We start from the raw sequence: 71,746 nt of genomic DNA, 5'->3' as shown, positions 1-71,746 counted from the left end.
ACATAAATGTAAAATAATTCTTTAAAAATAAAAATCAAATCAGAAAGCACAGCACTCATTTTTGGGCTGTTCCTTGACTTGTTTCTGTTCCGTGTCCTGTGTACTTACTGTTTGTTTGTATATTTGTCTTTTTGGCTGCTGTTACAACCAAATTCCCCCTTGTGGGACAATTAAAGGATTATTCTATTCTATTCTTCAATTCTATTTTCATTGATTACCACGTGATTACAGTTCCTTTTCTCAAACCTAATAAAATAATAAGTGTGTGTAAGCATTACGTGTGCGAACCTCACTGGTGAACAAATTAAAACCTTCTCCATTTTGATCTGCAAGGTCTGAATTTTTTTCTCAGTTTCCTCTTTGTTCTGTTTCTTCTCCTGGAGTTGAATAAAAAGTGAAAAGACTCATGAGAGCAGATTATACACTTGTTGTCATGGTCTTTGTCTTTTTGTTTGTTTATTATTGCTTTGATCTTAAATACTGTGTTATGTTTCCTCCCCAAAACCTATAAGGAAATCATATTTCAGTTCTGCTTATAAAATAAAAGATTTGATCAAAAGTTAGTCAGTTAACGCGTTATTAAGGTACAGGGAGGTTTTCATCTTTATTGGGGAAAGAATTCAAACATAAATTTTAAAAAAATCTAATCTTTATCAAACTGCATTTCAAAGGACAACAAATACATTAAACTAATCTTGTTTTATATATTGCCTAATTACACTGGATTTCATTGTCACTAGCAGAGATGGGTAGTAACTATGGGCAGAAATCTGTGCCATCAGAAACTGAATTTGAATAAGTTAAATTTGAATTTGAATTGCTCAGATTGAATCTGAATTGTAACTTGAATAAATGCTTTTGAAAACTGAATTTGAATTAGTCTAATTTGAAATTGAATTTATGGTTTGAAAATGATCATCACTAAATTGAAATTGAATTTTATATTTTGAAAATGAATTGATTTGCTTTGAAACTGGATTTTATCCTTTAAAATTTCAGCTCTCGAATAATTTCAGTTTCACTTCTCACCATTCAGTTTCAGTTCTACAATTCAATTTCAGTTCCAAAATTCAGTTTTTTGGAACTTACATCCGGTTCCGGTTCAAGCGCAGATTACTAGATCTACATTTTAGCAGCGGACCGAAAGTGTCACTGACGGGAATCTACAGCGTCTTGAGCTGAATTAAGACTTCAGAAGTCATTCGTCATGTCGAATGACCAGCGGATAAACTCTCAGGTTGGTTATAAATGTATTACATGTATAAGAACAAGCGTCATGTTAACAAATGATAGCCGTAAGGTAACTTTTATGCTTATTGTAGCTGCTAGCTAAAAACGCTAATTTAGCGTAGTTTAACCTGAATTCAGCTTTGACAAACAAATATGATCGACGTTCTAGTAGAATTCCAAAGTTGTCATCTTGTACCCTGTCAGAGTACCCCCTCTGTATGCTTGCAGAGACCCCTACAGTAGGGAAACATGCAAAACAGTGTCCAAACCTTTGTGTTTTAGCTTTATTTATGTCTTACACAGCATCCCAACTCTTTAGCTAACTTAATAACTTTAGCAAAAGTGAATTGTTAGTCTAATTCATTAGTGCAGCATTACTGGATCACCTCTGTTTGAAGTGATATAATATGATATACAACTATCACTGAAATATGGTATCACTGTGGGGCTGTATACTGTTGATCTAAAGTGGAATTACCCTGTGGAAACAGGAATTTGCCATTTTAGAGCATTTTGAATCGTTAGAAGATTAAGTCAAATATCTGCAATTTCAAAGGGCCATTACTATGAAAGGCAAAATCAGACTGACTTGATATTGATATGGTATTACTGTGAAAAAGACTGTGGTTGGAAAGTGTTGGTTAAAGTTCAAATAGTATTTGGAAATACGACTTTTGCTTTTAAGAGCATTATTAAGTCATTGAAAGAGTAGTTCAAAAATGAAGATTCACAGGGCTTTTACTTTGAAATCCAAAATAAGATGGCCTTGATGACAGGGCACAATTAGGGTACAAGGCTGTGTCATATAGATCTAACATTAGAGTTTGTAAAAAAAAAAAAAAGCCTAAATTATATGTTATTATGTTCTTAACATATCTGTTAATTCACTCGAAGTTGGCTTTTATTTTGAAATCCGGTTTCCACATCCATTCCCGTAATACTTTGAATACACAGGGAACGTAAAATAAACTGGAGGCTGGCTTGACTGCAAGTCTCGAATTGGAGGCTGGCTTGACACCAGTGATCTACTTCACATATCTTCCTCCAAGCTCGGTCCTTTTTATTCCTGTCTCGGTACAGAAAGCAGCTGGTGTCGTACGGCTCCGGGTTGTTTGCTACGGCATTGATTGGCCTTCCCTCCATTGAAGTATGAGGGCTTTGGCTGGATCTGCCCCTTTGACCTAGGTCACAGCCACGTCACCAGGCTCCTGATTGGTTTGACGCTGGAGTTCAGATTTTTCCAACTCGAGCGGTAGACGCGAAACGCGCGTATGCACAAAATGCAACACAGAAACTCACGCGCGTGGTTTTATTCGCGAGTCAAATGCGCCAGACGTGCTACACTGACACGCATTTCATGCGTTTTGGCGTTTTCGCGACGCAAATCTGCTTCCGAATTTTCGCGGGACCCGCAATCGCGGGTCATCGCGCTTTTCCATTGACTTTTGTTTTTGCTCACAGGTGGTTTTGAGTGTTTTCCTTATAAAATGCTGCTTTTACCATTTCTTCCCGCAGTAATTATTCAGGAAGAAAACCAAACATTGCAGATATTTTTATCGTAACTCTGGTTTTATGTGGCCTATCAACACAATTTAAAAACTGGTATAAAGTCCACACTTTTTCCATCAGTTGTTCCGTCTGTCCTGCTCACATCTCTAATGGTTGTACACATTGTCATTAACATGGCTTCAGTCCAAATCAGCCACACCGCTTTGCTAGCTAAAACACCAGTGTCGGCACATAAGGAAGCTGTCATAGCCTGTCAATGACGTTGATTAACTGCATATATATGAATGTGAATCGCATTATTGGCTGGACTATGGGATAAGGTGGCATCGTTCTAATCCCATACTGGAGCAGCCAGTCACCAACTAACACTGCAAAACAGAATTGTTAAATTTTTAATTTTCAATTCAGGTTAATTTTTTTTTTGTGCGCAACACAGATTTTCTGTGCACAGAAACCGTGCCAGCAGTGTGCAATTGCGCACGCGCGCAGCTTAGAGTGAACATTGGTGATATATACAAAGGCTGCAACCACCAAGTACCTGCAGAGGGTCAGGCAAGTCCTGAGGAGTCAGCTGAATGGTAAGAACAAGATCTGGGCCATCAACACGTACGTCCTGCCCGTGATCAGGTACCCTGCTGGGGTAATAGGCTGGCCAAAGGATATTGTAATCTGTAATATGCTTGTAATATGCTCAGATTTATGGAAAAATAGGCTGTTAAGATTCAAACTTCTTGTTAATCAAAGTATAATGCCGGAAAAATATTAATTTATCAGGTTAACACTCATTGTTGAATCTGGTTAGATCAGGTATACAGTGTGTCAAATGCTGAACTTTGAGCCTGTTATAAAATAATAGAGCTGAAACCATATCTGTCTTTATGGTGTTCAAAAAGGGGGAAACATTCACATGTGATGTGTTATCTCAGCTATCATACTGAAGGTGGCAGCACAGGACTGATTTGTTACACACTGATTCTCAGGATTGTTTTATATCATCTGTGTGAAATGCACTTCACACACATACACACACACACAGTTCTTTATCGCCAGATGCCACGTTTATTTTTAGTTTTCATTTGTTGTGACAGTCTGACAGCTCCGGTCTCAGCTGATTCACAGCTTCCCCTCTGCTTAAATAATATTACGTACTGGCAATTATAACTTAAACAATTGTTTGTATATCAGATTTCAAACAAAGTATAGGCAACAAAAATATGTCTCTGTCCTGAGACTTAGTGGAGCTCAAAGACAGAGATCTAAAAATTATTTTTATTCATTTTTTGACATAAAATAACTCATCAACTTCTTCAGGTATCAGTGGTTCAGTGTACAGAGTATGCAGATGGGAGTTGAACAGCTGAGCCTGAAGAAGAGGTTTGATCTGTTTGACCTGGCAGCAGGTCTGCAGATCAGTGATTTCGTAGACTTACAGTATACGTACAAAGGGTCTGCCTGCACCAATTACATGTTTGCTAAAATAACACAAACACATTCTTTTCTGTTAGAAGTGAAGTGAACTATCTAATACTACCAAAGTCAAGCAGTTTCTTTTATGTGGACCTAACTACGAGTTTCATTTCCACCCGTCTCCCTTTCTTTTTAAACTTAGGCTCCTATTATCACTATTAACAGAAGCACCCTACCATCTTACTGCTCAGCATCAGCTAGCAGCACCTGGACCAAACCAAATCATGAAATAAGGAGGGGGAGGCAGGGTCAGAGTGACTGGATTTATTGTTTGCTGCAAAAAACCAAAACAAAACTAATGCTAGGAAACAAAACTCTTTCTAAGTACCTCGTGAAGCAAAAATAAAAAAGACTAATTGAATGTTCACCTGTGTTCTAGATTCCAGTCAGTCACAGGCCCTTAGACTCATCATCACTCAGTGCTTGAATACAAACAAGGCTGAAAAACGGTTATGTTTGATTTGTCATATAGGAAACAGCTAATCACATGTAATAAAAACAATAGAGTATGTGGTTTAAAGAGACTTCACATGTGAGACATTTATAAATAAAGTTTATACTTTGAATAAATATAGATGATGCATTCTCAGTCTTTCTTACTCTGACTGAGGGCTCATAGCTGTTTTTACTACAAGCCTCATTGATACAATCACACAGACGTTCATAGAGCATTTGGTGTTTAAGCAGTTTAACATTCACTCACACTCTGGTGGATGCATTTGGGCAACATGGCGTTTAATATCTTTCTTAAGGACACTTTCACGTGCAGACTGCAGTAGAGGTCGATATTAATCTTAAACTGGTGTTTGATCTGCAGATTGAATTTAAAGGAAGCGATAAATACTCAAAACCTAAAACAAAGACACAAATATATTGTAACTCATCTGTATGTAAAGAATAGTTTCAGCTGGACTTGTTTTTGCAGTTCATGGTCAGTATCAAACTTCTAACTGCTCTCTTTGTCCTTTACCTGCTCTCTGGTAGAACCACAGTGAGTCAGGCTTCATGTTATTGAAGTCAAACTGCAGGAAGAGGAGTTTTCATCTGCAGTACAGAGCAGCTGTATTTCAGGCTCAGACATTCAGCTGCAGGACAACATGAAGGTTACAGCTGTCGGCTTCACAATGTGTGAGTTCTCTGGTTTTACATATTTCTGTGTACTTGAATAAAACTTCAACAAATTGTTTTAACAGCATTAACATTGGAAACTTATTTAATTACAGTGTTTCTGTCAATCTGCTCATTGTCATGTTTGTCAGTATGTTCACAGTTTGCATTAAATAAAACTCACTGAAGGTCTGACAGATTAAAATGTCATCATTTATAAATATTCAGCAGGAGGTCGTGTGCAGAAGTTCATTTGTAACCGAGTTTATATTTGCAGTAACAAACTCTTTGGCTGATAATTTCTTTAATTTTTCAGTGTTACTTGTATTTATTCTGCTGGCCGCACATGTTGAAAACAGGGGTAAGCAGCTGAGCAAGTTTCTCTCTTAAATCACACAATTTTGTCAACAAACCTTTGTTTACTACAAAATTGATTGATTGTTCCTTTACTCTATACAGTAACTTCATTTGATGTCTTTCTGGTTAAGATGCTGCGTTTCGCATCGTCCCAAAAAGACTGCAGTTCTTTGAACTGGAGTCTGTCTTCTTTCACTGTGAGGGTCTTGATGGAGCTTCTCAGTTAAAAGGGATCAGAAATACAGAAATACTCATTTCAGTGTGTGATGAGAGCTCACCAACACTACTGTGTGCGATTCATCGAGCATATGCAACAGACAGCGGCGAATACTGGTGTGAGACTGGAGCAGGAGAGAAAAGCATCAGTGTCAACATCACAATAACTCGTATGTTTAACACTCAAGTGACCGAAATATTTTATTATGACGTCATTTATAACCTGATGGATTTATGTCATTCAGAAACATTTTATAACATAAAAATGTTCTATTGTTATCTATAACTATAGTATTCGGAACTATTATTAGTATTATTTATTGTAAACAGCATTTAACTTACTTATTTTAATGAATCATAATGATTCCATTCAAATGTTGCCGCAATATTGATGAATCAAGCCACAGTATTTGTTCAGTCTTATGTACCATTAATAAAAATTAACATTAAAATGAGTGACTAACAATGAGTCCAAAACGTCGTTACCATGGCAGCTGTTAACTTAAAAAATTGTTCCACTTATTATTTCAGTGTTTTGCTTGCTTGGTTTGAAATGTTACAGATTTCTGTATCAGATAAAAAGTCTTGTTTTTCAGCTGGTTCTGTCGTCCTAGAGAGTCCTGTTGTCCCTGTCGAGGAGGGAAACAATGTGACTCTGTGCTGCAGGAACAAGACAAAGACTTCAAACCTCACAGCTGATTTCTATAAAGATGGCTTCTTCATCGGGAACAGCTACACAGGAGAGATGAGCATCCACAAAGTTTCCAGGTCTGATGAAGGACTCTACAAGTGTAAGATGTTTGATACTGGAGAATCACCAGAGAGCTTGTTGACTGTCACAGGTACAAATCAGACATTTTAAATCAGAAATTAAGAGCTGGAATAAATGATAATTTTAGAGTGTAGCTAAATATAATTAAGTGGAGACAATCAGTTTTCCCATTCTGTCATTTAAAGGTGAACCTTATTTGTTTTACAGCAGATGTATTTTTATCATTGCAGCACTTCACAGAGACACCTGCTCATCTTCTTGTTCTGCCGTCCAGGTGTTCCTAATGTTGAGGACTATTTTCACCATTGTGATGGTGGTTCTGCTGCTTTTGTTAGTGGGATTACTTCACTTTGGAAAACTCAGTGTTACAAAGACATAAATGGTATTTGTATATAAAGATGACTGATGGAGAATGTTCTGGAAGTTTTAACATTTAGATAATAAAACAGTGCAGTAAACTGGACAATTATAAGAGCTACACTATGACGGGTGATTGCAAATATTGTAAAAAATACTTCGACTTCAGTTTTTTTTTACTATATACTTTTTTCCTTTTTTATTGCTTTGACTTTGTTGGTTGCTGTTAAACTTGTCATGCACAGAAGAGTTTAAAACCACAGGCCTGCTGAGCATGTTTAAAGACCTCTCAGTATCTCAGTTTACTCAGCGTGTGATTATTTTAGATGCTGCAGACGCTCCAGTAATTTTAGCTTCTTAGATACAAACCGCATGAGAAAATGTTTGTTCACAGTAGAGTTAAAATACGTCAGCGTGATCATTTCAGTGCCAGCTTGTGGCTTAAAAATTCTACATAAGCCTTGTAGCTGCAAACATGTCAGTGTATCTTCTGCAGCTAAATAGTAAGCATGGCAAAAACAAAAACTTATATATATAAACTTATATATATATATTAACATATTTTAAAATAAAATGACCCAACAGAGGGGTGTGGATGTCAGTTACTACTTTCATTTCATTCATTCAACTTTAAATTTGTTAACTGTTTTAAAATAATTGACAAAAATATATATATATAAAGACAATCCCAGTGTCATCCGGATCAGCGGATCCAAGCCTCACCTGGTTTTCTCCCACGCTGTCGCCCACCTGTAAGGACATCTGCGGCTCTTCACCTGCTGGAAACTGCCCTTAACTACCTGCCCTCGATCCACAGCTCTCCTGCCCCCCCCCCGCGCTACAAGTAAGGCAAACCCCATTCTCACTGTTTAATCTCTCGTCGTCACAAACCTCGCCATTCACTAATTCCACTCTCTCTCCCATTTCAGGCACTTTGCCCCGTGAAACTCCCGCCGTGAACTTTCACTACTAAACTCACTGCAAACTTGTGGCTGTTGAGCATAGTGTCTGCTTTTGGGTCCATTTATGTGACACCCAGTGAAAATATCATCTATGAGAAAAGAAAGAAACAAAATATATGTTTACATACAGAAAAAGAAAAATGTGAAACATGTTTTGGAACTTTATTTTTTTAGTATTAAGTTTGAAATTTAATATTAAAAGATCAAGATTGTTTTTTCCATTTCTTACTTCACTTAACTTCATTTTTTTATTATATATAAATGTTTCTGAAACACCATAACACAGATACAGCAACATCACAGTTCTATTTGTCTGACACAGAAAAATGAACACAATATTAACCCTATTAAACACACAGACACACAAAGGTTCCCAGAATAGTGCTTTAGCTCATGAGTTGTTACCTGATCAAATAATTGATTGGTTGCTTAACTAGCTTAAAATAAGTTCGAGAAAATCTTTCAAAAAAGAAAATTAACTTAATAAATCAGACACAGCAGTGAATCATCAACATATTCCTAGTTGATAAGATTTATGCATTTTCTACTTAATTAAACAAAGACTAAACCAATTTTAGTATTTGGGAAATTTAGATGGATGAGAAGAGCTTTTGCTTCACTTAACTGAGTCTTGATTGAATAAAGTGTTACAAGTTGAACAACTGATTATTTAAACATGTTACATGTTGAGCAACTTCTGGGTTGGTTTTGGTCAGATCATCTCATAAGAAATGACAGAAATCCACGGCTGCTGTGGGAAACCTGTTGGCAGAGATCAGTTAGTGTTCTTCTTTTGTGCTAATAGAATTCATCAGAGCTATAAAATCTACAGTCAAAAAACCTGGAAGACAGATTTAAAGTTTTGGTCTCAACACCCTCAACAGCCATGTTATATTCGTTTGGTTTCTATAGAGCAAAATATATAGTTCAGTGATTATAAGATTAAATGTTTATCACAACTTCATCAGAATATGTTCAAGTGCATAGTGTGGAGGATGTCATAAGGCCTTGAGGCAATCAGATGTAAAACACAATATTTATAAGTGTTCATCCATCCATTCGCTTCCGCTTATCCTTTTCAGGGTCGCGGCGGGCGCTGGAGCCTATCCCAGCTGTCCTAGGGCGAGAGGCGGGGTACACCCTGGACAGGTCGCCGGTCTGTCGCAGGGCTAACACACAGGGACAGACAACCGTTCGCACTCACATTCACACCTAGTGGCAATTTGGATTATCCAATTAACCTATCCCCACAAGCTGCATGTCTTTGGACGGTGGGAGGAAGCCGGAGTAGCCGGAGGGAACCCACGCAAACACAGGGAGAACATGCAAACTCCACACAGAAAGACCCCAGCCTGATGTTGGAATTGAACTCGGGACCTTCTTGCTGTGCGGCAACAGTGCTAACCACCGTGCCACCGTGCTATTTATACGTATTTTAAGTTGTAAATCAGTTAGATGAGACCCGAACACGACAGGAAGGTTATGTTCACTGTTAGTTTTACTGGTATATGCAAGATCACACGGGTAACTTATCATATGGCTGTATGGGGTGGCTGTAGCTCAGGTGGCAGAGCAGGTCATCCACTAATCAGAAGGTCGGTGGTTCGATCCCAGGCTGCATCCTGGCTGCATGCCAAATATCCTTGGGCAAGATACTAACCAGTTTGCCTACTGGTGGTGGTCAGAGGGCCCGGTGGCGCCTGTGTCCGGCAGCCTCGCCTCTGTCAGTGCACCCCAGGGCAGCTGTGGCTACAATGTAGCTTGCCATCGCCAGTGTGTGAATGGGTGAATGACTGAATGTAGTGTGAAGCGCTTTGGGGTCCTTACGGACTAGAAAAGCGCTATACAAATGCAGGCCATTTACCATATGTATAACATGGGTAGATGCACAAGTAATCAGACTTCTAATCTGAAACATTTTTCCAGTTTGCTGATGAGAAAAGTGTGTAGTTTTACTTGTATTTTGACACCTAGTGTAGTTGCCACACTGGTAATTTCCATTTGCATGAGGGTCTGATGTGGCTGACTCTCTTGTTTTCCTGGACGCGAAATCTGCATAAACCAAGTAGCAGTTGGTGAAGTGAAGGGTAAAATGGTAGGTCAAGGGCTGGAGACTGAGGGAGGCTGCAGGTCTGGTGATCAAAGGCAGTTGTGAAGTTTGTGATGAACTTTGTCATACTTTTACAGTAATTAATTTACTACAATGCATTTCTTACTTTGCTGGAGCCAACTGTGAGGTTAGTTTTAAAATGTAGACAATTAGCTGTTCAGTCTAGTTTTCATGTCAAAAATGTGATAAAATCAGACTAATCAAACACCTCAAAATTCATCTTGAATACTTTTAAAATTGTAACTGGTAATTTTAATTAGAAGTATGAGGTGACAATTAACCCCTCCTTTAAGAAAGGCCTGCTAATACTGCTGATGTTGCAGGGTGGGATAAAAAGGGCGCCCCTTGGTGGTTTGGAGGTTTGGTAATCTGGTGGTTCTACACTACACATTTCAATAAATTGCTCTGCTTATTTCCAATTTCCTTAGTAAAATATAAAGGAATGTGTGGTGGCTTAAGCACACCAGCTGTTGATGTAAACATAAATGTAAAATAATTCTTTAAAAATAAAAATCAAATCAGAAAGGACAGCACTGATTTTGGGGCTGTTCCTTGACTTCTTTCTAAGGCTCCTTCAGTCTCTTTTTCTTCTGCTTGTGAAAATGTGACTACAGGGAAACCCCTGTGACAAATCACTTTTCTGTACTACAAATATGGAGTAAGCCTAATCGTTGATTCACTTCCGGTATTTCAGACAATCCCTTTCCGCCAAGAGCCACTTGTTAATTTGTTGCAGACTTGTTAAAGTGTTTTCTGAAATGTCATTTTGTAATTCTTCTATTGCCTGTGTAACTACCTATCCAGGTACAGGTATTGAAACTCTACAGGTAGCACAGATATGATCAGATAAACCTTGTGATCAACTATAAATGGATTTCACTGAACTAATACCATATGGAGGTAAAAGTATTGCTCCAGGTTATTGACATGTTCTCAGAGTGGGTAAAAGTTGTCCCTTGTAGGTTGGCTGCTTCTGGTGTTAAACCTGGAAAGGTACTTAAAGGCAGTTAATGTAACAAACCAGGATTTATTCACAGGTTAAACCACAGGCACTATCCCCTCATGATAGGTTTAAATGTTCCAAGACATCTTTGAAGCTGACTCCAAAGTGTATATACACACCATGGGTCTTTCTCAAGGGGTCACTGATAAGTATAAAGCACACAATTGAATTGCCTCAGAATTGACATCATGGCTGTTCTTTGGGGATGTGATAGACAAGCAACAAATTACAGATTTTATAAGCAGAAAATTTCACTAGACATGCACTTAAAGCTGTATGAGAGCAAATTCTAGCAGCCGGTCTGATGATCAAACAGCTCCAAAGTCTGTGCGTGATGTGTGGTGATAGATATAGAAACTTTATTCCTAACAATGCTTCTGCTGATGATTGTTTTCCACATTAGAAACATTAGCTGATGGATTTACAGATGTCTGACACCGAATGTTTTCCTTACTTGAACAACAATCACTCAATTAAATCAAGTTTTAAGTCTTTCTTTACAGTTAAACCACTAATGGTCATTTATAATTCCAGTTTATGATGTGTTCACTTAAACTGCAGAACTGTAATCTGTCATTGTTAGGTTTTGTATTGTTGATTGTCATTTATGCTTAGAAATATTTAACCATTAACCATAACCATGCTTAGAGGTGTATAATCGATTGTGTAGTGATAGGATGTGTGATCTTTAACAGGCTGCAAAGGCTTGGTGTGTATTCCACACTGGAATGCACACCTACATCCTGGGAACATGGGAAGAGGTCGTGCCTTGTTTTATTGTTTTATGGTAGGATAAACGTGACTATATCTGTTTTAGGCTAAGTGCCTTTTGTTTAGATGAACTGTTGGACTTCCAGACCAGCAGGTCTTAGGGAAGTCATTTATGGAGTCACACTCTGACCCCCCCCCCCCCCCCCCAAACACACACACACACACAGACAGGGTACTCTTTGTTTGTATGTAAGACGTCATATGTTAATGACCCTATGCATATTCATGTAACCACAATAAAAGGAGTGCTATGGGGAACCTGGCTGAGAGTCTGATGGGGGTCAAGTGGTGGAACGACACTTGGCTCCAGGCAGGTCTCCCTCATGCATGAGTAACACGAAGAACTTTGCCTACTTCGTGTCTTGCTTGCTGTGTAATTATATTGTCTTCAACGTTCCAGCGAATGGGTTCAAGCTACAAACCTATCATTAATGTTTTTGGAACTTTCTTTTTTTTAATATTTTAAAATATTATAATATTATTTTGCATACACATTTTTTAAACATTCTTAATAATACTCAAAAGTGTAGAAATGTAATAGAAAATTTATGTTTTGGTATGTGGCTGTAACTTTCTTGAACTAACGATCAGTGACGATTTGAAAACACACTAATTGTAAACTGTGTTCAAGGTTATTACTCTGTGTAAATAAATGTCAGAAAATCATTTTGATTTATTTTTCCACAACACAATGTCAGTGTGGAGGACGATAAGACCCAAAGATCCAGCACAGTTTTTCCTCACTAATAGTTATAATAATATATAATAATTATATAATTATATAGTTATAATAATTTTTATATTCTTAAATGAATATATCCTAGATTTTTTTTTCTACACATCACAGTCTGGTATCATGCAGCCACTAAACAGGACAGGAGCAGACTGCAGCGGACTGTACGAGCAGCAGAAAGGATCATCGACGCCCCCCTGCCCTCCATCCAGGATCTGTACCTCTCAAGAACCAGGAAACGGGCAGGGAAAATCATCACAGACCCCTCACACCGTGGACACAGACTTTTTGAGCTGCTGCCCTCTGGCAGACGGTACAGAAGCCTGCAGACCAGGACCACCTGACATAGGAACAGTTTCTTTCCCCTCGCCGTCTCCCTTCTTAACAGTTGACCTGTCTGTCATTCCACCTCATTTCATTTCTGTCGTCCTGTATTCTGTATCCTGTATATAAGTTTAGATTGGTTATTTATACTTGGTTTACACAGCATTGTGTATGTTTGTATATGTATATGTATGCATGTGTAATATATATATATAGACGTGTGTGTGTGTGTGTGTGTGTGTGTGTGTGTGTGTGTGTGTGTGTGTGTGTGTGTGTGTGTGTGTGTGATTTACAGTGCTGTGCTTGAGAGTCACCATCTACCAGAGCCAAATTCCTTGTATGTGTCTGCACATATACATGGCCAATAAAAACGATTCTGATTCTGATGTCCGACAATATTTTCATGGACCGGCCTTTAAGGTGTCGTGGATGAATACAACAAAATAAAACCAGATAATAAAAATGATAAAAGCCTCAACTCTCGCGGCCTGATACCAAATAGCCCGGGGGTTGGGGACTGCTGCGTTAGCATACAAGTGAAATCAGATATTTACATACACTTCAGAAAAAAAACAAATACATTTTTTTTTTATTTACTGTCAAACATCAAATCAGAGTGAACTTTTTTGTTTTGTTTTAGATCAATAAATATTAACATATTTTTTGTATTTGTGTAATGTCAGAATAAAGACAGAGTTATGTTTTTTTTTTTATTACTTTCATGCACTAAGTTTATTGTGTCTTTATCAAACAAGACACCAGGGCCCTATTTCAGGAAGCCGGTTTAGTGGAAAAACTGAGTAAGTATACCCTGAGTTAACGAAAACTCTGGGTTTTCGGTTTCACAAAGCGAGTTCAGCTGAAGCCTGAGTGAGTCACTATGACGACACACTCCGTGAAGCTAACCTGCCCCCTAGCAGGTTTACTACAACTAACCCTGACTGTCTCCGCCTCTTTGTCAGAAACCTGACTGTAGGAAGTGTCAGACATGGCGTGTCCCTTCCTTGAAGAGCCAGTAGATCGTGAAGCCCAAATTCTCCGCAGAGCTCTCCGCCGGGAGAGAGTGATTAGAGCGCGTTTGGACATTTTATCATTTCCTGATGATTTTCTGTGCGAACGTTACCGTTTCTCAGCACAATCTATAATTTATTTGAATAACATCCTCAGGCCTAATATTGCTCATGTGACACATCGCGGACATTCTCTCAGTTCTGTACATATTATTTGTATTGCACTTCGGTTTTTTGCAAACGGGAGCTTTCTGTATAATATTGGTGACGCTGAGCACGTTTCCAAGGCTACCATCTGTCGGGCAGTCAGGACTGTTACAGTTGCACTGAAACGACTCCTGTACTCGTTTGTGGTGTTCCCCGGTCATAGACCCACAAGATTTATCAAAGAGGGATTCCACAAAATTGCAGGCACTGAAACCAAGTGGCCAGGCTCTGTTCATGACTCACAAATATTCCGTGAATGTACACTGAGCACAAAATTTGGACATGGTGAGTTGAGAATACTTTAAAATATATAAAGACCAATTGCTTCAGGGACATTTGAACTGAAGTGTATCCTTCTGTCTTAGGAGAGTTCACTGGCTACTTGCTTGGTGATAGGGGGTATCCATGTTTACCCTATTTGCTTACCCCTTACTCTGACCCTGAACCGGGCCCACAGCAGCGATATAATCTGGCTAATTGCAGGACAAGAGCCAGAATTGAAATGACTATCGGAATGCTTAAGGCCCGGTTCCAGTGCCTGCAAAGACTCAGGGTCACCCCAGAAAGGGCATGTGACATTATTGTGGCATGTGTGATTCTTCACAACATTGCCACAATTAGAGGAGAACACTGTCCTTCTGAACCAAACATCAGCAGTGATCCAAACCATGAACATCCTGACCCTCCCACGGACATACAAGATGGAAGCGCAGTCAGAGACACCATATGTCACAATCATTTCTTTTGACCCATCACCTCAACATGTTGAAAGAAGAATAAACAGATTTTTTGTTCAACTGGCTTTATTGGTCGCCTGTATTTCCTGTACACAAAGTATTAAAAGATGTAAACCTCATAAAGTGTCTCTGTTGCTTCCTCCTCTGTAACAGCTGTCAATGTTTCTTCATTATTTTCCTGCAGTAAAGTAATAAACAACATTGCTGTTCTACTGTAAACTCATATAATCTGTGGAGTATTACTCACAACTGCATGTTGGTCTGGCTCAACAGGAGGCTGCACCAGATGCAGTACACCATCACCATCAACTGATAGAATATGAGGTTTATACAGGTCACTTATAACTTACAAGGGACCAAATGGCAATTAACAAACATACCAATCACCTTACACTTCATTGTCATTATGCTCTCAAAGACAACCAAGACTGAGGGAAGGCAAAATCAGTAGGAAAATAACTTCACTACAAAATAATTCATTATGGTAAAGAGTTTATCAAATGAATGTGTCGCACTGCAAAGGTGACTGTGAAGAAAGGATGTATGCACATCATGTATTATTTTGAATTTACCCCTTATGTAGGCACTTGTGTCTTGCGGGGTTATTGACTCAGAGGATGTCCCCGCAGAGATGCCTTCGGCCACAGGGCGCCCACTGTTTTGGCTGAGGGCCAACTGCTCAGCCTCTGTGAGTGGTGGTGGAGGACCCCCACCTGTTTTTCGGGCCTCCGCTTTTTTTCTGTTGGCTATAACGGGTCACATTTGAGCATACAGAGTAAGCAAATATGTACTTGTAATGTGCTCAGATAATTTCAATAAGTGCTTACAGAAAGAAAATTAATGTAGCCTCTAACTGCAATTGATTTACATCAGACAAACAGATCAAGCACTATGGCTCGTAATACAATTACACCTTACCTGTTTGGACTATATTTTTATATTTCATTTTTACTTGCTGCCAGGAACGTTTGGGGCCTGTTGGGTTGCACCTGCGCTCACATCACATCACAAAATAAAATGTATGAAATAAAAAATAAAATAAAATATAATAAAATAACGTGTTGAATGGGTGGAAATCCCTAGATCAATGTTTAAATTAACACTCACGCATTGACTCTGTCGGCTATGTTTTGCCATGCATGCTCCCTTTCTTTTGCAGCTGTGGCTGTGTTACTTTTTTCTGCGGAATTTGCATGTTATCGGCATATGCTGCCATCAGAATTTCGGCCTCAAGCGCTGTAAAATACATTGACCGCGCCTTCTTTCCCTCCGTCTCCATGGTGACTCGCTTAATCTGTGCTCCACTAATCAGGGCTTTATGTATCCTCGTCCGCGCGCTTCACTTGGGGTTAAAGCAACTCCGCGTTGATTGAACTACTTGTTATCAGCCTTTCTGAAACCGAATATTCCGAGTTGGACAGTTCGGGGTTACTCAACCCTGAGTATCGTTTTTCACTCTGAGTTTTCTAAACCGGCTTCCTGAAATAGGGCCCAGGAAAAGAACTGTGGACTTCCACATGTGTGGCTCATCTATTGGTGCAGTTTCCAGATAACCGAAGGTCTCACATTCATCAGTACAGACAATAATACACAAGTATAAAAAACATGGGAACGTACAATCATCAAACTGCTTGGGAAGGAGACAGATTCTGAGTGCCAAAGAGGAACATTTTTTGTTTGAAATATGTGAAACAACCCAGGACATGATGAAAAGACCTTGTGAAGATGCTGGCTGACACTAGAAAGACAGCGTCACCACCCACAGTAAAACGAGTCCTGTACCACCAGGAGCTGAAAGGTTACTCTGGGAGGAGAAAGCCATTACTTCAAAACCACCATAAAATAGGTTAGACTACAGTTTGCTGCTGCACATGGGGACAAAAATCCTAATTTCTGGAGACATGTCCTGAGATCTGACCAAACAAAACTGTTTGACTGTAACGATAAACAGTATCTTTGAGGAAAAAGGGACTGGTGCATTTCACAAAATAGATGGCATGATGAGAAAAAAACAATCATGTGTACATGTTTAAGAAACATCTGAAGACATCAGCCACAACGTTGTATCTTGGGTGTAAATTGTATATATTCTAGATTCTTTTATTATATTTCAGACCTTCAGATTTGGTGAGTCAATATTGATGTGCAGTCCATTCATGAAGAGTTTTGAGTCAGCAAATTCTGAATGTTTAGAACTGAAAGACAAACCTCGTGCTTTTTTTTCTCTACCTGATTCTTCAGTTTCTCTGTTGTTTGTTTCACCTGCTGGAGCTGATTGATGATTTCAGTTTTCTTCTCTGACTGCAGCTGAAATGTTACATGAAGAAAGAGCAGAAGGAAGAAATTCTCATGTTTCAGACACAATAATGAATCAAATTAACTCAAAAACTGCAACCAAGTGAAACTGTACAGCACTGTACAGTACCTTTCCAAGCTTGTGTTTTAAAAATATATTTATGTCCAAGCTGTTTTTTTAATTACTGCATGAATTGAAATGTTTTGCTTATTTTATTCTTTAGCATAATGAAATACACAACCATATAACTTTGCTGCTGTCATAATTTAAATTTGTGCTGTCAATTTTTAATCTGATCAACAGGAGGAAAGATCATGGGGACAACAGAACTCCTCAGTCACCACGATTGGTCCAGTTGGTGACTGGACCAATCTTGGTTATGGGAAGAAATTGCACAATATAATTGAATCTAATTTTAATATAAAAGTGTTACGTCCCCTCTTAAATGCTAGGCGATGAGGGTGGGGGACAGTAACAGTTAGATCCAGGTGGAATGAAAAGAACGCCAGGCAGAGGTATTTAATATAAAATAGATCTTTATTATAGGCAAACACCTCAATAATTATAAATGGCAACAACAAAAGGAGACAGCACCGCTGCTTTAATAAGAAATCAGGGAGGTCAACCCAAAGTGGTAATGACCACTTCAACAAAGAAAGCAACAATAAGGCTTCAACAGAAAGAGACAGCAACGCTGCTAGCAAACAATATCCAGGCAGGCCACACAAACTAATGAAGGCCGCCGTCACTCATGGGCAATCACTGCTCAGTTAAGCACTACTCACAAAGAGCCACACACCAGAAGGCTGGTCACACGCAGCAGGCTGCTCCACACCTAAGTCAGTAGCACACTCTGACCAGCACAGAGGAAAACCACCAGAAACCTCTCCTTCCTCCTCCACACTGCTCTTCTCCAGCTTATATCACCCCTGAGGGTAATTGGTTGTAACGAGAGCAGATGAGCAGCAGGTGTGACCTAAAGGAGAGGGCAGGGGCAGAGAGAGACAAGGGGAGGGGCCAGAACGGAGGAGGAGAGAGAGAAGACAACACCACGCCCACACACTCCCACAGCCTCCCAGGATGTAACAAAAAGTTTCAGTAATCATCATAGAATACTATGATTTTCATATAAATATTTAAAACACATGGCAATCGGGGTGTTTGAAGTCTGACTCAGTGAGTTCAACAAGAACGATCAGCATCCAGGAGTTTGCACTGCAGGTGAGTCAAATCTGAGTTTTGCAGAAGGGAACTGAAGGCATAAAGAGGCAAAAGTAAGTACAAGGTAGTAAAAGTCATATGACAGCAGTGCTCTCATACAAGCTCCAAACTCGAAGTTGGATTTTCCTTGAGCCACTCCTTAAAACCTTGCATTTGTGGGAAATAATCACATGTAACCGATGACAAAACCATCACTAGTGCTACGCCATTTGAGATGCTTTGCAACGCCTCAGTGCTGAGCGACTGTGTTTTTTGAAAGCTGAAGAAGTTGCCAGCAAGAAAAGACACTAAATAAAAAATATTGGTTATTGCTGAAAATCTTTGAATCTCCATCCCATGTACATAATCACACCTCGCCCTAGTTACACAAATGCGCAAGTCAATCAAGTTTGATTGACTTGTTTGATTCGATCTCCAGTTTTTATTTGCAGTCCAGGGGTCCGTTCTTCGTACCTCGCTTACTACATCCAAGATCAAACCATCGCGCTAACTCTGAGCTCGCTATTCCGGTTCCCCGAACACACCTGTTGTTGACGATTAGTATAGCTGGATGAAGTAATGTGAGATCACTGGGTGGCTTAACAGGGGCTACGCATCGATAGTAGAAACATTGATCGGCAACCCTCTGACTGGTCGGCGAAAATGTCGAAGGAGCGCGCTCAGCTCGGTATTTTTCGGCAGCAGAGCAAGAACTCTTGAGTGAGGGATTTTAGGAGTTTCAGAGTTTAATCAGAACGCAAGGGAACACTGCAAAGGCTGCAAAAGCAAGGAGAGAGGGCTGGCAGAAAGTTGCTGACAAATCAAACTCGTAAGTAATTTAACAATAATAATAATAATAATAATGGATTGGATTCATATAGCGCTTTTCAAGGCACCCAAAGCGCTTTACAATGCCACTATTCAGTCACTCTCACATTCACACACTGGTGGAGGCAGCTACGGTTGTAGCCACAGCTGCCCTGGGGCAGACTGACAGAAGCCAGGCTGCCATATCACGCCATCGGCCCCTCTGGCCAACACCAGTAGGCGGTAGGGTAGATTTATTATATTACACTATATTATCCAATATTATATTACATTATATTATAATATAATATGTTATATTATATCCCCTTTCACATTAGAGCCACAACAGGACCCACTAGAACATGGGAACAGGTAAAAGTGAAATATAAGAATATTCTACAGAATGGTAATATTTATCACTTATATTGCTTTTCGTCTCTTGGAAAGAGACCCTGAAATAATCTGTTTGTTCATAACAGCAACCAAGAAAAGGGCAGAGCAAAAAAAGACAGGTGGTGGTCCTGCACCCCCTCGTCAACAAGTTGGTTAAGTGAATAATACCCTCACGGGAAAATCGATATCTCTCTATGAGCACACTGTCGCGCTGAGCTAAAGGATCCTGTCTGTCCCGCAATATATGCTGAATTCTGAGGACTCTCCTTATCAATCTTGCACCTTCCGCAACGGACAGGACATGGCTGCGACAGGCTTCCCAAATTAACCTTCGCTTTTCTAGCTGTGGTCTCCCATCTTGATTACACGAAGTAATTTGCAATTACTACTCTGAGATATGAATTACATCTGTAATAATCACATACATGTAATAGAATGTTAATAGTACATTTCCCTTTTTTAGGAAATGACCTGTATGTATCTGTGTGAAATCAATAAAAGGATCAAGTGCTGCATTATCTTTAGTTACATTGATGTTATTTATTTATGGTGAAACAGTGGTAAAATATCGCTGTTGCTTTCGTATAAATGAAGCGGACATACCTGAGTGGCCGCGATCTAATCCTGTTTACATAAAGTAAACCTGCTCCCAAGCAGGTTTACGCTTACGGCTCTGTTGCTATGACAGCAAGTCCTGGATGAGCTTCGGGGAACCGAACGATCCAAGATCACGCGAAATCGTCAACAATCAAATCCAGCTAACTTACTTAGCGAGGTACGAAGAACGGGCCCCAGTTTCTCAAGAAGACGACACGACATTGGGTCTTGTCGTCTTCCTGTTTTTTCTTTAGATAACAGAAAGTAGAGTCTTTGTCTGTGTTTTTAATATAAATCTGTTTTTACACACTGAGTTTGGGTTTTTGTTTTCTTTTTAAGCATTAATAAAGGTAAGATACATGTAAATGTGCTGCATGTTTGTTTGTTTATGGTTGAGGACAGAGCGAGGTCCCAGTAAATAAATGTGTTTGTCCTGAAGTGTTCAAAACAACAGTCTGTGTGTGTTTACTTCTTTCTTCATGTTGCTGATCTCTGCATCTTTCTTCTCCAGTTGTCAATGAGCCTCTTTCAGTTTTACATCTGCCTCCTTCAGCTTCACTTTAGCTGCATGTTGGTTTTTCTCACACTAACAGACAAACAGATCAACACAACGGTTTAGCCTTAACTTAACTATGGGTGTGGTCGAACAGTGAGTGCTGCTGTCATTAGGAACATGAATGTTTCCAGCTGTAGCACATTGTGTCTGTTGTTTGGCAGTGTGTTTGTTCGTCACTCATTTCATTGGATAATAAATCTGCTTTTGCCCGACTGGAGTTTGGATTCCTTTCTTTTGAGGACAAAATAGAAACTAATGCATACATGTAAATCTGTGCATTTGTTTGTTAGTGTTAGGACAAGGTTTCTGTTAATGAATATGAGTCAACATAATGGAAATGTGGATGTTTATCTGTTTGTTTACTTCTTTCTTCATGTTACTGATCTCTGCATCTTTCTCCTCCAGTTGTCGATGAGCCTCTTTCAGTTTTACATCTGCCTCCTTCAGCTTCTCCTCAGCTGCATGATGGTTTTTCTTACACTAACAGACAAACAGATCAACACAAATGTTCAGCCTGAAAAGCACACCAACATTTTTTGCATGTTTTAAATGTTTTACTCATGCTCATATTTTTTTATAACATCTTTAAGGACTGTTAAACCATAGCAGTCTGAAAACCATTGAGGCACTTGTGTTTTGTTTCAAATCTCTCTTTCTTAAAAGAGCTCGCACAGAGAATCTGACCTCTAACTGACCCTAAACTAAGGTAACTGTATATGAGAGCAAGAATAAAATATTAAAATCAAACTGAAGACTGACTGAATTAATTTTATTATCTCTCAACTATAAAGTGTCAGTGCTTTTATCAAATGTTCTCTTTAGCTTATGACAAAATATGCAAACTTTAATAGTTTTCATTTAAGAAATTAACAGTATGAACCCAGGACTGTGTTGTTGCAACTATGCTAACCACCATCCTGCCTCTATAGCTTAAACATGTTAACATTATGTAAGGTTTTAATTTAAAAGTGAATACGTGTGATTTTAGTTGTATCTTTTGTGGATTTGTGGAAATATGGCTTTTTAGTTACAGAAGAACTCTGGCCTCTTCTTCATGAGAAACTGTGGAGATTAAGAGTGATCAGTTGCTGAGTTTTGGGAAGTGCTCCAGACTTAAGAGAAAATAGAAAAAGTTCTGTTGTGAGATCCTGCATAACAAACTGCACAATGACACATGACAAAACAAAAGATGTGAATATCAGGACGGCAGAAAAATATCATCTATTCTTATAACAGAAGATGGTAACTATTTCTCTGTCATGTATAATTGCTCTAAAAGATTTATTTCACTGTTAGCTAACCCTGGACATGCTATTCATATATTCTTTTTATTTGTGCCATTTTCATTTTCTCTCTTTTCTTTCCACTCACACTCTTTCTTCCCCATATACATGTAATATCCTGATTATTTTTCAAAATTTTCTGTCTGTTCATTTTCTTGTGTTTCATTCATATCACTCACTGCAACGATGTCCTGTAACATGAGCTTATCTTGCTCTTGGTCTCTTTCAGTTTTGTCACTTTCAGGGCGGTTTGCTGTTTCTTGTTCTTTACATGCATCACAGTGAGCTCTCCTGACATCTGTTAAAAGCATAGACAAGATTACAATATGATGTTCTCTTGAGCTAAAATGATAACGCAGCATATAATCATCTCATTTTAAACTAAATTATGAAGTGCATATATTGTGCCTTATCTCATAACACACAATGATGTTTAGCTGCTTATAAAAAATAAGTGTAATTTACACTTTGCTTCAAAACCTGTTAGAATAACTTGAGATATTAATTTAGACAGCATGGTGAATCAATTTGTATCTTACTTGTTTTGTTTTGTCTCCAGATGAAAAAGACTCCAATCAAAATCAAGATGATGCTTACAGCCAAACTAACAGCCAAACCAATAACAATGGGAGCAGCAGAACAGGATGTGAGCTCAAAGAATTCATCTGAAACAATAAACACAGAATTACATGTTATTTCACCAGATTTTGATTTAGGCTGAATTAAGCATATCATACATTTTATAACCGATATTTACCTGGAACATGTTTGTGTGTCTCTCTGCTCTTGCTGATTTGCTTCTGTTGGACTCTGCAGTTGATGTTGTTGCTGTGTCTCTTCTCCACAGTCACTCTGCTGCTGACAGTATAGAGGTCATCAGGACCTCTGAGGGTCTCTGTAGGTCCAGCAGAGAGGAGGTTTCCCTCACCGTCCAACCACAGCAGCTCAGGCTCTGGATACCAGCCTGCAGACTCACACTGTAACACCACTCCTCCTCTATTTTCGCCACTTCCCGATAAACTGATGAGAAGTGACCTGGCAGCATGTGATGCTGAGTAAAATGAAGAGTTTAGAAAAGTTCTTAGTGGGTGAAAAAACACATATTATGGACAGTAATTCCCAATTATTAAATTATTAAAAAATTCTGATGCATTAGGTGTGTTGTTTTTTCTAATGTTAATCATAAATAATAACACAATGCTAAATTAATATACATTTCTGTGATAAAATATTTCCTCAACCTACAGAAATATGAACTTTCACTGGAACTAAATATGAAAATCTCACCATTTGCTCCTCATTGACAGTTCTACCAAAATCCTGTTGGCTGGATTTATGATTTATATCATATCATAATCCACTACACCATGAACATATGACGTGTATCTACTTACCAACCACAAGCTTAACAAAAGATTTTTTCTCCATTAAAGGAATGCTGCATTCATATGTTCCTTCATCAGAGAGTTTTACTTTGGAGAGTTTCAGTGAAATGTTTCCACGCTTCAGTTCATTGATGAACAGTGATGATCTTCCCCTGTATGAAGGATTTCTTGTATTCACCAGATCCTGACCGGATCGCCACACATGGACAAATCTTGGGTTCATGTCAGATCTTGTCCACTCCAATATCTCAGCTGTCACATCCTCTGCAGGCTCCACGTGACACGGTAAAATAACATCATCATCAACTAATGCAACTACTGGTTGATGTGGACCAACCACCTGAGACTCCGCTGTAGACAGGAGGAAAAGACAAAGAACGAAAGAAAGACGCGTTTACTAATTTTTGTAGCCAGTTTGAATGCCTATATGTGTGTGTGTATATATATATATATATATATATATATATATACTGTTTGTACCAAATGTAACATATTTAATGTTTTGTTTATATGCACTGTAAAAAAATATTATGCAAGCAACATCAAGCTTACCTCTATTTAAGTGTATTAGTAGATGGAAAACCAAAATACTGAAGACTTTAAGCGGAGAGAGGGAGAGCACATCTATCTGTGGAAGCATCTTCCTCTGAAAATACATCAGTGATACAAGATGTGATGCAAGAGGTCATAGAAATAATAAGAATGTGTTTATTTCATATCTAAAATCAACTTATTCAAGATTAAAAACATATTTTACATGTTTAATATGTTTTAATATGTTAAGTACTGTCATGAGGTCATCAACATGCACTTAGCACTATTGTGTTCCATTAACTCCAGAGTTAAGACACCAGACATTTTGCTATTGATTAAAGTGAACACATTACTTTACCATGGTGCTAAATTGCAGCTTAGGGAATAACTTTTGGTCAGTGGCATCTTTATCTTTGACGTGAACTCTGCTGCTGATTGTTTTGATTGTGTAATGGGCTGCAAGGAAAGCTTAGCTATCAGATTATTACTTTTCATAGATAGATACTGTGTGTTACGTTTTTATCCACCCACGGCTTCTGGTTGGGAAATGTTCGGATGATAGTTCTTTCTGCTGTGTTGTCCGCTAGTTTCCCGATAAATCCCACAACCGCTTCTGTAAACATGTTGATGTCATCAGAGCTGCGCCTTAACATGTCCCAGTCTGCGTCATCCAGTGCGTCCTGCAGCGTGGCCACTGATTGGTCCGTCCAGCGAGCGACCTCCCTCCTGATTGGTGGTTGCTGCTTTAGCCTTTGTTTGTAAGCAGGCATGAGGAAGATGGCGGCATGGTCCGATTTTCCAAATGCCGGCAGGGGCTGAGCCTTGTAACAGTTCTTGAACGGGGTGTAGCAGTGGTCTAATGTCCTAGTGCCCCGGGTGGGGCAGTTGATGTGCTGGTGAAGGTTGTGAAATGTCCGTTTGAGATTCACTCTGTTAAAATCTCCCATAACAATGAGTGCAGCATCTTGGTGAAGTGTTTGATGATGTGCGAGAGCCTCATGTAGCTCACATAAGGCAGTGTCCGAGTCCGCGTGAGGCGGAATGTAAACAGTGCAGGCAATGACCGCAGTGAATTCCCGAGGGAGATAGAAGGGGCGACATTTAACAATCAAAAGTTCCAGATTGGGCGAGCAGGAGCGTGTGAGTGGGGAGATGTTTGTGCTGTCGCACCATCTGTTGTTCACCATCAAACACACTCCACCACCTCTTTTCTTCCCCGACTCCATTGTCCTGTCCATGTGGTGAACCGAAAAGAACCCCCTCGGCTTCACGGCGTGGTCTGGTATCGCTGGGTTCAGCCAAGTCTCGGTGAAGCAGAGGAGGTTGCAGTCCCGAATGTCTCTCTGGAACTTGATTCTGGCTCTGAGGTCATCAAGCTTGTTCTCGATGGATTGAACATTGGCTAGCAGGATACTGGGCACGGGCATGTGCGCGAGCCCGTAGCCTGTTCCTGATGCCGGCTCTCTTACCCCGAGGCCGTCGCTTAGGGTCGCGTCCTTTGTTCTCTTTCAGGATCTCCTTTGGCCAGGTTGGGTCCGAAGTTAAACATGGTGAAATGTTCGTGTATTATAGACCAATAGAAACAAAAGTGTCTCTACTGTAGCGAATTTGTGTGTTTTGCATGATGCCCATGCAAGATTATGGCAGATATAGCAAAAAGTGACGAAAAACTGCAAAAAGTGGAGAAGTCGGGGCAGAGCATCCAGCACGGCAGCCGACCTCACCGGCGTCATTTTTGTACATAAAGGAGTAGAAATGGTGCAAAATACATCAGCAGGTTCCGGATGACATGCAAGAGTAAGGGACACACGATTTCAAAAATTTGACTAAAAAGAAAAACATCCCCATCACAAGCTGTAACACAGCCAAAATCAAAAGTCCTGAGTAGGGCATACGTGTTTTGACAGTGTAGTAAACAGTAGTCACACCCCTGTGTTTTATCTCTATTTGGCAAATATATTATAGAAAAGCACAAAGTCTCAGCCAAGGCTGGAGGTGACCAATAGAACACTCACCAGGAACACAGATCAGCTCAGACTATGAGCTTTGATTTTGAAATGAACCTGCTTCATAGCAGTGTAACTTAAGCACATGACTAAAACTGAAAGCTCAGAGTTTCACCCAGTCACCCCGATGAGACAAAGTGCTGCTTTAAGTGCAGGTCTCTGATTCCAAGAACAGTTCTTTATCAACATAAATACAGTATTTCTCACACTTTGCTGCTACATTTGGAGCTTTTAACAACTGAGAGACATTTGTCATGTAGTATGTGCTCACGGTTTCACAGAAAAACAACAGTCTGACTTTATTCAGAGTTTACTCACTAACATGTAAAAAAAAAATCCCTGTTTTTTTGTTTTTGTTACCACAAATTGTAGTGTTTTGTTATAAGCTTTTTTTTTTTTTTGTTCTCTGACTCAAAAACAACCCCCAAAACAAACAAATAGAAGAAGACTTACCACAGATAGACCCCAGACTACACAGTAATCCAAACTGTCAAAGTGAAACAAGTCACTGGAGCCGAGCAGGAAACAAAAACTCAATATTAATGAGTCACTGCAAACCAGACATTCCTGTCAGATCAGTTTCTAACGTTCATTGCTGCACATTCCTTGGTCTGTCTATGAAATTTCCCACTCGTGGGACTAATAAAGGTATCTTATTTCGTTGCATTTCGTTGCCCTGTACCTGTGCATGTGCAATGACAATAAAGTTGAATTCTATTCTATTCTATTCTATTCTATTCTATTATCTTATCAGATAAACACTGAGCATGACAAACACAGGGGCGGGTGACCTTGACTGCATATGGCATCAGATCAGTTCAGATCATGTGTAAACCAAAGAGGTCCTCAAAATGGTTTCCGCAGTTTCTTCTTACCTTAAACAAGGAGCTCATGTTTTTGGTAGCATTTCATTCTGTCTGTAAACACAACAGCTCTAAAAGTTTTGAATGTATTCTGATTTGATTTTTAGTTATTTCAACAGCAAACTGAAGAAAAGCCTTGACTCCGTTGCTCCACTCACCACCAAAAAGATTAACGTAAACCATGCATCACCCTGGAGAAACGAAGAAGTCAAAAAACTCAAAAGAAATTGCAGGGCAGCAGAAAGGAGATGGAGGAAAAATAAAAATACTATCAACCATCAAATATTTTGCAAGCAACTTAAAATGTACAATAATACATTAAGGAACTCAAGAAATTCATACTTCGCCAAAATAATCAGTAATAACAAAAATAATCCCAAGGTCCTCTTTTCCACCATAGATCATTTATTTAACCCTGATTTTAACAGCTCCCAAAGAACCCCCACAGACTCGCTCTGTGAGCAGTTTGCAGACCACTTCAGGGGAAAGATCAGCGCCATCAGATCTGATATTTTATCTAATCGCGATATGATTTTAAACACATCTGAGGGCTTGATTGTACCTGAGGAGACACTGGACAGCTTTGTCCTGGTTAATGCTGAGAACCTTCAGAAAGTTCTCTCCACAGTGAGACCCACCACATGTCTTTTAGATCCAATCCCTTCTTCACTCTTTAAAACACTTTATGGATTTTTTGAGGCTGAGCTTTTATACATGATGAATTGCTCTCTTCAGTTGGGTGTCTTCCCTGCTGCCTTTAAAACGGCGGTGGTGAGGCCCATTCTGAAGAAGAGCAATTTGGATTGTAATGATTTTAATAACTACAGACCTGTATCCAACTTACTATTTTTAAGTAAAATCTTAGAAAAACTTGTTTTTACTCAGATTACTGATTTTCTCAATGATAGACAGATCCTGGAGATATTCCAGTCTGGATTTAGGGTGAACCACAGCACAGAGACTGCTCTCCTAAAGGTTTTAAATGATCTTAGATGTAACTGGGACTCCCAAAAGCTCTCAGTCCTGGTGCTACTGGATCTAAGCGCAGCCTTTGATACAGTAGACCATTCTATTCTTTTAAACAGACTGAAACACATGGTGGGCCTCTCTGGTGCTGTACATAACTGGTTCACTTCCTATCTCTCTGACAGATCTTTTATGGTGAGTATGGATACATGCTCCTCTAAGATCCATAAAATGACATGTGGTGTGCCTCAAGGGTCGGTTCTAGGCCCTGTACTTTTTAATTTGTATATGCTCCGTCTCGGCAGTGTCATCAGGAGGCATGGAGTGAACTTCCACAGTTACGCTGATGACACGCAGCTGTACATCTCCGTGTCTCCTGATGACACCAGACCAATGGATGCCCTTTTTAACTGTATCTTGGATATAAGATCTTGGATGGTAGAAAACTTTTTACAGCTTAACCAGGACAAAACGGTTTTAATTGTCGGTCCTGAGGCTCAGAGAGAGAAACTCTTGTCTAAATTAGAGGCATTTTCACTATGTCCTTCGCTACAAGTGAAAAACCTGGGTGTTATTTTTGACTCTGAGCTTGGTTTTATCCCACATGTTAAACATGTAACCAAAATTGGATTTTATCATCTAAAAAATATAGCCAGAGTCCGCCCTATTCTCTCTCGGGCCAACACGGAGATGCTGATGCATGCTTTTATTACCAGTCGCATTGATTACTGTAATGCCCTGCTCTCTGGTCTTCCTAAGAAGAATATTTCAACTTTACAACTCTTGCAAAACTCGGCAGCTCGTGTGCTGACGAAGACCAGAGGGCGGGCCCACATTACACCGGTTTTAGAATCGCTGCACTGGCTCCCCGTGTGTTTCAGGATCGATTTTAAAGTTCTTTTATTGGTTTTTAAATGTCTTAATGGTCTTGGGCCTTCTTATCTCTCAGATCTGCTTTTACCATACGAACCCTCGCGGACCATGAGGTCCTCTGGTACTGGCCTTTTGATTGTCCCTAAAGTCAGGACACATACTCACGGAGAGGCAGCTTTTCAGTGGTATGGTCCTCGTCTGTGGAACAGGAGCTCAGGGCCGCATGATTCTTAAAAGTGTGCTGGGTAATGTCAACATTTTCATAGCATAAAGATTTAAAATATCATATCAGATTTGACCTCTGACCTCTCCCTAAATCCAACAGCTCAACCAGAAGGTCAGAGTAATGATAATGCTATAGCCGATTATATAAACCTCTGTCATCATTGGTACTGACAGCATATATGGAATGATACATGTGGATTGTAAATATCAGGTTGCTTTGGACCTCTGACCTCTTTAGGGTCAAATATGGTCAAACTTTCATAAAATGATTTTCATCTATACTTCAAATTCTGCTCCATTTATATTGGTGACATGTTTCATGACTGTTTTGTGCATTACAGCAACAGGTTACTGTAATGCACAAAACAATACATGTGCAATATTCCTGAATGGTTTTTTGAAAAAAAAAAAAAGTTTTTTATCAAAACATTTTTTCAATTGATGTTTGTTATTAAAAACTTATATGAATTTCACTAAAAATCAAATCAGTGCTGCACATATACTATATCCACATAAGTAGAAAATTATACTCAAAATTATGTCACGTATGTAAGATTAATTTTAAAACACTTAAAAATTCACTGCATCCATCTTTTCCAAACAGTTTGTTTGGCGCCCTCTGCAGGCCTGGAGAACATTTACAGTAAGAACTTTTATTTTTGACAGAGGTCTCCCGTAGAAAAGGACAAGGTAGGAAGTGGGGTGTGGATGAAAGTTTGATTCGAACGCCAATTTGGAAACTGGCGATAGGAGAAATTAGTTCAAATTAAATAATGTATATTGAAAGTATATGTAAAAAAGGGCAAAATAAAACAAGGGGAGTAATATAAGGGATTCCAGTGGATGAGGATCTTGAAAAACTAAAACGGAGCATTCAAGGTTTGGAACTGAGTCGAGTTAAAAGACTATTAAGATCAGTCAGTCAGAGGCAGATGTTGTCCAAGATAAAGACAATCATGGATAATACCTCCCACCCACTCCATGACATGACGGCTAGTCACAGGAGCAAGGGCGTAGATTTAGCATGGACAGGATATGTCCCCACCAATATCCAGCGATTATTGAATTGTCCCCACCAATAATTTGATCTCTTCGAGTAAAGAAAAACAACAATGATAGAAAGAAAAAACGATCTGTCAACGTCTCATTCACCCAGCGGTGCAGAAAGAGTTAAATTACGTCCTCTACTGGAGTCCTGCCTCATGTGACAAATATGGTCAATCTGATTGGCTGTGCCTTTCAGGGAGCTCTGTTTAGTTTTAGCTAGTGATGGGATTTCCGGCTCTTTTTAGACACCCGGCTCTTTCAGTTCGGCTCACTAAAAAGAGCCGGCTCTTTCGGCTCCGAACCGGCTCTTCAGGTTGTTTTGTTGCTATAATTAATTTATATTAACAATAATATAAAATTATGCACAAAAGGAATTACTAGCGTAAAAAAAGTGGTTTTATTTATATACAGTGGGGCAAAAAAGTATTTAGTCAGCCACCGATTGTGCAAGTTCCCCCACTTAAAATGATGACAGAGGTCAGTAATTTGCACCAGAGGTACACTTCAACTGTGAGAGACAGAATGTGAAAAAAAAAAATCCATGAATTCACATGGTAGGATTTGTAAAGAATTTATTCATAAATTAGGGTGGAAAATAAATATTTGGTCAATAACAAAAATACAACTCAATACAAAATCACACAAAGAATTTGGAAGGGCCAGGCTGCTGTCAACTGGTTCACTCTCGCTCACTTATCTCTCTCCCTGCAGCTGTCAGAGCGGCTTTTTGAACCCAGTCACATGATCCATGATCCAATCAGCAGCCCACTGCTCTTCATTAGAGGAAGGACCTGCAGAGATTCTTAAAACACAGCAAAGAAACACAACACAGCAGCTAACACAGATTTCCTATGGCCACAGGCCATAACAAGAACATAAAAATAAACAATTTGAAACAGATGAAACTGTGGAAAGTTGTGTGAGACTACAAGGTGTCTGAAAATCCTTAACCTGATGGCGTTAACTTACGTTGGCTTATCAACTCCAGATCCATCATATATGCTCAGATTTATGGAAAAAAAATTCAAAGTTCTTGTTAATCAAAGTATAATGCTGGAAAAATATTAATTTATCAGGTTAACACTCATTGTTGAATCTGGTTAGATCAGGTATACAGTGTGTCAAATGCTGAACTTTGAGCCTGTTATAAAATAATAGAGCTGAAACCATATCTGTCTTTATGGTGTTCAAAAAGGGGGAAACATTCACATGTGATGTGTTATCTCAGCTATCATACTGAAGGTGGCAGCACAGGACTGATTTGTTACACACTGATTCTCAGGATTGTTTTATATCATCTGTTATCCATTTCAGTGTCGCAGGGGTGCCACCGGTGATTTGGGGTCCTGTGAAAAAAGATTTCACTTTCGGCCCCACGGTATTAATTTTGCAAACCAGGCCAGCCCTAAAAATATAAGACTCTGCAGACATGGATCAATATTCTGCTAAGAGAAATAGATTTATTGATTTTGTGTATGACTGATGAAATATGTGCAAGACACTACATTTTAATCATTGTAATTATAACTTTATCAGATTTTTAAAAAAAAATAATATCAAGTACTGGCAATTATAACTAAAATAATTGTTTGTATATCAGATTTCAAACAAAGTATAGGCAACAAAAATATGTCTCTGTCCTGAGACCTACTGGAGCTCAAAGACAGAGATCTAAAAATTATTTTTATTCATTTGTTGACATAAAACAACTCATCAACTTCTTCAGGTATCAGTGGTTCAGTGTACGGAGTATGCAGATGGGAGTTGAACAGCTGAGCCTGAAGAAGAGGTTTGATCTGTTTGACCTGGCAGCAGGTCGGCAGATCAGTGATTTCGTAGACTTGCAGTATACGTACAAAGGGTCTGCCTGCACCAATTACATGTTTGCTAAAATAACACAAACACATTCTTTTCTGTTAGAAGTGAAGTGAACTATCTAATACTAGCAAAGTCAAGCAGTTTCTTTTATGTGGACCTCACTACGAGTTTCATTTCCACCCGTCTCCCTTTCTTTTTAAACTTAGGCTCCTATTATCACTATTAACAGAAGCATCCTACCATCTTTTTTTTTTTTTTTTTTTCTAGAAAAAAAAATAGAACACAGTGGAAAAATAGTCAGATAACATCACACAATGTGCTTGGGGAGGGGGGGGGGGACGTAGCAGGGGTCCTTGAGTATGAATGCGTCAGTGTTTTAACAATCTTATTATCTCCACTGTTGTGCCGTTTTTGACGTGCAGCTTTTTTGGCGATATTAGATGAGTAATAACCCAACTAACGAAGAAGAAGAAAAACAACACGATTGTGGTTAACGGTTTGTGTCATTTTTGTCTTTCTCTCTCTCTCTCTGTGCCTTTCAGTCAGCGGTGTACTCCACAGTCAACAAAACAAACTGTGACGACGCTGTTAACGAGGAGGACAAAGAGCACGACTACAGCAGCATAGCGGAGATTAAAGGTCTGGTCCCGGCCTCCTCCTCCGGTGACCTCTACGCCACCGTTCGAGATATCTACAGCCAACCCGATGAGCCCGGCCCCGCCGACAGCACAGACCCAGGCTACGAAACCATCCGCATCCCAAAGACTAATAGCTCAGAGGACGAGCACCGAGCCGAGGGGTCAGACGTGGGCAAGGCGGAGCCCGACTATGAAAGCGTCGGAGAGCTGGGTCTGGGCCCAGAAATGTCCCGCCTTTAAGTCATCGTCCCCGCTCCCCTCCTCGTATCGCCTGGATGCATCTAACAGACTTCGCTGCAGTGCTTTAAGCTTGCTATCAAGGATGCTTTGGGCGCATGACTTGTGAACAGAAAACAGCTCGCCGCAGCATCCACCCAGCCGTGCACGAGCATCCTCCTTATAGCCTGGGTACGGTTTATCATATCCAAACTTGACTCCTTTAGTTCATCAGTCATGGTGAATGTCATCGGTACTGGTGGGCCTTAACAACACTTGATTGTGGAAGAAAAATATTCAATAGTTAAACTACCAAATAAATATCCAATCGCAACACTCATGCAGCATTTTAATAGTTAGCTAACGACACTATCTAAGAAAAAGAAAAAAGTAATTCAGTGCCATAAAGTGATGGTGAAATTCATGCACTTACACACGTGAAGGTTATATTATTTGTGTGCTCTCTCTGCAGCTGCTAGTCTTTCTAGTTTCTTCCGAGTGACTCAGTGTCATGTTTTATTGAGGTGTCAGGTGGTGTATTTTTAGGCTTTTTTCCTGTCAGGTCGGCAACACCTCCACTGTGCATTCTCCACAAGAAATGAGGTTTCTCCCACCCCTCTCAGTTTTGCTGCCAAACGGTTAGCAGAGACAGAGGTTGCATTCAGTAGATTTTCACCATTTAACACAGCTGATGAATTCCCTGCCGCGCACACGTGTCATTGCTCAGACTACACGGCGCATGTGTGTGGGCTTAGCGTGTCGCAGGTTGACGCTAGTCATCTGTGGCGAGCCAAAAAAACGGAAAACGAGGAGTGAAGGAAGAAGGGAAGTGTCGCAACACGTTTTTAAAGCTTTTTTTTTGTTGTTGTTCTTTTAGAAGAGCTACAGTCGATGTCAAAGGGTTTTTTTTGTGAATTTCATATTTATTTGAAGACGATTATTGTTGTGTAATTGTGAAATGTTAAAGTATGTCTGTGAGAGAAAAAAGCGAATAGGCATTTATAAAAAAAATTAAATTTCTAGCGTTTTTACTGAGATACTAAATGAAAATGAGTTGCGAGGATTGTGGCAGTTAGGTACGTGTTCCCCCCAGAGCATTTAAAGAGTTCATTGTTTTTAAAAAAACAACAAACAAATGAAAGAAAGAAAGAAAGAAAAATGAATGTGTCAGTGTATATTGTCATTTTTCAAACAAGTTCAGATGACATATTGTGATGAAATGACGCGACGAGCTTGTATTATTGTACTTCGTATGTTTCCTCGAGTCTATTCTTGGTACAGTCTTCTGTCGGCATTAAAGCACAAGTACAGATTATCGAAAGCAGTTAACATCGCTGCACACTTTTCAACATCTAGCGCTTCTTTTTTTCTTTTAAATACAGGAAACCATGCCTGTCTCTGTGTAGCTTAAACTGACGACAGTGCCAATCGAGGCTTGTAGTTAGAGGAGTATTTTAATCAACTGTTACTCGCTGGAAAATTTAATGTGAGCTTTTACTTATTTGTACAATGTCCAGAGTCATATAGTTTTAAAATAAGATTAAAAGCACTGATTGTATGACTTGTTTTAAGAAAAAAAAAACAACTTCAACCATGTTTTCATGTTATTTTAACTCAAAGTTGATGGCGTTTCATATCTGAGAATATCCATTGAAATGCCAGACATATGGTACAGCTCCCTTTGGTACATGCATATTAAGAAACCTGTGGTACTTTTATTAAACACAAAAAAGAAATTGCCTCGTTACTGTTTATTTTTAAATGAATACTGCCTCTGCTTTGTGCTGTAAATATATATTTTTTGTCATCATTATTATTTTTATCATTGCTACAGTATGTAACCTCTTAGCAGAAAAATCGGTGTCATCTGTTTCCACCCACATCAGAATATTACAGCGTTACAGTATCTCCAGCATCGGGTTTGTGTTTCATTAGACATGCTGGAGCTCGCCCGTGGTTTCATACGGCCTGCTCTGACTGCTATCGGATTAATAAATTATATACATTTGAAGTGCTGTTGTATCTCCCAGTGTTGCTACTGTGAAAGAGGATTTTAAATGCCACTCCCCCCCCCCCCCCCCCCCCCCACACACACACACACACCCACCTCCCAGTATTTTATGAGAAAAACATCTTTAATTATCAGTTTTGTTGTTTTCTTTTTCACTAGGAAGGAAGATCTGCCAAAGTTGGGGGGGGGGGGGGGGGGGGGGGGGGGGGGGTGTTGGTGCCAAATCTAATCAGGACAAAACTTAAACACACCGCTAAAAGATGCTTACTTGCACTAAAAGATTATTCTCTCAAGCTGTTGGTCAGATAAACACATATTTCCTTATAGGGATTGGGGGGGAGTGGAGAAGCACCCTCACTAAATGAGATGATTTGCCCCCCGCATCCTACCATCTTACTGCTCAGCATCAGCTAGCAGCACCTGGACCAAACCAAATCATGAAATAAGGAGGGGGAGGCGGGGTCAGAGTGACTGGATTTATTGTTTGCTGCAAAAAAACAAAACAAAACTAATGCTAGGAAACAAAACTCTTTCTAAGTACCTCGTGAAGCAAAAATAAAAAAGACTAATTGAATGTTCACCTGTGTTCTAGATTCCAGTCAGTCACAGGCCCTTAGAATCATCATCACTCAGTGTTTGAATACAAACAAGGCTGAAAAACGGTTATGTTTGATTTGTCATATAGGAAACAGCTAATCACATGTAATAAAAACAATAGAGTATGTGGTTTAAAGAGACTTCACATGTGAGACATTTATAAATAAAGTTTATACTTTGAATAAATATAGATGATGCATTCTCAGTCTTTCTTACTCTGACTGAGTGCTCATAGCTGTTTTTACTACAAGCCTCATTGATACAATCACACAGACGTTCATAGAGCATTTGGTGTTTAAGCAGTTTAACATTCACTCACACTCTGGTGGATGCATTTGGGCAACATGGCGTTTAATATCTTTCTTAAGGACACTTTGACGTGCAGACTGCAGTAGAGGTCGATATTAATCTTAAACTGCTGTTTGATCTGCAGATTGAATTTAAAGGAAGCGATAAATACTCAAAACCTAAAACAAAGACACAAATATATTGTAACTCATCTGTATGTAAAGAATAGTTTCAGCTGGACTTGTTTTTGCAGTTCATGGTCAGTATCAAACTCCTAACTGCTCTCTTTGTCCTTTACCTGCTCTCTGGTAGAACCACAGTGAGTCAGGCTTCATGTTATTGAAGTCAAACTGCAGGAAGAAGAAGTTTTCATCTGCAGTACAGAGCAGCTGTATTTCAGGCTCAGACATTCAGCTGCAGGACAACATGAAGATTACAGCTGTCTGCTTCACAATGTGTGAGTTCTCTGGTTTTACATATTTCTGTGTACTTGAATAAAACTTTCACAAATTGTTTTAACAGCATTAACACTGGAAACTTATTCAATTACAGTGTTTCTGTCAATCTGGTCGTTGTCATGTTTGTCAGTGTGTTCACAGATGGCATTAAATAAAACTCACTGAAGGTCTGACAGATTAAAATGTCATCATTTATAAATATTTCAGCAGGAGGTCGTGTGCAGAAGTTCATTTGTAACCGAGTTTATATTTGCAGTAACAAACTCTTTGGCTGATAATTTCTTTAATTTTTCAGTGTTACTTGTATTTATTCTGCTGGCCGCACATGTTGAAAACAGGGGTAAGCAGCTGAGCAAGTTTCTCTCTTAATAATAAAAATTAACATTAAAATGAGTGACTATCAATGAGTCCAAAATTTCGTTGCCATGGCAGCTGTTAACTTAAAAAATTGTTCCACTTATTATTTCAGTGTTTTGCTTGCTTGGTTTGAAATGTTACAGATTTCTGTATCAGATAAAAAGTCTTGTTTTTCAGCTGGTTCTGTTGTCCTAGAGAGTCCTGTTGTCCCTGTCGAGGAGGGAAACAATGTGACTCTGCGCTGCAGGAACAAGACAAAGACTTCAAACCTCACAGCTGATTTCTATAAAGATGGCTTCCTCATCGGGAACAGCTACACAGGAGAGATGAGCATCCACAAAGTTTCCAGGTCTGATGAAGGACTCTACAAGTGTAAGATGTTTGATACTGGAGAATCACCAGAGAGCTTGTTGACTGTCACAGGTACAAATTCAGTCATTTTAAATCAGAAATTAAGAGCTAGAATAAATGATAATTTTAGAGTGTAGCTAAATATAATTAAGTGGAGACAATCAGTTTTCCCATTCTGTCATTTAAAGGTGAACCTTATTTGTTTTACAGCAGATGTATTTTTATCATTGCAGCACTTCACAGAGAGACCTGCTCATCTTCTTGTTCTGCCGTCCAGGTGTTCCTAATGTTGAGGACTATTTTCACCATTGTGATGGTGATTCTGCTGCTGTTATTAATAATAATGGATTGGATTTATATAGCGCTTTTCAAGGCACCCAAAGCGCTTTACAATGCCACTATTCATTCACTCTCACATTCACACACTGGTGGAGGAAAGCTAGGGTTGTAGCCACAGCTGCCCTGGGGCAGACTGACAGAAGCGAGGCTGCCATATCGCACCAACACCAGTAGGCGGTGGGGTAAAGTGTCTTGGCCAAGGACACAATGACCAGGACAGAGAGCCTGGGGATCGAACCGGCAACCTTCCGGTTACAGATACGCTTCCCAACCACGGTCGCCCCAGTTAGGGGGATTACTTCACTTTAGAAAACTCAGTGTTACACAGACATATCTGTAAAATGGTATCTGTATTAGTGATGTTCGATTCGTGAACGAATCGTTCAATACTCGAGAATCACTTTACTGACTCGTGAATCATGATTCACAAGGCCAACTGACTCACTGACTCATCCCTGTGCTGTTAGCAAACTAATTCCATTAGTAGAAATATATCTAGCTTATAATTAAAATTGGGGGGGGGGGGGAAACAACAGCCAGTTTCGTAACAAAAGCATTTCTGCTCTGAACTGGAAGAAAAAACCCTGAGTAGAAGCTCACATCAAGGAAATAGCTCCTCGGTTCACAGTAGCATCGCGCTGCTAACATGCTAACAGCACATTTGAGCTACTCACCCCCTCCCTCCTGTGCTGAATCATAGAGCGAGCGAGCGAATCACTCACTCACCCCCTCCCTCCTGGCTCACACCTTCTTCTTCTTCTTGGTTGGCAACCAATGTTGAGGCGCATTACCGCCCCCTGGCTCACAGCGCAGTGGACATTTAGATAAGAAAATATATAGTTGACACACTTAAGGAAAATACTAATAAAATACAAATAAACGAAATAAATGTTTATTAAGCAATTTGGATAGGAAATTGCTTAATTTTAGAAATGTTTTTGCTCTTTTTTTCTCTTTAAAATAGTTGTTTTGGGGTTCATTCATCTTTGCAGTGGGATTTACATGAAAAGGGAAAAAATTAAGTTTGAGTGAAAAAGTAAAATTTTTGCACTCTCTGGTCAACTGACTCAGTGAATCAAATAACTCAAAACACCCGATTCACTTTGGTGAGTGACTCATTAACACCCGATTCAGTAAAAATAATCTAATTTACCATCACTAATCTGTATATAAAGATGACTGATTGATGACTAATGGAGAATGTTCTGGAAGTTTTAACATTTAGATAATAGAACAGTGCAGTAAACTGGACAATTATAAGAGCTACACTATGACAGGTGATTGCAAATATTGTAAAAAATACTTCGACTTCAGTTTTTTTTTTACTATATACTTTTTTTCCTGCAGTATTCTGTTGACTTTGTTGGTTGCTGTTAAACTTGTCATGCACAGAAGAGTTTAAAACCACAGGCCTGCTGAGCATGTTTAAAGACCTCTCAGTATCTCAGTTTACTCAGCGTGTAGTGATTTTAGATGCTGCAGACACTCGAGTAATTTTAGCTTCTTAGAGATAAACCGCACGAGAAAACGTTTGTTCACAGTAGAGTTAAAATACTTCAGTGTGATCATTTCAGTCTCAGCTTGTGGTTTAAGATGTGAATAATACACGTATGTATATATATTGTCACGGACCCGGTTCTGGGGACTCGGGGTCTGTGGGCAGTGGGGACCATGACTGTTGTTATTATTATTATTGTCATTATTATTATCATTTGGTGTGTTGTCTGCACTGCCTCTTATCTCTGTCCACATCCGTATGTAGGCAGTTGTGTGTGTGTTGCTGTTTTCTGTGGCCATGTTACAGGCACTGTCAGGCCTGAGGGGCGTGGCCTAGCTTGAGGACTGCCCACACCTTAAGTCCTTGCCACACACCTGCTCCTCACCTGGGCTCGTCTGGGGAGCTATTTAGAAGAGCGATGGAGCTTCCACCAGCGCGGGATTATTGCAGTTGACTTCACGTCAGTCTTCAAGCACAGTCAGAAAGTGTGAGTGTATGCCTGCTGGGATACATGTGTAACGGCTGCCTCTATTGTTTTCCCTCAGGAGGGATATATATATATATATATATATATATATATATATATACACATATACATACGTGTGTGTGTGTGTGTGTGTGTGTGTGTTATGCACTTGGGCTTGGCTATTGTTTGCCTGACACCCAGTGAAAATGTAATGTATGAGAAAAGAAAGAAACAAAATATGTTTATATATAGCACAGGAAAAACTAGAACTATATTTATTTTAGTAATAAGTTTGAAATTTAGCGTTAAAAACCCAACATAGTTTCTTCCATTTCTCACTTTAATTAACATTTGAACTCAGACGTATATAAACATGGTTTTGAAACACAATAACACAGGTACAGCAACATTACAATTCTATTTGTCTGACACAGAAAAATGAACAAAATATTAACCCTATTAAACACATAGACACAAAAATGTTCCCAGAATAGTGCTTTGGCTCAGGAGTTGTTACCTGATCAAATTTTTATTGATCAGTTGGTTTACTAACTTAAAACAAGTTTAAAATCTTTCAAAAAACAAAATTAAGTTAATAAATCAGCAGTGCATTTTCAGCATATTTTTAGTTGATAAGGTTTATTAGTTTTTCTGTACAACTGAACAAGGACTGAAAAACTTTAGTATTTGGGAATTTTAGATGGATGATAAAAGCTTTTGCTTACTTCACTTAAAGTGTTACAAGTTGAACAACTGATTATTTAAACATGAATCAGTGACATAACAAACAACAAGTTTCTCCATGATGAAGCTCTTTGACTTTTTGACTCCTCAGTTACATGTTGAGCAACTTCTGGATTAGTTTTGATTGGATCATCTCCGAAAGCCAAAGTTAAATAGGTTGCTGCGGGAAACCTGTTGGCATAGATCAATTAGTGTCCTTTGTTTGTAAATACAATTCATCACATCTGTAAAAACTACAGTCAGTAAACGTGGAAGACAGATTTAAAGTGTTTGTCCCAACACCCTCAGCTGCCCTGTAATATTAGTTTTGTTTCTATAGAGCAAAGTAAAAAGTTCAGTGACTATGAGAGTAAAGTTTTATTTTAGGACTTCTGCTCAGAAGTTTATTCTGACAAAAAAAAAAGAACCAAGTCTGTGTGAACCTCGAGGCACTTTTTAAAACAGAAAATTGATAAATGAGGAAGTAACAACAGTAAGTATGGAGATAAGAAACAAACCAAACAGAGCAGAATTCTTAAAATAATGTCCAACCATCCTTCTTCTGATTATCCGGGGCCACGGGATAAACAAGGATTTAAAAATCTAAGTAGATGGCTAAGACGCTATGGCTAAAGAAAAGAAATTAATGGATGTTGAAAAGAAAATTAATCTTTAGCAAACAAACCAAAGGACATCTAAGGTGAGTGTAAGATGATGAATGTAAGGACTCCCAATCATGCTTCAGTAAGAAATGTAAGAAATGTACCCATGATGCACATGTAGGAACCTGTTACATAAAACATGTAGAAAAGAGAGATGATAGCAGGTGTTTCATTTGACAAAGATTTACCTCAGTTTTCTCCTCCTAGAGCTGCTTTACCAACTGGAAGACAGAAGAGAGATAAAAACAAAGCTCGGATTTGAACTATATTCACCACAATTCACTAAAGCTCCAGTTACAGCTTCACTTATACTTAAATATAACTGGCCTGATGTAAAAAAACAAAAACTCCAGAGAAACATTTAAATTTCCATTTAACTCCTCCCAACAACAGTTTAAACTCTTGTCTGTTTATAATTTCTGTTTTATTACAGCAGAGTTGATGGTTTAGTTTCTCACGATTGTTTTCATGCATGTTTCAAGTTGTAATTTCAGTATCAGTATCTGTACCATATAAAAAGAGATGATGGGGAAACATCACAGTAACCTGTTATGTTGGAAACCTTTTGGTTGAGTTTGGAAAAAGATATTTAACCCAGAGAGTAACTGGGGGTTACATTACACCTGAATATAGCATAAATAGTGCTGCTTACAGCTTGTGAACATCTGCTCTGCCACCTCCTAGCAGATCTCAGTCTGTACACCTGACCCCACGAAGAAAAATGAAACAGGTGACAGTGTCAAACTTTAGCTATTTGTCAGGTGAGGCACCTTTGCACCTGACTAACAAGTGCTCTGCAAACCTTAAAGCTAACAGGTGGATTTTCCTGTTTTATAATTGAAGAACCACTGACTGCTTCAGAGATGGACAGTGAAAGTGGACAGTAGATCCTTGTTTTTCTAAACATAAATCTCATTGCTGCAGCTATGGGCAGTACAAAAGTGCCGTCTTAGTCTGATTAGTAGTTAGGTTTTTTCACTAGTTAACTAACACAAACTAATGTCTATTAGCACCAACCAACCAAACAAACTGGTAATATTGTACTTGTACAAGATGGATCTACACATGGTCTAACAAACTATAAGTGAGAACACCTATTTCTTAACTCCAGCATCACAAACAGAGTTAAATCTGCTTAGACACTGTCTGCAGTTTTTGAGAGGATGGCTCCAAAGTTTAATATTTCATGTTTACATTAAAGTCAGAGTTTTCTGTGTCACAGAGGTTTCTCTCTTTTTACCTGGTTAATCACTATGGTAACCTGTGCTGATCACATAAACAGCAGCAGTGTGCATCCATTAATTGTGTGATGCAAAAAAACATAAATACTGCTGAGTCTCTTCTACACTGCAGCAATTAGAAGTCACACAGCAAGAATATCTGTTCAGTCAAATTAAATTCACTTTGATGTGTGAGCAATGTCTCCTCTATCAGACTGTGGGGCAGTGACCTTTATTGTTTAAATGGATCCAGTTTAAAGATTCATAAACCTAATGTGCAGTCGTCACCTTAGACAAGAACACTGAGAGTGCGCTCAGAGATAAAATAATGAACTGGAATTAAAATGTTTATTTTCTGTGTGCTAAATATCCAAGTTAATGACTTTCAGCATTTGTTTTTTTTTTTGAAACATTTTTGCATTTTTTATGTTTAGAAGAAAATTCAGCAGGATTATAACAGAGAGATAAAATCCCTGATTTCTGGACTTTAGTTTTTTCTCCTGCTAGAGCTGATTGTTTAAGTATGAATACTTTTTCTCCAACAGCAGGTGAGAGGACACATGACTGGAGACGTGCTCTTTTATAAGAGATGATATAACAATACATTCACAAACTTCACTAAAGAAAAAAAAATCTGTTTAAAATAAATTAAAACGTGTGTTAAGTAAATATAAAGTGATTGAGGATGTTTTTAAGTTTCAAGTTTGAAAACAGTGAGAACAAACTCGAGCTTCTCTAACAGTTATTTGGTGTCTGAGGTTTGTTCTCATGTGTGATTGTAACCTGAACACGTAGAAAACAGAGATAATAGCAGGTGATTGATTTGGGTGACAAAGATTTACCTCATTGAGATTTTTCTCAGTTTTCTTCTTCTCGTGCTGGAGCTGCTTTACCAACTAAAGAGAGATGAAGACAAAGATCACAGCTATGAACTGAAATATGTTTTTGTGCTGGAAAATTAATGTTTGTGAAGAAATTCCAAATTTGGATTGAATACAAAGAGATAAAAGAGAGATGACAGCAGCGAACTGCTTTGGGTAAAAAGATTTACCTCTTTGAGTTTTCTGTCAGTTTCATCATTCCTCTTCTCAGCCTGGAGCATCTTTTCCAAATAGCAGAGAGAAATGAAAACATCAGTATATTTTTAATGGAAATATTCTTCTAATCACTTTTGCAATATCCTAATTTATTTAGATTAGTTTATTTCTTAATGTAGTAAAACAGCTGTCATTCTTATGTAGATCACCAGTCAAAGGTTTTAGAACACATCTTATTTTTAAGTGTTTAACTGGTCCCTCAAATCCTACATTTTCCTCTCAGCATCTCGTCTTCTCTTTGTCCTGATGAAGCTGATGCTAATTATAGAATCATTTTTCTCTGACTGCACATTAAAAGACATGAAAAAAGTCTCATGCGTTGACATTTTGTGAGTGCTTTCTGTCATTTTTCAGGCCTGCTTATAGAAAAATATGACTAAAACAACTCGTGTATTTGAATTTCAATAAATGTTATTTAATTAAAAACTTCCCATCTATCAATTTCCTTACACTAATCCAATTTACATAAATCAATTCATCAATCAATAACTAAAAGTATTGGGGCTAACACTACCGTGTTATGGGGTATTTTTGAACTTGTGTTTCTTGTTTCTCAATAAAAAGTCAAAAATTAGCAGGTTGGTCACATCAAACAAATCATATCAGCATCATAATTTCATACGTCCATGTTTATCTGTCTTCTGAGCAACACTTTCATATTGAGTCTTCACTATTGGGGTTGGCACAACTCAGCTCTGTGTACTTTGAGTTCAGTTTATGAACTTGAACCACAACAAATAATGGTCCCATTTACTTTGACATCTGATAGCACATTTCTTATTACTGTCAACATTTATAGAATAATTATGAATTTCAATATAACCACAACTTTTATAAGGATACTGTTTAAATGAAATGAACATCTGCAATAGTCTTACTCTTGTGTTTATCTTTTCACACACAGTTAATCCAATCAAACGTAATAATAAAATAATAAAATCCCCCCCTCTTGAGTCTACTCGTTTCTGTCAACCAATGACAGCAGCACCATCACACCAAGCAAAGAAATCATGCATGTAAGTGAAACAGCAGTGCTTTTTGTCTGAATGAAAAGCTGGAACAGAGCTGATCCTCTACATCAGACATCAGGCAGAACGTGGACCAGATCTGGACCCAGTGTTGAGATTTCTCTGTAAAGTCGAGACTGTTTAGTCAGGATTTAAACCGAAAAGGGACAATTCAAGCGTTTTGTCTCTTTAATTAATTTTTCTGAAGTTAAGCACTTAATCTAAATGTGGGCAGTTTTCATATTTATATGGTGAGAATTTCAGCAGGCACACATACATATCTGTTCAGTTTTATGTTGTGTCACCAAAGCTGTTTTTGAATTATGTGTTAAAAGGTTTTGAAATGCACAATCATATGAAAATATCTGGGAACCTCTCTCCCTGCATAAATATTCACTCTTCATTCAACAAAAAGATAACAGTGGCATGTATTTCATTTCCTCCTCATTTCCTACATCTGAGTACTGGAGTGTTTCACAAACATCTATTTTTAGTGAAGCAGTATTTAGACGTACAGAATGGAGTTAGTTGTAAAAGCTGGCTGTGCAACAATTTGAGTATCGTTGTAATTTTACTGATTTGAATGCATGGAACTGTTCAATACTGATTACTTGCAACACTAAATCAGTTGGATTAGCTTGTTAATCCTTGAACTTCATAGGCAAGCATGTCCAATCATAAGAAAATGTATTTAAGGTGGAAACTTTCAAGTTGTGCTTCTCTTTGACACTGAACACTGACAGAACTGGATTCTCAAAGTAATTCTCAAAAGATCTGAAAACAAAGATTGTCAGTACTGTGGTTCAGAGGGAGGCTGCAAAAACATCTCTTAGAGGTTTGAACTCAGTTTCAACTATAAGGACAGTAATCAGGAAATAGAAGAGCACAGGCACAGCTGTGGTTGAACTCAGGTCAGGCCAAGAAAATTACAGGAGCTGCACATGCAGCGGACTGTCAGAATGAATCACCTCCAAAACCCTGCAGAGCATCTTGGTGTTGTATTTGTACATATGTATGGGAGGGTAATGAAAAGAAGGCCTTTCTGCACTCACACCACAAACAGAACTGCTGGTTGTATAAAAGCTCATTTAGATGAGACAGATTGAAACTGTGCTGTGGAAGAATAACACCACATTCCCCTGACTTGGATGTCATTGAAAATTTGTGGGATAATTTGAAGCAGGCTGTTGATGCTTTTTTGCTTTTTTGTATGGAAGAAGGATCAAACATGCCTTCATCTAAGATCCAGACACTCATCAAAGACTATCCGAGGTGTCTTGAATTATATTTGCAAATGAAGCTCAATTAAGTGTTGATGTGCTTAAGTGTTAACAAAAATAATGAGACATTATGATCATCTGGATCTTCGCATCAAGAAGTTTTCTCTAACTGGACTCTCTACATTTCAGTTTAATAACAATAATAATAATAAATCAGTGTGTGGTGGGGTAATGTTTATTAATATTGTACAATTTGATGAAAATACTGACACTAACTGTATATGTTCTGAATGACAATAATGTGGTTATTCTGTTCTATTCTGCATTACCAAAGAGAGTCGAGTCAGCAAATTCTCATTGAGTATAAAGGAAACACAAACCTCCCAATTTTGGGACTCCATCTGCTTCTTCAGATTCTCTGCTGTGTCTTTCACCTCCTGGAGCTGATCGATGATTTTACTATCTGTCTCAGCCTGGAGCTGAAATGTTACATGAGGAAAGAGCAGAAGAAAGAAACAATCATGTTTAAGACAATAATGATAACACAACCAGAGTCAAATAAAAGCTGTATTATGTAAATAGTGTTCATCAGTGCTGCTGATTTAATGAATTATGTAAAACGCTGCGTCCAGATGATTTAAATTTAATATAAATTTATTCATTTATATAGAAGAGTCTGACGGTGAGTAAATATTGATGTATGTAATTATTCAGTTCAGTAAAGTCAGTAAATTCAGAATCTTTATAACAGAAAGACAAACCTGAAGCTGCTTCAGCTTCTCTGCTGTTTTTTTGTCCTGCTGGAGCTGTTTGATGATTTCACTGTCTGTCTTACCCTGGAGCTGAAATGTTACATGAGGAAAGAGCAGAAGGAAGAAATGTTCATGTTTAAGACACAATCATGATAACACAACCAGAGTTAAATAAAATCTGTAAATAAAAGCTGTATTATGAAAATATAAGTTGGAAAATATAAATAAATATTTGTAAATAACTGAAGATGGTAAGGAAATATCTTAGTTTCAATGTAGTGTCTCTGAAACTAAAACCAGGTTTTACTTTTTACTTACTAATACTTTGCACGCACAGCCCAATGTTCATTAGTGCTGCTGATTTAATGAATTGTGTAAAACTCTGCGTCCAGATGAACAGAATCAACTTTCTGGGAATACGCATGGACAATTTTTTCCTATATACTTACATATATATGTCCTGGATTTTTTATTTTATTTAACTGAGAAACGTAGATTTAAATTTAATATAAATTTATTCATTTATATTAAAGAGTCTGACAGTGAGTAAATATTGATGTGTGCAATTACTCTATTCATAAATAGAGCTGGGTCAGTAAATTCAGAATGTTTATAACAGAAAGACAAACCTGAAGCTGCTCCAGCTTCTTTGCTGTTTCTTTGTCCTGCTGGAGCTGTTTGATGATTTCATCTGTCTTACCCTGAAATGTTATATGAAGAAAGAGCAGGCGGAAGAAATGTTCACCTTTAAGACACAATATTAATAACACAATAGGATTTAAATAAAGCTAGAAATAAAATCTGTATTATGTAAATATAAGCTGGATAATATAAATTAATATTTGTAAGGAAATATCTTTTGTTCAATTTAGTTTCTAAAACTAAAACCAGCTTTTACTTTTTCCTTACTAATTATATGCACAAAGGTGAAACATATTTTGCTTTATGCTTGCTTAGCAACTATTGATGCAGAAGGTGTTAAAGATAAGCATGCCATGAATAAGTCGACAGGAAACATCTGGAGGGTGAGACAGCCATATAGGGTAAAATGTTGTTGAACACGGAAACTTGTTTAACTGTCATTAATTATAACTTATATTCTTTATTGACGCGAAAAGGGGCGTGAACCCTGACATAATAAAACTATTTTAAAAGTTTGCTTTGAGCGGAGATCTGTGTTGACAATGTAGTGCTGCGTATCTTCCCACACGTGTGTTTAATAAATTGAATAAATGCTTAAATAAAAAGGATATCGAAGAATAAACATGATATAAAAATTATATAATTCCCACAACACATCAGTTCTGCTGATTTTTTTAATTGATTATATAAATCTACTGTTCATAAGGTCGGGGAAACCTGCAGTCAGCTGAAGCTGACGAAGAAGTTACTTGGATGAGTGACAAAACGTTTCTCCCACTGAAAACGTTACGTCCAGATGAACAGAATCAACCTTTTGGGAATATGAATGCACACTGTTTTTTCTTACATGTATCAATCAGTCAATCTTTATTTATAAAGCACTTTTCATACAAAGTGCTTTACATGGTTAAAGGCAGCCCACCCCACCTCGCCCTCCAACTCACTCCCCACACTCTCATTAACATAAACGATCATGGATACATACATATTTTATAAAAAGATAAAATAATTAAGAATGGGATACAATATAAATATAAGAAAAGTAAGAAGATAAAAAATGACCAAGAATAAAATCAATAAATATTAGTAAAACCTAAATTAATAATATAAATAAAATAACAGGATAAATAAGCATAAAATAAATAAACGTTAAGTAAAAGCTAAATTAAAAAGCTTAATTTTTAATTTTTAAGCTAAATTAATTATATCTGGGATTTTTTAAAATAATTTAGATGCTAAGATTTTGATTTATTGATTCATTTATACTGTACAGTCTGATGGTGAGTAAATATTGATGTGTGCAATTATTCTATTCATACAGAGAGTTGGCTCAGTAAATTCAAAATGTTTATAATGGAAACACAAACCTCCTGATTTTGCTTCTCCAGCTGCTTCAGTTTCTCTGCTGTTTCTTTCACCTCCTGGAGCTGATTGATGATTTTAGTATTCTCCTTCCACTGCAGGTGAAATGTTACATGAAGAAAGAGCAGAAGGAAGAAATGTTCATGTTTAAAACACAATCATGATAACACAACCAGAGTCACATTAAAGCTGTATGATGTAAATATAAGGGAGCTGATGTAGCATGATGTTAACAACATTAAGTGTTGTGGGATGATGTCAACAATCTTGCAGTGGTAGGATTTCAAAGTTGTGTTTGGTTAATGATACAGAAGCTGCTGCTGGACAAAACTGCAGGAATATAAGTGCACAGGTCTGTGATCATTGGGAGGATGACAGCATCACATGTGTCCATGTTTACCTCTGTGTGCTGAGAGATGCTTTCACTGACCTTTGAGTCCAGTGCAGGAAATATCTGCAGCACCTTCTGAATGAATTCATCCTTCTCCCTCTCAGATTTGATCATCTGTCAGAAAAAAAGACAGACATATGTATGTATGTTTCTGCAGCACTTTGTTTATAAAAGTAACAAAATTATTGAAGCTTCACACTGTGAGTAACATGTTTCCAACCGTACTCAGTCTGATTGGTGGTTTTCTATTTTTTTAATGATACACACTGTATAGAATAAAATTTCTCTACTTTGTCTAAGAGAAACCAAGATTGCGTCAGTGTGTACAGCCTCTGCCGGAGGTTTCTTCCTGTTAAAGGGAGTTTTTCCTTCCCACTGTCGCCAAAGTGCTTGCTCATAGGGATCATATGATTGTTGGGTTTTTCTCTGTATCTACTGTACAATATAAAGCGACTGACTCAGGAGACTCAGCTCTGTTTTTGCTTTTGGATCTGACCGCTGCCTTTGATACTGTTGACCACAGCATCTCCATCTCATGATTGGAGCATTGCAGCATCAAGGTCATTCCATCAGAGTGGTTCAGGTCTTACCTGTCTGACAGGACTTTCTCTGTGAGCTTTGGAGATTTTATCTCTTCCTCAGCTCCCCTTACTTGTGGTGGCCAATTTTATTATCTATTTTTATGCTGCTTCCAGGTCTAATTTTTTGGAAAATATAACATGTTTCCATTCATATGCCAATGATACTCAGATCTGTCTTCAACTGAACAGAAACTGTTCTGCCCTACCTGAACCCTTACTTCAGTGTCTTGGTGAAGTTAAAGCCTGGATGTCTTCTAACTTTAATAAGAACAAAACCAAAGTGATAACTTTGGGACCAAGTTGCAATCCCAGCACCTCTCTTGTTAACCTGCACAGTATTAAACCTTTTATAAAATTGCATGCCAAAAATGTGGGGGTTATAATTGACAGAAAGTTTGCATTTGAAAAAACAGATTAGCCCAGCGGTCTTTTTCCAACCTTATATCTATCTCTGAAATAATTTTTATCTTTTACAAACTTTGAACAGGCGATCCATGCTTTTATTACATCCCAGCTGGACTATTGTAACTCCTTATATGTTGGAGTTGACCAGAGCTGCTTTGTAAGACTGCAGTTGGTCCAAAATGCCACAGCTCATCTTCTGACACGAACTACACATTTCCTCGGTGCTTGCCTCTCTTCACTGGCACACTGTTCACTTCAGAATTTATTTGAACATTTTATTGTTAACTTACAAAGTTAACTTACAGCGGCCTTTTTTTAAACTGAGGTGAAATCATTTTTATCTTTTAAAAACTTTGAAAGGATGATCCATGCTTTTATTACATCCTAGCTGGAGACCAGCTGCAGTTGGTCCAGATGCTGCAGCTCGTCTTCTAACACGAACTAAACGACTTCCCATATTTCCCCGGTGCTTGCCTTCACTTCAGAATTAATTTTAAAATTTTATTGTTAACTTACAAAGCCCTGAAGGGACAGGCTCCCAGGTATTTATCTGACCACCTTCTAGGTCTCTAAGATCAAATGATCTTTTGCTTTTAGCCATACAAAGGTCAAAGCTGGTTCACAGAGGTGATTGAGCGTTTGGGGTCGTAGCTCCTAAACTGTGGAATAATCGACGCCTACACATCAGACAGACTCCTACTGTCAATCTTTTAAATCTTATCTTAAAATACATTTGTATTCACTGGCTTTTAATAGAGTATGAGAGTTATTTGGTATTTGATGTTTGGTACTAATATTACAAGTTATTTTACTAGTTATTTTGTATTTTTGTAAATCACTTTGATCAACATTGCTGTTGTAATGAAATGTGCTATAGAAATAAATAAATGATAAAGAATCTAAATTATGTAAAGTCACAAACTCATAAAATCTAAACTCAACCAAAACTGCTGAGGGTTGGTGCTTCAGCCTATGAACTGTAATCAGTTAGAAAAGTTAGAAAACACTCTGATTTGATGGGAAAAACATTTTTCTACTTTACTGAAGAGTTGATTGTTTCATCCTCTTTCATCAACATCTAAAAATCCCTGTACAGGGAGGAAGGTGACTGTTTATTTACTGAGATCAACAGCAGCATGTGTAGCTTCCAAATCCATATTTAAAATATATTTTACACCTTTACATTTAGTTTTATTTATTTATTCATTTATTTATTTATTTATCTAAATAGTCTGTTAGTGTGTAAATACTGATTTGGACTATTATTTTATTCATAATAATTCATCAGAGCTGAGTCAGCAAATTCAGAATATTTATGATGAAAAGACAAACCTGCTGATTTTTGGACTCCAGCTGAATCTTCAGGATCTCTGCTACTTGTTTCAACTGCTGGAGCTGATGGATGGTTTCAGTTTTCTCCTCCGACTGCAGGTGAAATGTTACATGAAGAAAGAGCAGAAGGAAGAAATGCTCTCTACTGAGACCAACAGGAGACTTTTCAGATTGAAATCTAAACTAGAAAACTGAAACTTGTTGTTTCTAACATGTGAATGACAATCAGATCAGGAACGATCCTTTTACACAGCAGTGAGTCTGTTCCTCTCCATCAGCCTATGACAGCAGCACCATCACACAAAGCCAACAAATCATGTATGTAAAGTGAAGCAGCAGCTTTAGTTTAATGAGAAGCTGAAACACAGCTGATCCTCTGCATGATCACAAACACCAGAAGTGAAGTTTCTGCTTTGACTGTCATGGTCCTGAGTCAGTGACACAGTGGTTCCAGGTCTCTGGACTTTATAATGTTTGAATATTCTATGTTGGTTTCATTTATTTTATGCTTTAAGTGTGTTTAGGTTAGAATAAGCCTTCCCTCTGTGTTCTCCGTCCTCTCGTGTCTAGTTCTGTTTGTTATTTGTGTCTCAGTCTTGTCTCCATGCTTATTTGCCTTTCTGGTCCCCAGTCATGTCTCTCTGTCTCATTTGCACTCAGTGTGTCTCAGTGTGTGTTTCTCATGTTTCCTGTTTTATTCTGACAGTCTCCTGTCCTGTGTGCATCATGTCCAGCTGTGTTCTCCGAGTGTCTCCTCTCTGCCCTGATGTCCTCTTGTGTATATGATGTATGTGTCTCATCTATTTGGTGTTGTGAGCTCGGTCTAGCTGTGTGTCTTGTCTGTTTAGAAAGTTTCTGTAGTAGTATTCCAAAGAGTTAGTTCCCAGTTCATGTTCACGTCACCTGTTTTCTGGGAATTTAGCAATAAAACTATTTCCAGCACAGTTTTGCCTGAGAGTCCACAACTCTGCCTCCCACAGAAAATTTACCATGACATTGACTGAGGTTTGGTTGTAGACTGCCTCAATATCATGTATGGATGATATATTTAGACCTTTAGATTTAGATTTGTTTATTTTTCGTTTATACTGTAAAGTCTGCTGGTGAGTAAGTACTGATGTGCACTTTTATTCTATTCAATTATAGAAAAATGGAAAGACAAACCTCATGAGTTTGGAGCTGCAGCTGCTTCTTCAGGTCTTCTGCTTTTTGTTTCACCTGCACGAGCTGTTCGATGATATCAGTGTTCTTCTTCCACTGCAGGTGAAATGTTACATGATGTTAACAACATTTTTTTATTTTATTTATTTATTACTTATATATAAGGAACCCCATTAGCTTCCACAACAGTGATTGCTGGTCTTCGTGCACAATGCATAAAAATCAAAAACCCTCTTACAATATTTACAATAATCAAAAACTGTGTAAATAGATTTTTATTTTTTTTAAATTAGGAATAGTAGCTAGTTCTCTAAGGCAGTTATAAGGCAGTTTATTCCTCTTAAAATATGCTCTCAATATAATGATTTTTTTTTTAAATTGCTTTTGGATCAAGGAATTTCTAAATTGCAGTTTGTTACACACCGTGTAGCATGATTGTGTATTTCATATGATACTGCAGCTGAGCAGAGAAAACATGTGTTGTGTTTAACAGTGTTGCTTTCTTTATAAATAAAAAGAAGCCAAAGTGTAATTTAGTTTGTACTGGAAGCTAAAAATGTTTATTATCTATTCGATCGTGCATTAATTACATCTTATTTAGACGGAGCATTTCCTAACCACAGCTATGGCCTGTCTCATTTTCTTAATGACAGAGTCTCTATGCTGAGACCATGAGGTGGTGATTTATAGTAACACCAAGTAGTTTAATCTGGGTGATCCAGCTATGAAGAGAATCAGTTGTGGACTGTTGACTAAACTCTACTTCCAGTTAACATAGATTTAGGTTTAGATGAACTAGAATCGTGTTATTTTCACTTACTGAGCGATGCTTTCACTGACCTTTGTTTCCAGTGTAGGAAATGTTTTCATCAGCTTCTGAATGATTTCATCCTTCTCCCTCTCAGATTTGAACATCTGTCAGAAAGAAAGACAGATGTTGATGTTTCTGCAGTGCTTAGTTTATAAAAGTGACAAAATTATTGAAGCTTCACACTGTGAGCAACATGTTTTGTGGTGATCTGTATGAAACAAAACCTACACACAATATTCGAAGCACATAGTGCACACTGTGGGAATTTACGACTGTGTTTTAGGCTCTGATATCTATTCTGTATGACTTAAAGCAGTTATGACATGGTGTGATTTTCTCCCCCAATAAAGGAATATTTCATATATCAGTCTACTCTTCATTCTATCAGAAACAGTTTTCTGGTTGTAAACTGTCTCAACACGTTTAAACTCAAAGATCCAAAGATTCTGTGATAATATGCATATCATAGAATCTTTGTCATATGCTAATAATAACTCACTAATAATATGCAGAGAGACTTTTTAATGTTCTTAAATAAATATAGCCTAGAATTTTTTTTCTACACATATTGTAGAAAAATACTGGTGTGCACTTTGATTCTACAAATTCAGTCAACAAATTCATAATGTTTATGGAAACACAAACCTCACGACTTCTGGACTCCAGCTCAGCCTTCAGCAGCTCTGCTGCTTGTTTCACATCCTGGAGCTTTTTTTACACAATAATGAAACAACCAGAGTCACATTAAAGCTGTATGATGTAAATATAAGGGAGCTGATGTAGCATGATGTTAACAACATTAAGTGTTGTGGGATAATGTCAACAATCTTGCAGTGGTAGGATTTCAAAGTTGTGTTTGGTTAATGATACAGAAACTGCTGCTGGACAAAACTGCAGGAATATAAGTGCATAGGTCTGTGATCATTGTGAGGATGACAGCATCACATGTGTCCATGTTTACCTCTGTGTGCTGAGAGATGCTTTCACTGACCTTTGAGTCCAGTGTAGGAAATGTCTGCAGCATCTTCTGAATGAATTTATCCAGCTCCATCTCAGATTTGATCGTCTGTCAGAAATAAAGAAAAACAGATGTTGGTGTTTCTGCAGCACTTTGTTGATAAAAGTGACAAAATTATTGAAGCTTCACACTGTGAGCAACATGTTTTAACTATTGTGTCCTCTTACTCAATTTGATTGGTGCAATTTCCAGATAACTGAAGGTCCCACGTTCATCAGTTCAGACAATAATACACAAGTATAAAAACATGGGAACGTACAACTGTCATACTGCTCGTGTAGGAGACAGATTCTGAGTCCAAAAGAGGAACATTTTTGTGTGAAATGTGCAAAACAAACCCAGGACATCAGGTAAAGACCTTGTGAAGATGCTGACTGACACTAGAAAAACAGCATCACTGAGTGAGTCCTGTACCACGAGCTGAAAGGTCACTCTTGGAGGAAAAAGCCATACTTGAAAACCATCATAAAAAAGTCAGACTACAGTTTGCAACATGGGGACAAAAATCTTAATCTTTGGGGACATGTCCTGAGGTCTGACCAAACAAAAACTGAACTGTAATGATAAACTTTATATTTGAGGAAAAAGGAGGAAGCTTTGAAGCCTCAGAACAACATCCCAACTGTGAAGTGTGGGGGCGACAGCATCATGTTGTGGAGCTGTTTTGCTGCAGAAGGGACTGATGCATTTCACAAAATAGATCACGTAAACAGTACATGCTTAAGCAACATCTGAAGACATCAGCCACAACGTTGAACCTTGGTTGTAAACTGGTCTTCCGAATGGACAATGACCCCAAACATACCTCCAAATTAGTTACAAAGTGTTTTAAAGACAACAAAGTCAGTGTGTCGGAGTGGCCATCACAAAGCCCTGATCTCAGTCCCACAGAAGATTTGTGGGCAGCACTGAAAAGGTGAGTGACAGCAAGAAGGCCTACAAACCCGACCCAGTTACACCAGTTCTGTCTCTCAGTGAGCCCAGATTCCAGAAAACTGTTGAGAAAGTTTGTGGAAGGAAATCTGAAACGTTTGGCTGAAGTGAAACAGTTTGACAGTAATTCTACTAAATACTAAGAAGTGCATGTATGCTTCTGACTCTGATGAAAGTAATAAAAAACCTACAACAAATATCTTTCTCTATTCGGACATTTCACAAATACAAAAAATATGTTAACAAAAAATGTTACTCTGATTTGATGTTTGACAGTAAAGCAAAATGTTTTTTTCTGAAGTGTCTGTAAATATCTGGTTCCAGCTGCATCTTTAATATAACGAACATGTGCAGGATTCTCACTCCTGTCTTTGTCTCTTCACACACAGTTAATCACATCAAACGTAACAATAAACAGAAACTTTAAATCTCACTTCCACTTAATGCTATTTGATCAGGTGTGTGATAAGGTCAATATTTAATAAGGAATAAGTTCAAATTTCAACAGCACAAAATGCCCTCAGTTTAAAAAATAAATAAAAAAAATCAAACTTTCTACTTTACTGTGAAGCAGGTTTTACAGTGTTTCATCCTCTTTTACCCTCATTGTGCTTTTGGTATGTGGCTAAAGTTTGTTAAACAAAGAATGAGTGAAGGTTCTACATCCTGCTTCCTACAACTGAACAGATAAAGACTGTATCCACACGATGGCCATAAAGGAGCAACATGTTCTTATCCCAAAGTGTAACATATCGACACTGTGACAAATCGTCGGTATGTTGCGCTTTCGCCCACCCAACATGTCTGTGTGTTACACGTTTGGAAACATGAGAACCGTGTGGAATGAATCTACACATGTACATTTATTTTACTTTATCATCGCTTTGAAAAACACTGTCTGACACGATTAAGGCTGTGGTTCGAGTTAGGCCTGGAATAAACAGCTGGATCGTGTCTTACCACCAGGAGCGTATCATAGGGACACTGAAGGTTTGTTGTAGAACCTTTTGCCTCAGGATGTGACAAAATGCTGGCATGTTACACGTTGGGAAAGAGAGCGGTCTCAAAGGAGATGTTATTATTTTGCTTCTTTGTCACTGCTTGTAAGAACCTTGTTCATGCTGTATTGATCCCTTTGCAAAGGTTTCAACTTTCTTTTAAAAAATCTCAGAAAATCACTTTGATTTATTTTTTCCACAACATACAAAAAATCTCTGTGCAGAGAAATTTCTGCTGTGACTGATGCTTGGCTGTAGACTGCCTCAACATGCAGATCTTAAACTGAATGGGGAGGGTTAGGACAATGAGACCCTGAGATCCAGCACATATTCTTACTTGGATACATCCTGGATTCTTTTTTATATTTCAGACCTTCAGATTTGGTGAGTAAATATTGATGTGCATTATATTCATGAAGAGAGTTGAGTCAGCACATTTTGAATGTTTACAACTGAAAGACAAACCTCGTGAGAATTCTTCTCCAACTGATTCTTCAGTTTCTCTACTCTGTCTTTCACCTCCTTGAGCTGTTTGATGTTTTCAGTTTTCTTCTCTGACTGCAGCTGAAATGTTACATGAAGAAAGAGCAGAAGGAAAAAATGTTTATGTTTAAGACACAATAATGAAACACAAACAGTCACATTAAAGCTGTATGATGTAAATATAAGGGAGCTGATTTAGCATGATGCTAACAACATTAAGTGTTGTGGGACGATGTCAACAATCTTGCAGTGGTAGGATTTCAAAGTTGTGTTTGGTTAATGACACACAAACTGCTGCTGGACAAAACTGCAGGAATATAAGTGCACAGGTCTGTGATCATTGGGAGGATGACAGCATCACATGTGTCCATGTTTACCTCTGTGTGCTGAGAGATGCTTTCACTGACCTTTGAGTCCAGTGCAGGAAATATTGCCATCAGCTTCTGAATGATTTCCTCCTTCTCCCTCTCAGATTTGATCATCTGTCAGAAAAAAAGACAGACATATGTATGTATGTTTCTGCAGCACTTTGTTGATAAAAGTAACAAAATTATTGAGGTTTCACATTGTGAGCAACATGTTTATGTATAGAAATACTTTAACAGACAACAAATAAACAAAATAATTGTCCTTCCTTACTCTGCAACTGCAACAATGGAAGGCAAAACACATGTGTGTGATTACACAATGCAATCACACATTCATTCATAAAAAGTTAATAAATTAAGTTCTATATAGAAATAAGAGAATTTGAATGAATTAGACATTTGGTGTCAAATAAACAAAATGATATATAAAGTTTCCTTCATAACTCTTTACAATACAGAGATAAAGAGAATTTTGTCAGCATATTAAAAATGTTTACAGTGGAAGAACAAACCTCGTGACATTTGGACTTGAACTGATTCTTCAGTTTCTCTGCTGCTTGTTTCTCCTGCTTGAGCTGATTGATGGTTTCAGCATTCATGTGAAATGTTACATGAAGAAAGAGCAGAAGGAAGAAATGTTCATGTTTAAGACACAATAATGAAAACACAACCAGAGTCACATTAAAGCTTTAAATAAGAGCTGAATTATGAAAATATAAGTTGGTTCACATTAATAAGTAACAATTTATTTATTTAAATGTTTTATTTGAATTATCTAAATAATTTAAATAAATGAAGGCCCAAAGGATATATTTGATTTTGAATGTAGTGTCTCCAAAAATAAAAGCAGATTTTACTTAAACACACTCACACACAAAATATAACATTTATAAAATCTGATTTATAAAACGAAACAACTGTTTTGTGTTTGTTGGTAAAAATTAACAGCATCAATGTCAGAATTAAATGTAAAAACATAAAAGTATCTTTTTGACTTTTTCCTTTGTTTCTTCATCCCTCTTTTCCTCATCCTTGAGTTTATTTTCCAGCTGCAGACAGGACGAAGAAACATCACCGTTTTTAACAGAGAAACAATGTTGTTTTAGTACTTTATGCTTTTCGCTTATGCACAAATGACAGGATTTATTTATTTATTTAGGAGAAAGACCTGATTGACTCTGGATAAAGCTGCTACACTGGCAACACAAACGGAATTTGCAGTTCAACAAACTAAGTCCATGGAAAGAGCACTTCAGCGATACACCACTACAACCACCTGATCTTCAACTGGTTACATACACAAAGAAAATAATTCCTGTGTTAGGCTGAACATCACCCTTTTAGGCAACACTGTTCTACCTGCTGCTCCTACTGCTTCTGTGATCTCTACAAACACATCACCTGCTTCCTGCATCCCTGCTGCCCAGATATTGACTGTGTGCATAAAGTGAAACAACTCTGAAAAACAACTCTCATGCCTCCAAACGAGGCAGAATTTTCTTGTAAAACAAAGGGGGGCCTACCAAAAACAAGTTTGGGAACCACTGCTGTAGACAAACACCAGGGTCCTCTCTGATGATGGCCGCCGCCCTCATATCTTATATACACACAGACACAAAGATGTTCCACAACTCTTACATGTTGCCTCGTCTCACCTTCCCTTCAAGGAGAGACATTTACGACTGTTTTTCACTGAGCTGTTGCCTCCCTTCTTCCACAGATGATCTATCTATCTATCTATCTATCTATCTATCTATCATCTAACCCCCCACAAACCTGAATGTCTCTGACTTACTGCCGCGGCCGCTGTGTGTGTGTGTGTAGAACACATGTGATAGAACATAAGACACGTTTGTGAAGCTAACCTAAGTGACAAAATGATACAACTGTTACTAAAGTGATATGGTTAAAAAATGTGATCAATACATAGAATAAAGAAATTTCCACCACATGACACAGAGAAACCTGCAGCGTTTGCTTCCCCCAAACTGTCTGCAACAGAACAAACGTTTTCTACTGTTGAAAAAGAAGCTCTTTCTTGTGTGTGGACTGCAGAGAAAAGGAGAACATATTTGTGAGGCTGATGTTTCACGAGGACAGACCACCAAGCTCTGACAATGCTGCTGAGCACCAAAGGAATTCATAGGGCGAGAATGAATATCACCCGCTGGTCTGCTGTTATTTACCGCCCAGGTTCTCTGAGTTATACAGCTGACTGTCTATCTCGTCTGCTTCTGCCTGTTTCTTCACATCTCACTTCGGATGCAGATCTTGAAATGGTAGCTCAAATTTCTGCTGCCATGTCGTCACTTCCAGTTGCTGATTTTCACTCTGCCTGTTCAACTTGACCTGAACTGCTTGCTTTGCTCTCATAAATACAAAGTGTTTTGTCTGCCTCAATCAAATCACTTGCATCTTACTACAAAATCCATAATGAACTCTCAACTCTAAGTAATTATGTTCTCAGAGGCTCATTGCACCATGTACAGTGAGACCTACATTGATTTCAGTAGCACATGAAAGTCACCAAAGGATTGTGAACACAAAACAAAGATTAAGAGCTCTCTGCTGGTGCATTGACTGACTACTACTCCAAATGGCCTCAGCTTGCCTTTTCACCTTCTGCTACTACTAATGATGTTGTTCAGCTCCTCTCGTCTGTCTTTAGTCGTCACAGCAACCCAGAGAACATTAATGTAACAGACAAAAGTACACAGTTTACCTCTGAAGCATTTGACTCATTCCTCCATAATACAGGCAACTCTCACAGCAGAACATCTGTCTACTGCCCAGCTGCAAATGGAGCAATTGAATGGTTTCTTCGTGACCTCTGCACCTGCATCCAGACAGCAATCCAGCCGTCACAGCCATGGAAGCAGGCTTCAAGTTTATGGGACAACACTGCATGCAACCACTTCCTTCTCTCCCTATGAACTGATGTATGGCAGAAAGATACTTAACTAGACAGACTCTCTTTGCCTTCTGTCTACTGTAAGAAATATCAGCTGAAGAGGCAACGTTACACTGATGCTAAGCGTCATGAATGGAAGCCTGCTTTTCTACCAGGAGAGAGAGTGAGGATGAGGAAACCACATCACACTGTTAAAGGACCCCAGAATTCCTCCTCCTGTAACAGTAACAAAAACCAAAGGCTTCTTGCTGAGTGATGGAAAGATCTGGAATGGCACTCGTCTTGTATGCTGTCCCTCAGTGACTGTCCCCAAGACTGCCATGTGTCAAGCATGAGCCTCTCTGTCACAAAGACCATATTGTGCCATAATAGTTGTGCTTGCTGTACTTTAGTTTAACAGAATGGATTACCTGCCACCAACGCAATAAGAACTGCATTAAAAACATAAATAGGAACAATTATTTATTTTTCATTTTACATAACATTCTAAATATTTACAGGTTTATTCAGTCTTGCAGTTTGTAATATTCAGATGTTACAACTGTTGTTATGATTTAAGTTCAGTGTTAGGAAAGTTACTTTTAAAATGTATTCCACTACATAATACATGCCTCAAAATGTATTTTGTAACGTATTCAGTTACGTTACTCAATGAGAGTAAAGTATTCTGAATACTTTGGATTACTTAATATATTATCATGCATTTTACAACTACATGAATGTGCTATTGCTGTGTGATTTATTACTATAACTGAAGGTTAATCACCTTACTAACACCAACTAGATTTTTAAAAATTATTATAAATGAGTAACAGTAGGCGGACATCATGTAAGGCTGCACTTTTAGCATATATATTTTCTCATATAGAAAACTATTCCGCGCGTATAAGAAACGGGTCCGCGGCTCTGAACCGTAGTAAAGGGACCTCTGGCTAATACGTCGGGTTCTGTGTTGGACTCTTAGCCGAAAACTAGCTTTATTTGTTGTCTGGGTCGAGTTGTTTGGTAGCGAGAGACAGAGAGAGGTGTTGAAAGGCTGCTCCAATGGAACTTATTGTTTCAGAGGAAAAAACAAACACAGTGTACAGTCGAGTCACTGTACACTTTCCTGTACACTGTATGCCGACACTAACAGCATCTTCAGCTCCACCTGTCTCTCCATTGGCTCCCATCAGGGCTGTTTACTGAGCCCCTCTGCTGTTCACGCTGCTGACACATGACTGCAGCGCTACATCTTACTCTAATCGCATGATTAAGAACGCAAATGATCGCCCATAAAAACAAAAACGAGCAAACAGCAGTAGCAGACGTCCTGACTGGGTTCTACGTTAGCATAGATCCCTCCAGAGTTTTGTGCACACGGTTTAGGTAAAAATGAAAAAGGTTGAGGTTTTACATTTAGTTCAGTATTACCTGTTGCCTGTGTCCTTGTCTTTTGGGAAAATACTTTACACAAGTAATGGCTCAAAGAGGATTCCTTTTTTTTTTTACTGTGCTGCAATTGTTTACTGGATTATTTGTGCCATTAATTAGTGTCAACTAATTTTTATTCAATCTCCACACAGGATATGCTTGTGAAGATGGAATATGGGGGAGAGCAGAAGTGCGTTGAAGTTCCACAAAGGGATGAATGAAGGACATGCATATTGTATTGAAGAAATAAGTGTTGAGAATGCTGTTATTTGCATTTACCATGTCAGACCTTTTGATAAACACAATTCTAATGAAAGTGAGAACATGTACACTGTTACATCTTTCAGAAAATGTTTTGAAATTGTGGTGCACAGTTCAGAATAAATGTTTTTCAAAAACCATTGCATCTTTTTAGTAAATGTTTATTTCCAAAAGAAATTTCTAGAAGGTCAGAACAGTAAAAATTCCCGCTTTTTAGAATGAATTAGAAGATAACTCTTAGGTAGTTAAACTAAAATACTCTTTGAGAGTTAATATATAAACTCTTAACACCAAGTGTTAAATTATCAACTCCAGACAGATTTGGTGTTTAACACTAAATCAGAGTTAACGTACCAACTCTCCAAAAAGAGTTAAATTAACACTCTCTGGTGTGGACCCATATAGACACTTTAATAGTGTTGAAATCAAATCCGACAGTGTTAATTTGGACATGCTGGATTTGCTGTGTACTGTCATATTCCCATATATCATTGTGATGTTGTTTATTCTATTACTCTTGTTCTCTTCTGCTTGTTTTCTTTTTTCTTTCTCAGCAGGTGATCCAGGTGATCGATATGCTTTTTTTTTTTTCTGCCCATTCTGTTGGTTTTTGTCTTTTGCCCTTCTCCCCCGTCCCTCTTCTCAGCTGTTTCTCTTTCCCTCTTTCTTTCTCCCCTTCTTTCCCCCAGTCAAGTCTGTCCCGTATTCAGCAAGTGAAAATAAAATAAACAATAAAAGGTGAATCAAATGGACCATTATGGCAAGGCTGGGATGGTCAATTTGGTAAAGTAAATCCGTTGGGCATCTTTCTTCGCCTTTAGACAATAATTCTGATGGCAAAAGAGCCAAACGGGACAGGCAAAAAAAAAAAAAAAAAAAAGATGATTCAATGCAGAGAGGTCTATTAACACATAGTGAGTGAGAAAGGTGACTGGAAAGGAAAAACACAATGCATCATGGGAATCCCCCGGCAGCCTACATCTATTGCAGCATAACTAAGGGAGGATTCAGGGTCACCTGGTCCAGCCCTAACTATATGCTTTAGCAAAAAGGAAAGTTTTAAGCCTAATCTTAAAAGTAGAGATAGTGTCTGTCTCCTGAATCCAAACTGGAAGCTGGTTCCACAGAAGAGGGGCCTGAAAACTGAGGGCTCTGCCTCCCATTCTACTTTTAAATACTCTAGGAACAACAAGTAGGCCTGCAGAGCGAGAGCGAAGTGCTCTAATAGGGTGATATGGTACTACAAGGTCATTGAGATAAGATGGGGCCTGATTATTTAAGAGAAGAGCTACTTTACTTCACTGCTTAGAAAGAAATGGACAAATAATTTTCTACTCACTGCCAAATACTCTATTGTTGTAAAACAACACTTTTAACTTCAAGGAAATGTTGTTGTGGACATGGTTTCAGAAAACGAACACAAGTGTCACATGAGACACTTATTTAGTATGTGGCCAGCCTGTATGAGCTGTGAATTTTCTTGTGAAAATAAAAGGAACTCCTATTCTTGGAAGAGACCTGATGGAAGCGCTGATTGTCAGCATTGCAGGGAACACTTTTCTACCCCCATGTACTGTTCCTACTATCAACATTTTATAATAGTATTAACATTTCTTATATTCTTACATTTATATTTTATACCTTTAGACTTATTTTTATTGATTAATTTATAGTGTACAGTCTTGTGACAAGTAAATGCACCAGGCTATTCTGTTGTCTGTTAGAAAGAGAGCTAATAAATAAAAGTTGTATTATGTAAATATAAGGGAGCTGATGTAGCATGGTGTTAACAACATTAAGTGTTCTGTCCACGTTTACCTCTGTTTTCTGAGTGATGCTTTCACTGACCTTTGATACCAGTATAGGTAATATGTCTGTCAGCTTCTGAATGATTTCATCATTTTCAGATCTGATCATCTGTCAGAGAGAAAGACAGACAGATGTTGATGATTCAGCACTTTGTTGATAAAAGTGACAAAATGATTGAAGCTTCACACTGTGTGCAACATGTTTTCAACCATTGTGTCCTCTTACTCAATCTGACTGGTGTTCATTTTAATAACTAAGACTGTATAGACTAACATATATAAAGGATGTAAATTATTTCAATTACAGTCACAGAGACATAAAAACTAAAGTCACTTAATTTCTTGCACATTTTATTTAAATACAACTACTGAGGATTAGTGCTACTCTGTTCCAGCGTATCACCTTCAACCATACAAACACACACACACACACACACACACACACACACACACACACACACACACACACACACACACACACAAATTAGTGTCTGTAAGTCTTATAGCACATTTACTATTGCTGTCAGTTTAAGGTTTGTATAATAATAATGAACTTAAACACAATCACAGCTTTTACATGGATTCTGTATCTTTACTGAAATTAATGTGCAATATTCTCACTCTTGTCTTTGTCTCTTCACACACAGTTAATCACATCAAACTTAACAATAAACAGAAGTTTTAAATCTCACTATTTAATATGAAATAAGTTCAAATTTCAACAACACAAAATGCTGCCAGTTTAAAAAAACATAAATGAACATTAGACCAAATAAATACTCTGCTGTGGTAGATTCCAACATATTAAACTTATTTGAGGACAGACTTTTTTTCTTTGCTGTGGAGCATTTTTTACAATGTGTCATCCCATTTTTCCCTCATCCTCAACATCTCCTTAAAGTGAAGGTTACTATGTTCATTTGCTGAGTTTTAGAACTTTAGATTCAAATGAATTTATTTATATACTACAGTCTGATGGTGAATAAATACTTGTGTTCACAATTATACTATTCATAAGTTGAATCAGCAATTTCTCAATGTTAATGGAAAGACAAACCTCTGGATTTTTGTTCTCCAAATGCTTCTTCAGGTCCTCCGCTGCTACTTTCACCTCCTGGAGCTGTTTGATGAATTCAGTATTCTTCTCTAACTGCAGTTAAAATTTTACATAAAGAAAGAGCAGAAGGAAGAAATGTTCATGTTTAAGACACAATAATGAAATCACAACCTGAGTCAAGTTAAGGCTGTAAATAAAAGCTGCATTATGTAAACGTAATATAATGATACATAAAAACTAATACATGAATAATTATTTGTAAATAAATGGAGACCCTGGACAGCTCAGTAGTCTATCGCAGGGCTAACACACAGACAAACAACCATTCACAGCTATGGGTTTTTGATTTTATAATCATCTATTAACCTTGTAGCTGAAATGCTTGTGTGGGTTGCCGTGACAACAGAAGAAGCCAGCATCATAGATCATCATCATTTTCCAATGGACTACTTGCACTAACACTTCCGCGTTCTATGTAGTCCTGCTCCAGTGCTTCCGGTGCGGTTAAACCATGGCGACGTTCTACACTCGATGCCTACAAGAGCTCCCAAAATTGAACATCACCGATGTTCATCGGATTTGCAGAGTGACGACTACCCCCGCCAGCAAATTAGATAAAGGATTTAAGTTATATGCTGCATCTTATATACACAACTACGAAGGTAAGAAAACGTAAATTAACCGACAAAGAAACGCTAGCTAACGTCAAATGCAAACACTACGTTACTCCGCTATGTCCTTCATTTGATGTCAGTTCTCTACATTACATGTTTTCTTAAACGGTGTTTTATGTCGTCCTAAACTATAGTTGAGGTTTTCTTAACTAATGTCACTTTTGTTGTTAGACACTGTTATATTAGCGTTAGGTAGTTGGCTAACTATGGAGGTAGTTAACTACCTAATGCTACTCTTGCTAAGTGTAAAATATATATGTTTAAGACATGCTGAAATGAGTAATACAGAAATAATGCTAATGGTACTTGTATCTTTATTCAGTGTCCAATAAAGACAGGTTGTCAGGGGAGGTCGGTGTGAGAGCCCTGTGCTACAGGTCGATGAGGAAGAGTGAGGCACCACACAGACTAAGTGTAGGCAGGAAGCTGTGTAAAGTTGTTAATCCCCGTTCTGTGGGGTTCAGTTCATTTAAGCATTAGTTAAGTTCATTCCTAAAGGCCCATCAACTTGAATGTTTTCCTTGTCTCCCTGCTTTATCACTCCTAATTTGACTAGTCAGATAGTTAAATCAACGTGTGTTTGGGTGATCAGAAACATTTGACAACAAGTTAATACTGCAAATATACACAATCTAAGTTATTACAGTTATCAAGCATGGTTAAGTTGTTTTAATAGGGAGAGAAGGAAACACTAAGCATTCAGGAGGGTACGTAACCACAACACTGAACTATGTTCCTGTTCAGCTCTTCCATGAAGATGTTACATTTTTAATTTTCGTTCTTTCTTCTTAGATTAAGCTTCTGGATTCATCGCCGGTGATACTGACACATAGCCAGTGCTCCTGTGTGGCAGGCGCTGTTATGTGCAATCACACAGTGGCACTGCTCTTCCAAACAGCACACTACTCACAACTCAGAGTGCCGGTTGTCCCCCCTGTGCATAGCTGCACGGAATCTGAACAGCAATGGCACAAGCCACGGACAGTGGTAATTTAAATGAGGTTAAAGTTTTTGAATTAGTCCATGTTTACATATGAACAGCAACACCATCCATAGTAAATGTGTCTTCTGTTAGGGTGTGAGGCCAGGACCCATCAACTCCATGATCTTCACTAAGCCGGTACCAAATAGGATGGCCCAGACTGGAGTACGGTAATTACATTTGTAAAATTTGGTTTCATGTGTTACAAATGTATGTTGCTATTTTTTTCATACATACATGTGTCAGAATAGGTATTAATTTACATACAACATTACACTTTCTGAAGACGGCTAACTCAGTCATGTACATATACATCCCAGTCTCTAACTTATGCACCACTGTTTTACACATTTTAGTTTTTAGTTTAGTTGTTGTTCAGTATAATAACCTTCTCCCTTACATTATTGTCATTGATGTTTTCTTTAGGAGTGGCTTCTACAGAGGCATGGTGGGTCCGTTACCAGATCCCTGCTTGTTCAGAATAACGGAGGCATATGCAAAATTTAATATTGAGGACAGGCCACTTGTGACCACAATGAACATGAGACCTGACAAGCCCCTTGTGGAAAGTGCCTTTGGGCTGGTGCAGGAGGGCAGTGTTCTGTCATATCAGCAGCCGGTTTTGACAACCCGGTACATCACACTACACCGCGATGCACCACCAACACCGCACTTGCCTCTGGAGGGGTATGACATCTTGCCATCAGATTGTGTGTTTGTGTGCTCAGAAGAAGAGCTTCTGCATCTGAAAAGCTTGTCTGTAACTCTGGAAATGGCTCACAAAATAGAGGAAGCTACACGTGAGCAAAGCTCTTCGTCTGAGTGGCATCAGCTCCGCAGGCCCAGAGTGACTGCCTCTAGGTTTCGGGAGGTGTGTCACGTCAGAGGCCAGAGCTCGGCCGAGTCACTAGCAGAGCGTATATTGAAGGGAACAAGGCAGACAGCAGACATGAGGAGAGGAACTGAGATGGAGCCTGCAATAGCAGCAGAGTATAGTAGGCTAATGAATGTTAACTACTCACCCTGTGGTCTGGTCATTCACCCCATTGCCCCCTGGCTTGCTGCATCTCCTGATGGTGTTGTTTTTGACCCCAATGAATACCCCCAGTTTGGCTTCGTCGAATTCAAATGTCCCAATGTACAAAACTTTATTGACTGCAAATATGTGCAGATGGAATGTGGTACCCCTAAACTAAAAAAGAGCCACGCATATTACTGGCAAGTGCAAGGACAACTGCTCATCAGTGGGATGCAGTGGTGTGACTTTGTTGTGTGGGCACAAGAGGACTACCTAGTGCAAAGAATATACATGGATACAGATGTGCACAATGCAATCAGAGAAAAGGCAGACTATTTCTTTTTTTACATATATATGCCAAGATACCTGTGTTTGAAAAAATGAACAGTGAAAACAGCAAAAAGAAAAACAGATCCTTCAGGCTGGCTGGAACAAAATAACTGATGTTTTATTTTCAATATATTTCATGAATTCTTTTGTTGTTACATGTTACTTTTATGTGACATCAATAAACAGTTATTTAAGCAATGGCATCAATTTAATTTTTAAAAACACACATTAAAACGTTGAATTTGTGCAGAACTTATTTACATGGTAAGTATTTAAAACTCCATGCCTAGCATACTGATATACATTTAGACAATAACTGAACTGTAGAAAATGACAAATGGTATTTTTGATGTTACAAAAGTTCAATGTCACTTATGGTTTTAAAACGATTTAGTGATTTACTTTATAATTTTGATAAATAGTTTTGTTGAATCTGAATAGTAATAATAGTAGTATAATTAAACAGTATTATTAACATTAAACATTTGCAATGAATTTGAATTATCAATAACTGAAACTCAACTATCGGCACTCAAGTACCAGTTCTGTAATCAAGTATTGTCAGCTGAGAAGGAAGAAATTCAACTGTAGTGGCCTCAGCTGCAGGTCATTTTCCATAAGTTACTTGTACTGGTGTCTTAGGAAAAATCCATCTTGTCTCACTTAACCCATTTTTTAACTAATGCTGTGTTCTGGTAATTTGACAGCATGCCACTGCAAACAGTTGGTTGATATTATAAACATGTGACATGGTAATGATGCTATCAAAAAGTTTGTTCTGTTTGATCCTCCTAATGACTCGCTCCACATGTACCCTGAGTCTGGCTATGGCCTGCGTCTCCTTAACCTGGTATGCTGGCATCTGCTTCTGCTTAGATAGAAAAGGTGGGCAGTACACTTTGCATTTACAACAATCAGTGATTAGGAAGCCCTTATCTACCATCACTGCCATGTCTTCAGTCAACTTCTCAGCAATGCCTGATTGTTTGAATAGTTCCTTGTCACTAACCGAACCAGCATACAGATTAGAGATGAATGTCACTGGACCATGTGGAGCTATGCCAACCAGGGCTTTCATCGTACAGTGGGATTTGTACGAAGAGTACATTTCACTTTGGAGAAGTGGTGAGGATGGTGTCTGACACCTCAGCTCTGTACAGTCAAGGATCATCTGGGTGTCTGAGAAATCTTTGAATTCCTCAGGGAGGTAAGCTTGCACTTCTTCACGTGTAAGCCAGATGCACTGAGACCCCAGTGCAGTGGCAAGAAAATTTGTCCATGTTGCAATAATGCGGCTCACTGTGGACTGGTGTATGTTAAATCGGTGTGCCAGGTCCCTCTCCTTCAAACCAACTGACAGGAAAACCAGGAAAAGAAAAAACTCATCAATTGGCTGTAGCAGCTGCCTCTGGAAGGTGAAAACAAAAGGGAAAATGTTACTCCTTAAGCTATGAACTAGTAAAATTATTCTTTTCTTGGCTAAATGTTTTGTAATGGTTAGGCATACCATACTGTACCATGGGGTAAACAATGAGGTGCTGTAGTGCACAGGTGTATGTATGTAAAGGATACTGAGTCTAGCATACATACACCTGTGTATGTATGCTACTGTACATAAAGTAATGTTATTGTACATAAATACAATAACATTACACCTCTAGTTCTAACTACCAACAAACCCATAACCTACTGTTGATGTGCGTGCAGGTGTCAACACTTCTTCGTTCCGATTGGCAGCTGACTTGGCTCTTGAAACCCGGATCATTTTATAGATGCAAGGCTCAATCAAAACCCAGAATGCCATCAAATGATCATAGCTTGGAAATCTATTCACGAGAGAGACAAACATCGTGTCAATCATTAATTAACATTACACACTGACATAAAAATAATGTGAACTGTGACAAATATGCTAATGGTATGCTGTATAATATAGTCTGATTAAGAGTATTTGGTGTTGTATTTTACCTGTAGCATTAGGATATCGTTTAAATACTAAAGCATCTACATAAAACATACAATCAGCAGAGAAAAAGTACATTTCTATTTTGTTTTCATTAAGACTGGAAAAACTTTCTAAATTTAACTGATGGTGACCTTGGTATATTTTAAACAGTTAGCTTGAATAGAACTTAGATGTACCTGGTGTAGAATCGGATGTCACTGTCGGAGCCAGCAAAACGCTGTAACCCAAATTCTCGCTGGACACGTAACTCCTGTATTTCCTTCCTCAGAGTCTCCACGTCTTCGGACAGGTCTTCTGCAGCTGATGCAGATATGTCCAATGCAGATGGCTCAGGGACTGAGCAGTAGTCATGATCTCTTGTAAGACTGTGCTCTTCTTGATCGTCAGGAGGAACTAGTTCAGGGCGTCGCTCCGTTCTCTCCCAAACACTACGCCGCGGTGGTTCAACTTTATAGCCATTCCACTCAAAAAGTGTTGGTACAGCACCTTTAATAAGCCTCCTTCGACCATCGAGGGTTGTTGGCTCTATGAGTTGATCACTGGCAAAGTGTCTGCAGCAGACCCTGGTGTGAGAGGTAATCGTGAAATGATCCCGGCGTATATTTACCAGCCATTGTCTTCTCAAGTCGGAATGGGTCGGAAAGGCATGAAAACTTAGTATGCCGTTAAATTTGGCTGAAGCTGAACAAAGTGGGACACAGCAATGCTCGGAGTATTTCTTCTCCTGTTTTTGAAAATGTTCTGTTTTAAATACATTCCTTTTTATACTCATTCTGAAGCGACATTAGCATAGCTACCGATAGATAAGCAAACGTACCGGAAACGCACAAGCGGTACTATTTGGAAACGGAAATACGTCACATGCCCTAGTGCAAGTAGTCTATTGTTTTCCTTTATTTAACATTTATGTTTGTGTACACCTACAGTGGAAAAAGATAATGTTTTGTTTATGTTAAAATGATTGGAGTAGTCCCCTCTTCAGTGAGTCACAGGAACTGGAAGTTGTGAGCGGGAGAGACAAGACAGAACAATAACACAGCAGATTTTTAGGGCTCTTTAACTTTTAACTCTTCTGCATTTAACCCATTCACCCAGTGAAGCAGTGGGGAGCCACCAATGCAGCGCCTGAGGAGCAGTGTGTAGGGACGGTACCTTGCTCAGGGGTACCTCAGGGTAGCCGTTCAGTGGAGCCGAACCCCCGACCTTCCAATCATGGGGCCACCAATCTACCTACTGAGCTATCCCTGCCTTTGTGCTGCCCCATGTGAATACAGCAGCATTTAGATCAAAAATAAATGCACAAACTCTAACGGTGTGTTCACAGTGAATGCGTTAGACGCGAAAAGAGCGTCAGGTTTACATGAAAAGTCAATGGAGAAGCGATGACACGCGACTGGGGTCCCGCGAAAACTCAGAAGCAGATTTCGTAAAAACGCGTCAAAGCAGCTTGTCAAGGCGCATTTGACACACAAATAAAAATATGGATATGTCAGTTTTTGTGTTGCATTTTGTGCATTTGCGCGTATCACGTCTACCGCTCGAGTAGGAAAAATCTGAATACAATCAGGAGCCTGGTGACGTGGCTGTGACCTAGGTCAAAGAGGCAGATCCAGCCAAAGCCTTTCATTCTTCAATGGAGGAAAGACTAAACAACGCCGTAGCAAACCACCCGGAGCTGTACGACACCAGCTGCTTTCTATACCGAGACAGGAATATAAAGGACCGAGCTTGGAGGAAGATATGTGAAGAGATCGGGCAACCTGGTAAGTTCATTCATGTCTCTTAAGTTTTCACTGACCCGGGGAAGCCGCACAAAAGCTAGCAAGCCACCGCTATTTTCCCACTGATGTACAGATACCGTTCTGCTTTTATGCATGTTGTCATATAGGAATATATATTGTTTATTAATAAACAGCACACAGTGGTCCAGTTCACCCGTCACTGCTTCGCTTTTTCGCTGCTTTTTTATTGCACAGTACAGCATTGCATTCTGCAGCCTAATTGACAAATCTCCTCCGTGCTGTATCTCCTGCGCTTGCCACATTTATTACGTTTGGTTTTGATAACCATCACGTCCAATAGAAAAAACAGCACAAAAACACCCATAACTATGACCTTCATTCGGAAATAGACACCTGCACCGCGAGGGAAAAAGGCGCACAAAAGTGGTGCGCAGACGAAGATGAAACGCAGCATAATAATACTTTAACGTTTTGCAATCTACAAAGGTTTGCACTTTGAGAATCAACTTGTGAGAACTGTGACCAATGTTCATGTGTGTGGGGAAAAAAAAGTGTATAAAGTGCGTGGCGAGGGGCTAGCAGAACCCCTGCTGCAATAAATGAGGGACCACTGTATATACTTTCTGTCACAGTCCTGAGTCTGTGGACTCAGTGTTTTTCTGTTTGTATTAGTTATCTTTGATTTCATGATGTGTTTTGATTCTCTTGGGTTTGATTTCTGTTGCTAGTATTCCTAACTCCCTAGGTCCTTGGCATTTCTTGTGTTCTCCTTCTTAGGTCGTGGTTCTGTGTTACTTCTGTTAGTATACAGTCATCTCTGTCAGTGTGTCTCTTGTTCTGTCACTGTATCCCCTAGTTTAGTCCACGTCTGTTCAGTTTCTTGTTTTACTTTGAAAGTCTGTGTACTATGTCAATGTGTTGAGTTTTGCCTCCCCTTGTCTTGTCATGTCTGATAAGTCCCAGCTGTGCTCTCCTCCTGTTTCACATTCCCTAATCACCTCAGTATGTATTTAAACCCTGTGTTTTTCCCTGCCAGTTGTTGCGTCCTCCACGTTTGTTGTGTGTATCCATTGTCGTCTACCTTTAGCATCTCCTGTCTAGTTAGTTTAAGTTGTTGTTTATGTATTGCCAAGAGTGACTCACCAGCAAATAAAGCTGTCGTTTAAGTTAATGTTTTGTCTCCGAGTCCTGCACGTGGGTCCAGCCACTGACAGCCACACAACTCACCGTGACACTTTCTCTATGACTATCGTTTCCAACCTGGCAGCAGCTCTCCAGGGCAGAAACAATGTTCTTATTTCTCTCCTTCTCCCTGAGGCTCTTCCACTTTAAGCTGGGTCCTTTTTCCTGTCTCTCTGTAAATAGTTATATTTTATATATTTATGTTTAATGTTTTTCTGTTTGAGAATTTTAATATTAGTTGAGATACATGTTTGTAATGACCAATGTCTCAGTTCCACTACACAACAAATATTGGC

At 38.5% G+C, this 71,746-nt stretch overlaps 4 protein-coding genes across 5 annotated transcripts; 1 reads left to right on the top strand and 3 right to left on the bottom strand.

Annotated features, from left to right (window-relative positions):
* Positions 1 to 20,640: 20,640 nt before the first annotated feature.
* On the bottom strand, positions 20,641 to 26,428 carry LOC143415003 (butyrophilin subfamily 3 member A2-like). Its single transcript, XM_076880274.1, has 7 exons — positions 26,383 to 26,428; positions 23,942 to 24,035; positions 23,399 to 23,740; positions 22,762 to 23,055; positions 22,544 to 22,669; positions 22,184 to 22,302; positions 20,641 to 20,751 (listed from the first exon to the last, which is right to left on the bottom strand). The coding sequence occupies exons 2-7, from the start codon at positions 24,027 to 24,029 to the stop codon at positions 20,680 to 20,682; spliced, it is 1,041 nt and encodes a 346-aa protein (XP_076736389.1). The 5' UTR covers positions 24,030 to 24,035; positions 26,383 to 26,428; the 3' UTR covers positions 20,641 to 20,679.
* Positions 26,429 to 39,262: 12,834 nt separating this feature from the next.
* On the bottom strand, positions 39,263 to 56,705 carry LOC101468586 (uncharacterized). The gene is made up of 17 exons (XM_076882139.1): positions 56,619 to 56,705; positions 56,146 to 56,220; positions 55,721 to 55,819; positions 53,298 to 53,372; positions 52,952 to 53,014; positions 52,336 to 52,410; positions 51,499 to 51,591; positions 50,335 to 50,427; positions 48,056 to 48,130; positions 47,631 to 47,720; positions 46,251 to 46,322; positions 45,631 to 45,711; positions 45,250 to 45,348; positions 42,597 to 42,647; positions 42,388 to 42,441; positions 40,514 to 40,546; positions 39,263 to 39,855 (listed from the first exon to the last, which is right to left on the bottom strand). Exons 1-16 carry the CDS (start codon positions 56,703 to 56,705, stop codon positions 40,529 to 40,531), a joined length of 1,200 nt encoding a protein of 399 aa, XP_076738254.1. The 3' UTR covers positions 39,263 to 39,855; positions 40,514 to 40,528.
* A 7,320-nt stretch (positions 56,706 to 64,025) lies between these two features.
* Positions 64,026 to 66,658, top strand: LOC112436590 (uncharacterized). 2 transcript variants are annotated; one of them, XM_076880262.1, is made up of 5 exons: positions 64,026 to 64,218; positions 64,553 to 64,644; positions 65,023 to 65,217; positions 65,306 to 65,382; positions 65,639 to 66,658. In XM_076880262.1, the coding sequence occupies exons 1-5, from the start codon at positions 64,068 to 64,070 to the stop codon at positions 66,612 to 66,614; spliced, it is 1,491 nt and encodes a 496-aa protein (XP_076736377.1). In that variant the 5' UTR covers positions 64,026 to 64,067; the 3' UTR covers positions 66,615 to 66,658. The 2 variants fall into 2 exon arrangements, with proteins under 2 accessions (XP_076736377.1, XP_024662089.2); XM_024806321.2 differs by lacking the exon at positions 64,553 to 64,644 and having other exon boundaries at positions 64,083 to 64,218.
* Positions 66,659 to 67,239: 581 nt separating this feature from the next.
* On the bottom strand, positions 67,240 to 69,298 carry LOC112436581 (uncharacterized). The gene is made up of 3 exons (XM_076882138.1): positions 68,703 to 69,298; positions 68,251 to 68,386; positions 67,240 to 67,968 (listed from the first exon to the last, which is right to left on the bottom strand). Exons 1-3 carry the CDS (start codon positions 69,296 to 69,298, stop codon positions 67,240 to 67,242), a joined length of 1,461 nt encoding a protein of 486 aa, XP_076738253.1.
* Between the last annotated feature and the right edge of the window lie 2,448 nt (positions 69,299 to 71,746).

The sequence above is a fragment of the Maylandia zebra genome, linkage group LG3 (genome assembly GCF_041146795.1).
Source record: "Maylandia zebra isolate NMK-2024a linkage group LG3, Mzebra_GT3a, whole genome shotgun sequence".
Classification (NCBI taxonomy): Eukaryota; Metazoa; Chordata; class Actinopteri; order Cichliformes; family Cichlidae; genus Maylandia; species Maylandia zebra.
This window is presented reverse-complemented; position numbering and strand designations above follow the sequence as displayed.

What these genes read in the sequence shown, in the direction of transcription:
- LOC143415003 (XM_076880274.1), bottom strand. Translation starts at nt 24,029, where the DNA reads ATGCTTCCACAGATAGATGTGCTCTCCCTCTCTCCGCTTAAAGTCTTC. An exon ending in ACTAATACACTTAAATAGAG is followed by an intron (nt 23,741 to 23,941) that starts GTAAGCTTGATG and finishes TCCTGTCTACAG; the next exon opens with CGGAGTCTCAGGTGGTTGGT. An exon ending in CTGGAGACAAAACAAAACAA is followed by an intron (nt 22,303 to 22,543) that starts GTAAGATACAAA and finishes TGCTTTTAACAG; the next exon opens with ATGTCAGGAGAGCTCACTGT.
- LOC101468586 (XM_076882139.1), bottom strand. Translation starts at nt 56,705, where the DNA reads ATGAATGCTGAAACCATCAATCAGCTCAAGCAGGAGAAACAAGCAGCA. An exon ending in TTCCTGCACTGGACTCAAAG is followed by an intron (nt 55,820 to 56,145) that starts GTCAGTGAAAGC and finishes GTAACATTTCAG; the next exon opens with CTGCAGTCAGAGAAGAAAAC. An exon ending in CTGACAGAAAACTCAAAGAG is followed by an intron (nt 42,442 to 42,596) that starts GTAAATCTTTTT and finishes ATCTCTCTTTAG; the next exon opens with TTGGTAAAGCAGCTCCAGCA.
- LOC112436590 (XM_076880262.1), top strand. Translation starts at nt 64,068, where the DNA reads ATGGCGACGTTCTACACTCGATGCCTACAAGAGCTCCCAAAATTGAAC. An exon ending in TTATATACACAACTACGAAG is followed by an intron (nt 64,219 to 64,552) that starts GTAAGAAAACGT and finishes ATCTTTATTCAG; the next exon opens with TGTCCAATAAAGACAGGTTG. An exon ending in ATGGCCCAGACTGGAGTACG is followed by an intron (nt 65,383 to 65,638) that starts GTAATTACATTT and finishes TGTTTTCTTTAG; the next exon opens with GAGTGGCTTCTACAGAGGCA.
- LOC112436581 (XM_076882138.1), bottom strand. Translation starts at nt 69,298, where the DNA reads ATGAGTATAAAAAGGAATGTATTTAAAACAGAACATTTTCAAAAACAG. An exon ending in GACATCCGATTCTACACCAG is followed by an intron (nt 68,387 to 68,702) that starts GTACATCTAAGT and finishes TCTCGTGAATAG; the next exon opens with ATTTCCAAGCTATGATCATT. An exon ending in CACCTGCACGCACATCAACA is followed by an intron (nt 67,969 to 68,250) that starts GTAGGTTATGGG and finishes TTCACCTTCCAG; the next exon opens with AGGCAGCTGCTACAGCCAAT.